The sequence below is a fragment of the Chelonoidis abingdonii genome, chromosome 11 (assembly GCF_003597395.2).
Source record: "Chelonoidis abingdonii isolate Lonesome George chromosome 11, CheloAbing_2.0, whole genome shotgun sequence".
Taxonomy (NCBI): Eukaryota; Metazoa; Chordata; order Testudines; family Testudinidae; genus Chelonoidis; species Chelonoidis abingdonii.
In genome coordinates this window covers 55706120-55771893 of record NC_133779.1, presented here as the reverse complement: position 1 = coordinate 55771893, position 65774 = coordinate 55706120, and the positions used below count along the sequence as shown (strand labels likewise).

General features: G+C 57.9%; 2 protein-coding genes across 3 annotated transcripts; both read left to right on the top strand.

Annotated features, from left to right (window-relative positions):
- Positions 1-21073: 21073 nt before the first annotated feature.
- Positions 21074-42992, top strand: GRAMD1A (GRAM domain containing 1A). Of its 2 annotated transcripts, XM_032769334.2 has the most exons (19): positions 21075-21234; positions 23399-23600; positions 24299-24319; positions 25168-25252; positions 25872-25975; positions 30507-30602; positions 31307-31387; positions 31805-31926; positions 32302-32455; positions 33826-34033; positions 34284-34424; positions 35192-35310; positions 35754-35896; positions 38482-38585; positions 39976-40149; positions 40620-40707; positions 41815-41922; positions 42188-42308; positions 42842-42992. In XM_032769334.2, exons 2-19 carry the CDS (start codon positions 23502-23504, stop codon positions 42926-42928), a joined length of 2055 nt encoding a protein of 684 aa, XP_032625225.1. In that variant the 5' UTR covers positions 21075-21234; positions 23399-23501; the 3' UTR covers positions 42929-42992. The 2 variants fall into 2 exon arrangements, with proteins under 2 accessions (XP_074927248.1, XP_032625225.1); XM_075071147.1 differs by lacking the exon at positions 42842-42992 and having other exon boundaries at positions 21074-21234; positions 42163-42235.
- Positions 42993-48658: 5666 nt separating this feature from the next.
- Positions 48659-55294, top strand: SCN1B (sodium voltage-gated channel beta subunit 1). The gene is made up of 5 exons (XM_032769353.2): positions 48659-49896; positions 51031-51197; positions 52511-52751; positions 53780-53921; positions 55165-55294. The coding sequence occupies exons 1-5, from the start codon at positions 49854-49856 to the stop codon at positions 55229-55231; spliced, it is 660 nt and encodes a 219-aa protein (XP_032625244.1). The 5' UTR covers positions 48659-49853; the 3' UTR covers positions 55232-55294.
- The last annotated feature ends 10480 nt before the right edge of the window (positions 55295-65774 follow it).

The window sequence follows — 65774 nt, the reverse complement described above, 5'->3', positions numbered from 1 at the left end:
GGGGGGGGGGGGGGGCAGGGAGGGGTTCCCCCTCCCCTTCTCCCCGGGGGCTCACTGCTGCCAGTGGGGAGAGGGCTGGGGGGGGAGTCCTCCTCTCTGGCCCCCTGTCCCAGCCCCAGGGCAGCCTGTCTGCTGCATTCCAAACTCCTCATCCCCAGCCCAGCCCCATGCCCCACACCCCCTCCCATACCCCAACCCTCTGTCGCAGCCCAGAGCCCACACCCAGCACCCAAACCCCCTCCCAGAGTCTTCATCCAGCACCCAAACCCCCTCCTGCACCCCAAACCCCTGCCCCAGGCCAGAGCCCATACCCAACACCCAAACTCCCTCCCAGAGCCTGTACCCCAAACCCCCTCCTGTACCCCAACCCCCTGCCCCAGTCTGGAGCCTGCACCCAAACTCCCTCCCAGATCCCGCACCCCTCCCACACCCAAACTTCTTCCTAGAGCCTTAGGTAGGTGTGGGGAGGGGACAGGACTTGGACCCATTCTGGGCACGACCAAAAATTATATAAACCTGCCACTTCGTTTGTGCCTTAGGGTCTGGAGTTATCGCACCACAAAGCTCACTGGGGGCGACATGGGTAGAGTTCCATGAGCAGCATCGTGGGCAGGACAGTGACAAATGGGCCCAAAGTTGGTTTTAGTGGCAGGCTTTAGATCATGATATTGCAGTGGAAAGTAGCCGGTGTGAAACAGGCCGGAATGAGCACCATGTCACCAGAGGAGGGGGCTGCAAAGCTTTGGAAACAGCAGCATGTGGGCTTGCAAAAAAAAATACGCTAGGTGCTGCACATGGCAACAACCATTGCTGGTCAAACACCACCAGTGCAGGCCCTTACGTTGTGCTGTCTGTGGCTTGCTGAGGCACTCGGTTCAGACACCTGCCCACAAAATGTGGCTGAGAATTTTCAGACATTTCTACAGCCAAACTGTGTGAAACCTGCTAGATTGGCCACCCATCACCCAATGGCCTGGCAGACAGAGCTGTCACTAGGATATGGCAAATAGCGGTGATCGCTCCAGGGCCCATGCTTTGGGCGGCCCTGTGCTTCATGAGGAGGCGGGCGGGCAGCGAGGAGGAACCACCCTACCAACCTCCCTCTCCCCGCAGCACCTCCTGCCCGGTGGCAGGCCCTGCTGATCAGCACCTCCCCATCCCTTCATAGACTCATACACTCATAGGTCAGAAGGGACCAATATGATCATCTAGTCTGACCTCCTGCACAAGGCAGGCCACAAAACCCTACCCATACACATTTATAACAACCCCGAATGAAATCGTCAAAATTATGAGATTTGAAGACCTCAAGCTGCAGGAATCCACCAGCAAGCGACCCATGCCCCACGCTGCAAGAGAAGGAGCGAAAAACCTTCCCAGGCCTTCTTGCCAATTCTCGCGCTGGAAAAGAAAATCTCCCCCGACTCACCAAATATGGCGATCAGGCTAAAACCTGAGCAATGTGGCAAGACTCACCAGCTAGCACCCAAGAAAAGGAATTCTCATGCAGTAACTCAGTTCCCCATCCCATCCAACTCCCCTCCATAGACCCATTGAAGCAGTACTTCTGCGCATAATCCAAAATCAATTGCCCATATAAACTATCCATCATAACAATCCCCTCCATGATACTTATCAAGCTAGTCTTAAAGCCAGATATGATCTTTTGCCCCCACTACTTCCCTCGGAAGGCTGTTCCAGAACTTTCACTCCCTAATGGTTAGGAAACCTTCCTCTAATTTTCAAGTCTAAACTCCTAAATCCAGTTTGTACATTCGCCTGCAGGTGCTAATTACACTAACCAAGTAATCCTCTCGCCTCCAAGCGGTAATCCACTGATGAAGTATGTATGATATGGGAGCAAGCTCTCCGAGCCTTCTTTGCAGCCTGAACAGCAACATCGTTGAGTCTCTTTCATGAAGCAGATTCATCCTCATCATCCTATAGCCTCCTGACCCTGTTCAGTTGAATTCATTCCTTCTAAACATGGGACAACCCGAACTACACACCATATTCCAGGTGGTTCACCACGCGTATAACGGCACTAACACCTCCTTATCCTTGTGCTGAATACCATCCCCCCCCTGAAAAATGGGCCCCACCCCCTAAAAAAAAAAACCGCATTTTGCTTTTTTTAACAGCCATACTCACATTGGCGCTCATAGTCACTCGCTAATCAACCAATACCCAGGTCTTCTCCTCCTCCGTCGTTTCCACTGCTGCGTCCCCAACGTATATCTAAAATTCTTATTATTAACCCTAAGTGATGACCTGCACCTTTCACTATTATATTTGCATCCTATATATTACTCCAGTGTACAAGTGTCAATCTTCCTGTAATAGTATCCCGGTCCTTCTCCGTGTTAGCAATACCTCCTACAGCTTTGTGTGTCATCTACAACTTTATATCACATTCCCGCTCTTTTGTGGCGCAAGGTCAGTAAATAAATACGGTTTAAATAAGATCGGTCCCAAACCCGAATCCCTTGAGGGACTTCCGCTAGTAACCCCTTCCCAGCCTGAACAGTTCAACTCCCTTAAAGAGTACGACCCGCTGGAGTCTCCCCTTTAAACCACATTCCTTATCCACCTTACAACTTTCACCATTCCATGCCCCATCTTTTTCCAATTTAACTAACAGTTCCCCATAGCGGAAACCCGTGTCAAACGCGCTTACTGAAATCGAGGTAAATTAGATCTGCCGCATTTCCTATGTCTAAGTAATCCGTCACCTTCTCCAAAGAAGGGATCAGGTTGGTTTGGCACGATTCTACCTTTGGGTAAATCCATGTTGCAAACTAATCCCATCCCAATTACCATTGACCTCAATGTCCTTAACTACTTTCTCCCTTAAAATTTTTTCCAAGACCTTACACACGACAGACGTCAAGCTAACAGGCCTATAATTACCCGGATCACTTTTATTCCCTTTCTTAAAAATAGGAACTACGTTAGCAATTCTCCAGTCATACGGCACAACCCCCGAGTTTACTTCCTCCCAGCGCCTACCGCCGATCAGCTGTTTGTAGGCACTGGGGAGAGAGGAGAAGCGAGGATGCAGCGTGCTTGCGGGAATGGGCAAAACTGAACAGGGAAGATGTGGGGCAGGGGTGGGGCCTTGGGGGAAGGGGTGGAGTGGGGGCAGGGCCTGGAGAGAGCTGACAGAGAGCTCCCCCTTGCAGATAGAAACTCGGTACCTATGTCCTGGCCCAGCACCCCCCTAGGGACAGCCCTGCTGGCAGAGCACTATGTGCAGACACAGAAATGAGCGTTAGACAAAACCATGGAGGCCCCAGCCACACTGCAGCATGAAGATTCTGGTCTCACAGATGTCGCCGCAGAATCTGCCAGTCTGAAACCTCCTGCAAAGCTGGGTATCCTGAAGGTGTCAATTACCAACTGGATTGGATTTACTCAGACTAGACTTGCTGGGAGCACTCAGAAAAGACAATGAACAGTGAGCGATTTCCTGCCTTGGGCAGACAGCAGGGGTAGAAAGGTACAGGGGAGGGAGACGTGGGCAAAGGGGGATGAACCCAACAGTGGTAGAGGTGGAAGGGGAGATAATGAAGAAGCACGTTGATCAGCTGTCCGAGATAAAAGCTCAGTGCAGGTGAGCGCCAAAGGCCAGGTGTCGTTCATGCATGGCAGGCACCATCAGCCCCAGCAAGAAGGGGAATGATATGGCTGTTCACTCCCCACCATGCTCAGTTCTGTGAAATGGGCCATCTCACATGTTCCAGGACAGCTGCCTGCCTGACTCCTCCCAAGCACAGGGCTGGTCCAATGGCCCCTAGCTGTAGGTGCCAAAGGCTTCATCTGGCGTGTCCTTCATGTGCTGTTGGGCACTCTGGCAGTCCAGGGCGGCGTGCCCACGTTACCACACTGCAGCTTGTTACAGACACCCTGTTCCTGCTGGTATGATGCCTTGACAAGCAGAAACACAGCTCCCTCATTTTGTCTGGGTTCCGTGAGCGGTGCTGACCTCCTTCCCAGGCTGGGTTCATGGGCCAAGCTTGTTTTCAGATTTTGGCACATTTGTCTTTGGGGGTTCTAGATAACAGAGGAAACACCACAGCTCGCTCTATGCAATGTTCAATGGGCATTCCCTTCAATCTGGGGGTTTTACTCCAGAAATAAACTGATATCTGGGAGCCTCCATCAGAAAATTACCAGAACAAGAAGTTACAGACAGGTGTTTCAGGCTTGCCAAAATTCAGAAATACTGTACGCTCTTCTTCTAGTTCCATGGCCACCAACCAGTAGATCGCGGAGCCTCTCACAGGTTGATCGTGGAGCCTCTCACAGGTGATCTCAGTCACAGTGGCTGCTAACCCTCCTGAAGTCAAACCAGGAGATTGGTTGCTAACAGTCCAGTGGTGGCCTGCCCTGGCCCCAGGCACTTCCGGAAGCAGCTGGCATGTCCGGCAGCAGCTCCTGGGGAGAGGGGCAGGAGATCTCTGCGCTCTGCCCTGGTCTGCAGGCATTGCCCAGCCCACGCAGCTCCCATCGGCCAGAAACGGGAAACCCCAGGAGCTGCTGCTGTACATGCTGGCTGCTTCCAGGAGTGGCGTGAGGCCAGGGCAGGCAGGGAGTCTGCCTTAGCCCTGCTGCATCACAATCTGGGAGCTGCCTGAGGTAAGTGTCTCCTGGCCAGAGCCAGAACCCCACACTCCATCCTGCACCCCAATGTTCTGCCTCTCACACTCTGAACCCCTCAGCCTGCACCCACTCCCTCACCCCAACCCCTATCCCAGCAGAGTGAAAATGAGTGAGTGGGGGAGAGCGAGCGATGGAGGGAGGGGGGATGGAGAGAGTAGGGCGAGGCCTTGGAAAAGGGCCAGAGCAGGGACGGGGCCTCAGGGAAGGGGCAAGGCAAGGGTGTTTGTGTGAATACTGTTGTTTGTACATTTTCTTTGAAGTAGATCCTGGGTTGCACTTAAATTCAAAAAGTGATCTCGTGCTTAAAAAGGTTGGAGACCACTGTTCTAGCTGGTTTTTTAGCTGAAACTTGTACTGTTCCGTTTTTAAAAATGGTGTTCAGAACCCAGACCCTGCTTTGTAAGGGTGTGGCTGTGCTCAACACTGCAACATCTAACAGATTTAGGAACCTAAGTCTCATTTTCAAGAGGGATTTAGGCACTTAAGAGTCTAACTCCTATTGCCTGTCAATGTCCCTTCAAAATCTATGTCTAGCTCACCAGATTCTTGTGGAGAATGTAAATTTTTAAGTGCCATAAGAGATGTTTTTCCCACCAATGTTAGGAAAATGGCCCTTTGTGTGCCAATATGTTCTATAGCAGTTGCATAAATATACTGCTCAAAACATGCCCTTCCAAAAGTGGTTCAGTTTAAATTCCTGCTCATGCCCCAGCTGGGTGTTATGCAGAGCAGTGACCTGAGGTGTGGCTGCTAGGCTGGAATGTCCTGGTCCTTTGGGAGCAGCACATTGGTGACTGCTGGGATTGTGCAGTGGACCAGGGGTGGGTGTTCCAGGGGGATGCTTGGAGGCTCGGGGACTGGGGAGCTCAATGCCCTTTACAGAGACAGCAGGGCAGGGCCTGCATAGGCTGAGAGGAGAGGGCTTGAATTGCCTGTGGCTGGTGGAGGTGGGAGCTCACGCCAGGTAGCCACAGACAAGGCTCCTCATGCTAAGAACGGTGGGGGAGGGGGATAACAGCTTGGCCCCCCATCACAGAGCAGCTCCCGGAGCAGACAGTACTAGGCCTGAGGCACTGGGCAGTCATTTGCTCCACTGCAAAGCGACTCCAAAGTGGGGTACAGGGTCCTGGCCTGCCTGGCAGCACTCATGCCCACCCTTCCTGGATGTAAATGGTGCATTGCAGTGAGGAGCCCAATGCAGACCTGGCAGCACAGCAGCAGCCAGCTGACCTTGTCCATGTGCCCAGACCTTCGGTGTCCAGCTAGACGAGGCTGTAGGCAGAGTTCTGAGCGGGACACATGCCACAGCCAAATGCCCTTGGTCTGAGCTTGTATCGTGGAGCCCAGCAAGAACTCTGGGACAGGAGAGATGTGATCCAAACACATGCACACAGCCACAGAGCACAGTGCCAGCAAGGGCGGGAGAAACCCAGAGCGCAGCCAGACAGATTGGAGCAGCAGACCAAGGGCCAGCGCCTGAGAACAGAGATCCTGAGACCCCTACCACCTGTCGCAGCACTGCCCAGGCTCCATCGCACGCACAAGCGCTGTTCCCTGGCTCTGTGTTTTCACTATAAATGTATCTCAGGGCTGGAGGCAGGGGCATGCACAAGGAGGGCAAGCAGGGGCACAGGCCCCCCAGTAGAACTCCTCTGGCCTTGGATGCTAAGGGATGTCTCACCTGGTCGGGGTCCATAGTGGGCTGGGAGGTTTCCAATGCTTTGGGCAAACCAGGGTCTGTGGTGGCTTCTGAATAGAATCTGTTCCAGCCCCTGACATGTGCTGGGAGTATTAGCAGAGATCTTGTGTTTATCAATTCTGCTGCAGCTCAATGGCTTTGGCATGGCTCTGGGCCACATCCCCAGAATGCTCTCTCCCCAGAAAATTAAAAAAAGAAATAACCTTTTGTGTGTGGATACAAGGCAGCCTTTGCCAAAAAACAAAAACAAAAAACCTTTAGATATATTGGAAAAACATTCCCGTGTAGACAAGCCCTGATATTATTTTTAATAGCACCATCTGGTAGTTCCCAGATGTCTGCTTCACCAAAAAATCCTCTTTATATAAGAAAAATAAAGTAGAGCTAAGCAGAATTCCCAGAGCAAAACATTCAGTTAGTAGCTTAGTTGCTGTCATGTCTTGATTAGCTCTGGTATATCACTAAGTGGAGAATAGGCTGTCCATCTAGGTGCCAGAGAACTAGCCATTTCTAGAAACAATCACTTAAGGTGTCAAGAAATTTTCTCTAAACTTTGCTCTGTTGGGCCGTTGGAGCAGTTTCTGTGTGGGTAGTTGAAGTCCACAGTCCAAACATTCTGCCCCAAGCAGAGGATTCTGGCTCTGCCGTGCGCCAAGTGAAGAGTCTGACACAGCTTGTCCTCTTCATCCCTCCACCACCTCGGAGGGTTCCCAGTGAGCTGAGGGGGCAGGGGAGGGACTCACATAGCCAGGCTGGAGTCAGTGAACGCTTTTGCCTTTGGGGAGTACAGTGAGTTCATATGTTTCTCTTCCTCCTTCACTGGCTCCCGGCCACCAACTTTCCTCAAGGGTGGTCTCCTCACAGCCTGGTCCCTGGAGCCCTGCCTCCCAGTGTTGTTATTTATTCACTATGTTCCATCTTCTTTTGCACTAGGAGGGTGGGTGAGAGTGGAGCAGCTGGAGTGGCAGCACCAGGTGGCAGAGGCTGGAGGCAGAGCTGCTGCAGAAGGATGAACCACGCACCTGCCAGGAGAACATTCAGCAGCTGGAGGGCAAGATGCAGGAGGAGGCCACCAGGATTGGGAGCAAGGCAGTAGGAGCCGTGGAGGGGAAGCTGAGGGAGGCAAGAGACGCTGGAGAAGAAGAGCCAGCAGGACTGCATAAGAGAGCTCCAAGCTGAGGGGGAGATAACCAGACACCCCAAGATCTGTCACACATCCTAATGGCTTTGGCATCATTAGCAAAACTCTAAGGCAGAGGTTCCCAAACTGTGGTTCATGACACATCTCTGGGGGATACACAGGAGAAATTGTGAAATGGGGGATTTTATTTATTAAGTATTTTATTTATTGCATTTTCATAACAGGCTACTCAGACAAAGCTTAAAAATGTGGGAATTTGTTATATAAAATATGGTAGTTAATTTACTTCAAGATGTACCAATGAGTACACAAAGACGCAGACATACAGAGCCCTCACCTCCAATCATGAAACAGTGTGGGCTCAGTGGCCCAGCAACTGTCCAGAATAATTGAGCCCAGAACTTAGTCAGGGTTTTTTTTTTGGTTGTATACATCACATTTTAACTAACGATATCTGTACATAACAGTTGAAATATGGACAGATGGCTTAAAATGGTTAGTGTTAAGAACGTACATATCAGTGATGAGAAGGGTGGAGTACGTGGGCAGCTGGTATCTAAAAGGGTGTCATAAGGAGGAGGCAGAAAACTTATTCACCTTAGCCTCTAAAGATAGAACAAAAAGCAATGGGCTGTCAGGGCAGTTAAACACTGGAGTAAATTACCTAGCAAAGTTATAGAATCTCATCTCTGAAGCTATTAATACATTAGATAAATGTCTATCAGAGATGGTCTACTTGCCATGAGAGCAAGGGACTGAACTCAATGATTCCTCAATATCTCTTCCAGCTCTAGAATCTATGAATTCAGAAAGAGATACATACACAGCTAGTACATCTGAATAGCAAGCAATACCCACTCACTCACAAAAACTTATGCTCACCCATTCTCAGTTCACTGAGGGCTGGAACCCATGGCCTTTGCCTAGTGAGTCTTACTAAAGTAAGGGTGAGTTCCTTCATCAGCAAATGCCAAGTACAATTCTACTGTCCTTGATTCACATAACCAGGATAACAACACTTTATTACTCCTGCCCCAATAACAAAGAGACTGAGGATCCCACAGCAGCCAAAGTGATCATTTGGGCAGGCAGTCCCATCATGCTAGGCAGGGAGGGTGTGTCCATGCAAACGAGATCAGCCCCCTGAAGTCCTTTTCCACAGTTCACCACCAGATGTCAGGGTAGAGCTCATTCTGATTCTGCTTACATAGGTGTTTGATGCTTTTAACCAGGTTTAACTCTCATGTCTTTCTTTTATCTTATAAACAGGGCCTGTGCAACTATTTAGGCAAACTAGCCGGCTGCCTGGGGTGCCTAGTGGTTGAGGGCACCTAAAAACCCACTCAGGGGAGGAGGTGGAGTGGAGGTGAGCTGGGGTGCGGGAGGGCGTGGGAAGGACCACCCGCAGTTACAAGGGAGAGGGGCGTACAGGGGAACCACTCCCCACCCCAGATTGCCTTCTCTGCTGAGCACACAGCCCCCGCTCTAAGTCTCCTCCAATGGGTCCACAAGCCTGGGAGAGGAGGAGACTTAGAGTGGCGCCAGCGTCCTCAGCGGAGGAGACAGAGCTGAGGTGAGCTGGGGCGGGCTCCCCAGGTGGGGTTAGCTGCTGCGGGGGGATGGGGGGAGTCTCCCCAGGTAGGGTTAGCTGCCGTGGGGGGGATCCCCGGGTGGGGGGCTGCATTAGCTGCCGCGGGGGGCAAGGTGGGGGGGTGGCGCAAGGTGGAAGTTTTGCCTAGGGCACGAAACTTCCTTGCACCGGCCCTGCTTATAAATAAACCTTTAGGTATTAGATACTAAAGGATTGGCAATAGCATAATTATTGGGAAGATCTACGTTTTATATTGACCTGGGTATGTGTCTGGTCCTTCGAGATCAGAAGAACCCTTCGTTTGATTAAATTGGTTTTAAGTAATCACTCATAATTATGTCTAGTGTCTGGGTGTTGAATCCAGGACTGGAATATCTAAGGAGGCTGCAGTTCTGACTTCTTGTTACCCAGTGTGGTGAGACAGAAGTTTACTTTTGTTGCTGGCTTAGTATATATTATGGAAGAATAACACTAGTTCTGGGGGTGTGTTTGCCCTATTTCTCAGTAGTTTGTCCTGAATCTGGTATTCTCTGTTGTGACCCACAGAGACACGGTGAAACTGCTGCTCTACGGTGTGGCCCAAACCTCAGACTTCTCTTCACCCAAGAGCTGGTCAAGCTGTCCATTATGGATGCGCCTCTTGGCCAGCCTGCAAACTGCTTTTGGCCCCACCCTGACATCCTCTGACTGGTTTGGTCTGGGAAACTCTTCCCTTGTAGCTGGAATAAATACATTTGCTTTGCCCAGAATGTTAGGGGCCTTTATTTGCTGATTGGGGCAGGTAATTGGCTGCCTAAGTCAGGTGGTATAATTTACTTTCACTGACTGGGGAACCAGATCTTTATAAGGCAGGTGTGTGCATTGGTTCTACCGGGGTGGGGTTGGGGGAAGACACTGGGAGCAGAGTGGCCAGAGACATGCACTCTGGTTAAATCCTTTTCCTGAAGTGTTTTGTGGAGGGCAGAGCTTTGTGTTCCTCTCTCATGCCTGCCAAGCCAACTTCAATCAGAAAAGAGCAGCTTTTATGGGGTGCATGAGATGCTGTCCTATGCCGTGACTCTCCCCCAAAGGTTGTCCCAGCATGGCTGAACTCTCCACTGGTGGCGTTGTTAGCAGGATCAGATGCTGCAGGTGGATGGGGCTTTCCCAGCGGGTCTCACTGTAGGGTGATGCGAGGGCCATAGCAGGGGCCATGAGAAATGCATGACTCCAGTTGTCTTGCAGCCTCTGAAGTCTGGGTGCTGCCTTGTTGCTCAGCACCATCTGTGAAACACACAGATTGAGTGGCCATGAGCCGGCACAGACCTGGTGGGACCAGACAAGCCACAGTAGAAGCCCTGATGACGGCAGGCCAGCACATCCCAGGCACTTTGCTATTGTACCAGCTGGATCCTGCTGCTTTGCACATCTGTGGAGGGTTGCAGATGGGGAGCAGCCCGTGTGTGTAGCTGTCTGTGACAGTCAGTAGGAATTAGACAGTCTGGGTCAGCTGAGCCCAGAGGGCTCTTGGCCCCTCAGATCCAAGGATGCCTTAAGATCATGCCTGGCACATTGCAGGATGGAATCAGGAATGAATGGAACAAAATTGATCTGCTGGAAATCAGGCCTGACTGGGGTGCTGGAACAGTTTGTATGGTGGGGAGGCAGTCACTGAACCAAACTGTAAACCCTATATATGATGGAAACCGTTTCAAGCCCAGCAGCATCCCTGGTTCCAGCTCCTCTGGGCCTGACTGATGGACAGAATAACAAGGGGGTTGAATGATCCACCCCCACTGCCTTTGGGGGCCATTTGAGAGGGATTGGAGTGGGAGGGGCAGTTCGGGGCTGTACAGAGTGTCTTGCTTCTGGAGCAGCAGTGACACCCCATGGCCACTTTGGGGTCCATTGTATTGAATGCAGTGCTCTTGTGTTGTTGTGGGTCCCCTTGCTGGGAGGGATGTGGTGTGAGGCTGCGCAGCTCACAAGACAAGCCTAGAAATGTGCCTAACAAGACTGGACTTTCGGGACAATGCAGGGGCAGGGCATGGGCAATGGGTATCACAGACCAGGGGACCCAGACTGCCAGGTGTGACCCTGCCCACACTCCACCCCAGGCCCCCTCCTGCTTCCCACTCTTTTCCTGTGGCCTGGGCTGGGGATGGGCTGCAGCTAGGGTGGGCTGGCCTGTGGCCAGGGACTTGGGGTGGCTAAGGCCAGTGCTCACACCTCACACCATCTGGGAGCACTTGGGTGGCCCAGGCCGGCATCAGGAAGCCTGGCGCCACAGTGGGAGGAGGTCTGGGCTCTAGTGGGGAAGTGGAGCAGAAGGGCTGGGAGAAAGTCAGGGCCTTGGGCAGAAGGGGCGCGGGCCAGCCTACCTGAACTGGTGGTTAACGTGCTGCCCATGGGCAGGGGATTATGGGGGATTGGAGTGGTCAATGCAAACTCCCCACCTCTGGTTATGCTAACTGCCAGGCTTTTGGCCTGCTACCCGGGGGGAGGGGTGCCTATCGGCTGGTCCTTTATTCCCGGACACTGGCTCTGCGCTGCGCTGCCCTGCCCTGCCCAGCCTGCGTCTAGGGCTGAACTGCAGACATGGTTGCAGCAACAGGGAAAGCCCAGCAGCGGCTGAAGGCCTGACCTGGCATTTCACACAGTGCAGCAGTAGAGTTACATTAAAAAAATAGAAAGGTACAAAATTAACATGAGCCTCACTGATTGAATTAAAAACTGGCTACCCACAGGATCCCCTATGCCCCCCTATATACCACCCCCATCAGCCCACCCCACAGGCTCCCCTGTGCCCTCCTGCCTGCCCCACCCAGCCCAGCAGCTCCCCTGCACTCCCTCAGCCCAGCCCACCTCCACAAGTTCCCCCCACCTGACTGGCCCCCAGCCCACCCTCACAGGCTCCCCCTTGCCTGCCCCACGCTGCCTAGTGGCTCCCCTGAATTCCCCCAGCCCAGCCCACCCCACAGGTTCCCCTGTGCCCCTCCCCATTCTGCCTCACCCTTCTGGACAAGCTCCTTGCTGTTGAAGTGGTGGGGGTAGGGTTGGCAGCTGGACAGGGGGCTGCCTGGGGAGCAGAGAGTCAGGTGCAGAGCAGCAGGTGTGGGTTGGTGCTGACATGAAGCCGGGCAGGTTGCTGTGCTTGTAGCTGAAGTGCTGGTGGGTTGCTGGTGCCCCCAGGAGGAGCCCTGAGCCACTCAGCACCTGAGCTGTGGTCACGACTTTGCCATGGTGGGTGGGTGGGGCACATGGGGCAGATGTGAGGAGCCAAGCAACCCCTGTCAGCCCAGCAGGGAGTTGATTCCTGTTCCTCAGAGCCTGGGGGTGGCAGCTGCTTGGACTGTTCATAGGACGACAGGAGTGTCACCACAATGGTGTCTATGGCAAACAGGCCTCTGCTGGTTAGGTACCCAGACCCACTCGGGCCCTGGCCTGATAGCACCTGGGCAGGGACCGTGGAGGCCAGTAATCCTGCAGCATCCCCAGCTCTTGAGGGGGCTTGGAGTCCCTAGCCCCATGCTCGCCTCCCCCACGTGTAAGAGTGTCAGGGTTCCCAGCTCAGGGCTGGACATGTGGCATCTGATGGGGGCAGCTGATGCCAGGGGACTTGAGGGGATGTTCCCTCCTCCAGAGGTGGCTGCATCTGTGAGCATGGGCCAGAGGGTGCTTTGAGGTCCGATGGGATGGAGGGCATGAGGAAAACATACAGACTCAGCTCTTGTGAGTGCCAGCTCCGATCCAACCCCATGGCAGGGGCCTGGCTGGTTTGGAGGACAGGGAAAGAGGCACGGGACCTGTCCACACCGGCTCTCATCCAGCCCCATGACAGGGGACTGGCTGGCTCAAGGGATGGGAAATGGACCACTGGGACTTTCCCCTGCATGGCCTGACTGGGTCTCTCCCTGTGGTGTCTGCAGAGAGCCGGGTGCCTTGGCACCGTGCCCTTGGAGCTGGGCGTGGCTGGGCCAGTGCCAGCGCAGTATGTGCCGCGTGCCAGGCTGATAAGGGTTGGGTAATCTCAGGAGGTGTTTGCTGATGGGTTGATTGTATTGCAGAGCAAACACAGGCTCTGCTCACTCCCTGCTGGGCAGTGAATGAGGCGCCTAGGACATGTCCAGCTACTGTTGCCCTGGGTGCCTCCTGCCGGGACCTGGGGAGGGAAAATGGATCCAGAGGACACAATTGGGTGAGGACACATTGAACCACAGTCTCTTCAGGGACTGAAAGGTGAGAGACAGTAGACTGAGACGTCCCAACAGCTCCCGACCAACCCCATTGCCTGGGCCTGGGGAAGGATCATCCCCTCCAGTCTATTCCCTGGGGTGCGGGGAGAATCATCCTCTCCAGTCTATTCCCCGAGTGGAAAGTCATCCCCTTCGGTCTATTTCCAGGGTGGGGTGGAGGTTGAAGGGAGCTCAGGGGAATTGTCCCTTCTGCTCTATTCCCGGGGGGAAGCAGATTGGGGCTCAGGAACATGCAGGGGGTGGGGCAGGGGGCTCAGTGGGGCACTGTGCTGTAGGGAATGGAGTGGGGGGTCACTGAGGGAACTGTGCTGCAGGGAACAGGGCAGGGCTCAGTAGGGGGCACTGTGCTGGAGGGAACAGGGTGGGGGGTCTCAGTAGGGGGCGCTGTGCTGCAAGGAACAGGGTGGGGGCTCTCAGTAGGAGGTGTTGTGCTGCAGGGAATAGGGCAGGTCTCTCAGTAGGGGGTGCTGTGCTGCAGGGAACAGGGTAGGGGGCTCATTGGGGGAGCTGTGCTGCAGGGAACAGGGCGGAGGCTCTCAGGGGCACTGTGCTGTAGGAAACAGGGTGGGGGGTCTCAGTAGGGGGCGCTGTGCTGCAAGGAACAGGGCGGGAGCTCTCAGTAGGGGGTGCTGTGCTGCAGGAAACAAGATGGGGGCTCTCAGTAGGGGGTGCTGTGCTGCAGGAAACAGGATGGGGGCTCTCAGTAGGGGGCGCTGTGCTGCAGGGAACAGGGCAGGGCTCTCACTAAGGGGCACTGTCCTCTGGCTCTTGGAGTTGGCCCCAGTGCTGTGCTGTCTGACCCACTTTGAGTGAGAGGCTAATTCACTCACTGGCACCCATGGGCTCTTTCCCAGGTGCAGGTGTTTCCCTGGCACCTGAGACCAGCACTCCCAGCTTGCAGCAGGGCCTGCCAGGCTGGCCAGTCCTTAGTGTTGTTTGTATTATGTATGGCATTCTTGTTCCCTCCCACCCTGAGTTAGTGTCGTGCTGCTGTTCCCCAGCTGCTCCGCCCCAGAGATGGCTGCATCCCAGTGCTGGGCAAGCTGCCCCACATGGATCAATGACACCAGCAGATCCCTTGCTGCTGTGAGATGTGTGACCCTGAGTTGGTGGTGGCCAGTGGGAGGCAGCCAGCCTGGGGGAGGGGCTTGTGCCATGGGATAGAATTGGGTCCCACAGGCAGCACAGGGGCATCGCTCACCCCCTCACATCTAGGGTGACCAGACAGCAAGTGTGAAAAATCAGGACGAGGTGGGGAGCAATAGGAATCTATATATGAAAAAGACCCAAAAATCAGACCTGTCTTTATAAAATCAGGACATCTGGTCACCCTACTCCCAGCTAAGCACTGGGGACACGCTGGCTGGACAGGCCGGGCACCCAGAGACCTGAACTGGGTTTTAGTGTGTTAATGAGAGTGTGTCAGGGTGTGTGCGGAGAGCCTCTGGACACAGTGTGCATGGCAGCATGTGTGTGTGTGCAGGGCCCCTCTGCGTGTTGGCATGGTGGTTGTTCAGCGTGTCTCTGTGTGACGAAGTGGGAATGTTGTTGATGTTTTCCCTGAATACTGAGGTGTGCCTCGGTTTTCCCTATGTATTACCCAAGCATCTAGGTGGTGGGACACGTGTGTGTGATCATTACAAGGACCCCTAGAGGGCAGGTCTGATTGCTGATGGGCTGCAGAGAACCGCCCATAGTATGGCCTGGCAACTGTTGGCTGGGCCCCCTCCTCTGCCAGAATCAGCTGGAGGTGTTGGAGAACAAGGAGACCAGGTGACCTGCTGGCCAGGGAATGAGACAAAGGAAGGAGGAGGGGTGATGGTCCTGATGGGGGCGAGGTAGCTGGAATGTCAGTTTCCTGTTCTGGGACTCAGGGGAAAGGGCACCAGGGCCCTAGATGCCCTTCCCCAAGATGGACTTTGCTGAAAGTTCCTGCTCTCTGTGCTAACAAGCTCTGTTCTATGCTGTGTTCGGTTGGCTAATAAACCTTCTGTGTCACACGCTGGCTGAGGCCCTGTGACTGTGGAGCTGGCTGCATGGTCCATTTGGGGACATGTGAGGCTCACCCAGGTGTCCTAGTGGGGAGGACTCACTGCAGAGAGCTCACAGGGTGACCAGGGGGCTGGATGCTCCAAGGTCTGACCCAGGAAGCACCGAAGCTGCAGAAGCTTCTTGCCCTGGAGTAAGAGCACCCTGACAGGGAGACGCTGCACCAGAGTCTGGTCTGGCTTCACTTAGAACAGTTCCAGAGCACCGAACCTGTGACTCCTGGATACAGTGTGAGTGTGGGCTGTGTGGCAGCATGTGAATGTGGTGAGCCTCTCTGCCCAATGGCAGGATGGCTGTTCAGCAGGTGTGTTGCCACTAGCTGAGATGGGGCCAGGGGCTGCCTCCCTGGGCGTGGGTTGTGCTGGGGGATGTTGGTTTCCCACAGTGCCATCCTGGCCAGAGCCCCACATGGCATGGCTGTGTTCTCCCTTTGAGGTGTGGGTACCAGCTTCACTGGTGGTGCATTGGCTGCTCCCAGCAGCTGTCTTACCCAGGCACCTACTCGGGCAGCAGCCACGCTGCCAGCCACTGGCCTGCACCATACTTCCTAGTCTGGAACTGATTGTTTCCACCCCTGCCTGGAACAGTGGTGCCAGCTGAAGAGCCATGTGGTGGAAGCATTGCCAGCCCTGGGGGCTTTGCTGCTAGAGGCCAGGGCCCCAGGGACATGGTTGAGCTCGGGGCACTGGCGCTGTCCTGCTGGGACACTCCAGGATGGGTCTGTGGGGGCTCCAGTCCAGGCACAACAGCAGATCCTCCCTGGGGCAGACTAGGCCCCACTGGGTTTGGGTTTGTCCTACTTCAGCTGTGGCCTCTTCCCCTGGCCAGCATCATGTGCCCCCCATGTGACACAGGGGGCAGCCGGGATGGTGACAAGGATCCCCTCTGGCCTGGGAATCGCTCCGTACTGACCTCCCTGCCCACACTGCAGCTGGGGGCAGCAGGAGCTGAGTGCAGCAGGGGACAAAGTGAACGGGGCATGATGAGAGTGAAGGCTCAGGTTGGTGGGATTGAGGGTATGGGGCTGGTGGGGAGTGACGGCACAAGGCTGGGGGAGGTGAGGATGCAGGACAGGGGGCAGTGGAGTTGAGGGCAGCAGGGCTGGCATCTGGGGATAGCAGAGGGTGAGTGTGCATGACTGGGGGCAGCAGGGGTGAGGGCATGGGGCTGAGGGGTGGCAGGAGGTGAGGGTGCAGGACTGGGGGTGGCAGGGTTGAGGGCACAGGGCTGGTGGTGCAGAGGATGAGGTTTCAGCACTGGGGGCAGAGGGGTTGGGGGCGCAGGGCTGGCGGTGTCGGGGTCAGGGGACAGGACTGGGAGTGGCAGGGTTGAGGGTGTACGGCTGAGGGGTGGCACGGGGTGAGGACACAGGGCTGGTAGTGACAGAGGGTGAGGGCACAGGACTAGGGGTAGTGGGGTTGTGGGTGCAGGGCTGGCGGTGGCAGGGGTTGAGCATGCAGAACTGGGGGCAGCGGTACCGGGGGCGCCAGGGTTGAGGGCGTGCAGCTGAGGAGTGACAAGGGGTGAGAACGCAGGACTGGGAACAGCAGGGTTGAGGGCATGGGGCTGACAGTGGCAGGGGGTGAGGGCGCAGGGCTGGCGGTGGTAGGGGATGGGGGTGTGGAGATAGACATGGTGCGTGGCAGGAGCTGGGTGCGCTTGTGCTGCTGGATCCAAGCCCTGCTCTCTGACCTCCCCGGCTCTGGGGGCATCGTTCCCGGAGCAGGGCTGTGCTGAGGCCAAGCTGGTGCCAGCAGCTGGGGGAGCCCCATGGCCAATCTGATCTGGGTTAGGTGCTTCCTTTGCCTGCCTTCCCCAGGGCTGTGCACCCTACCCCCAACCCAGCGCCTCAGGGGTGGCACGGAGCAGAGCCCCTAGAGTGTGTGCAGCACCTGGCCCAGAGGACCCCCCACTCCCTGCTGGGTGCTCTAGAGTCAGACCCCAAGAGCAGCTCCTCCCTGCGATGGGGCTCGGTGCGTGTCTGGGGGGCTCTAGGGGTGCTGCTTCTCTCCCCAGTGACACCTGTGCTTGTTGTGGGGGGTAGGGGGGCTCGATTCGTGGCCGGGGGGGTTTGGTGCGTGGCCGGAGGGCCAGTGAGGGGGGTCGGTGCGTCGCTCGGGGGGGCTGCTCTCCCCAGTGACACCTGTGCTTGTTGTGGGGCGAGGGTGCCCCCCGGGAGGCTGGAGTAGGTTTGAGGGGTTCTCCTGGAAGCCTCCCCTGCTTTCCAGGGGGACGGGGGCGCTTCCAGAGCCAGAGAGAGAACCCAGGCGTCCTGGTGCCCACCCCCACCCGCCTTCCTTCGTGCAGCGGGCGGAGCGCGCAGAGGGGGCGGGGAAGAAGCCGCAGGCCGCTGTCTCCTTCCTCTTCCTCCGCGGGGAGGCAGGGCTGCCGGCCGGCCGGGCTGGGACAAGGGCCATGTTCGAGTAAGGGGGCGCCGGGGTGGGAGATGGGGTGAGCGGGGGCTGGGAGTGTGGGGTGCGCAGGGGGATGAGGGGTGGGATAAGCGGGGTGAGTGGCTCTCATCCAGCCCCATGACGGGTCTGGGAGGAATGGGGAGGGGGTCTGGAGGAATACATGGGGCCCCCCTCACTCTGTCTTCCCCCAGCACAGGCAGCCCCTCCCCCCGGAGCAGCCCTAGCAGCTCTCCGTCCCTGCGAAAGCGTCTACTGCTGACCCCCCGGACCTTCCCTGAGCTCCCTGCAGGTGCCATGGTGGAAAAGAGCACAGAGAGTGCCCCAGATCGGGGCCCCTTGTCCGTCCCCCTCAACTACCCACTGAGCGCCAGGAGTTTCATCCGCAACAACAAGGTGAGGGGGGCTGGATCCTGGGGGGCTGTGGGTGTTGGGGGGTGCCAGGATATTGGGGACTTTCTGGGTGCCCCTGCTAGCCCAGCCCTGGGCTCCCTTCCCAGGTCTACCAGTACCCCTTAATCCCGGGGGGATGAGGGGTGGGGTGAGTGGGGAATTAGGGTGACCAGGGAGTGTGCAGTGAGGGGTGAGGTGAGCAGGGATGAAGGTTAAGAAAGTGGGCTCTGGTATTTTGGAATTGGGGGGAGGGGTGTCTGAGAGCCAGGACTCCTGGGTTCTCCCTGGCTCTGGGAGAGGAGTGGGGTCTAGTGGTTAGAGGGGGAGGGCCGGGAGCCAGGACTCCTGGGTTCTCCCCTGGGCTGTTATTGTTCTCCTCTCCCTGTTCCAAGCCCCCCAGCAGTCAGAACCCTCCTTCCCGCTCCCCGGCAGGTTCCCAGGCTCTGCCGAGTGAGTCCCCAGCCCTGAGCCCGGCGCTGCCCGGTGCCCTGCGCTGAGCTCCTGGCTGGGGATCTTGGGCTGGGCGCAGGCCTTTGGCATCTGCTCTAGCCCTGGGGGTCTGGGTAAGGCCAGAGAGCAGCACCTGTAGCACCTTCCCCTGCACTCAGCTGAGCCAGACGCCTGGGTCCCTCTCCCAGCTTGATGCCAGCTGTCTGAACTCACAGAGCTGTCCTAGGACAGGGGTTCTCCCCCTTTTTCTTTCTGAGGCCCTCCAGCTAACACCTCCCCCCATGCTATAGAATCTCCATTGTCCAGCAGTGCCATAACAATTGGTTTTCTGTATATACAAGTCACGGCCGCGTTAGGGGGTAGGAAGCAGTCTAGCGGATCCTCCTGAAACCTGTTTGTGCCCCCCCAGGGGGCCCTGGTTGAGAATCACTGTTCTAGGAATCTGTTTGTGAAGCAGTGCCCAGGGCCATGGGTGCCTGCAGCAGGCAGATCCCAGAGAGCCTGGAGCCCGCAATGGCTAGGATGCCAGAATCCCATCGGGCACTGCAGGAACAGGGCAGGCCAGGTCTCACCAACCCCCAAATCCCTCTGCAGGCACGCCAAGGGGCAGCAATCGGGGCAGGGCTGATGCCCTCCCATGGTGGGTGAGGGGCCTGGGCATCTTGAGTGTCTGTCCTGACTCCTCTGTGCTCTTGGAGATTCCTGGGAGGGCAGAGGGCCCTGCACTCAGGGGTCTCTGTCCCCAGCTGGGACACAGCCCCTTTAACAGGCTGGGTGTCTGCCTGTTAGAACCCAGGCTCGAGGGGCTCTGAGACAGGCAATGCCCATCTACCCCTTCCCTCTGTGCCCCCAAATTATCTCCTAGAGACACTCCCCAGGATGGCAGGGCTGAGTAGAGGGGCATCGGTGGAAGTAGGGGGAACCTGGGCTGGGATAGCAGGGGCTGCAGGTCAAGAGTGAGGGGCACTGGCAGAGAGGGAGTGGTGACTGTTTAATACGAGTCCATGTAACTGTCCAGCTAGGAAAAAAGAGCATCGGCCACACGCACAGGCTGCAGGACTCTGTCCTGGGGAGCAGAGACACTGAAAAGGACTTGGGGGCGGGTCATGCAGCCCTGGGTGCACAAATGGGAATTTCCAGGAGAACAGGGAGGCAGACAGGACCGGCGCTAGGGGTTTTAGCGCCCTAGGCGCACGGCAATTTTGCCGCCCCACGCCCTGGTCCCGTGGCTCCGGTGGAGCTGCCGCAGTCGTGCCTGCAGGAGGTCCACTGGAGCCGCGCGAGCAGCCGACCGTCCGCAGGCACGACTGCAGCAGCTGCAGCAGAGCCGCGGACCAGTGGACCCTCCGCAGGCACGACTGCGGTAGGTCCACCGGAGCCGCCTACTGCCCCTTCCGGCAAAACGCCGCCCACCAATAATCCTGGCGCCCTAGGCGATTGCCTAGGCCGCCTAAATGCAAGCGCCGGCCCTGGAGGCAGAACTTTCCTGCATGGTCTGACCTACCATGGTCTTGAGGTTCTAGGCTTGGGCTGAGGGATGCTCTCTGGGCTCCCCCCAACATCAGACAGGGCCGGAGGTTGCTGCTGGCAGTCACTGGCCAGGCAGGCAGCCCCTCAAGCCCAGCCAAGCTAGCAGGATCTGCCCCATATTTACCTGCCTCCAATGCCAGTTGGTGCCAGGTCTTGGCCCAGCCATGCTCCTGGAGCCAGGGGCCCCATGTCCCAGGGCTGGGACTGGCAGCATCTTGCTGCATGTGATGGGCCCCAGAACCCCTGTCACTTTGGGCCCCCAGGAGCCACCAGAGTCCTACAGCCAAAGGCTTGGCCCAGCTGACAGCGGTGGCCAAGGGAATCTCGGGTCCTTCTGGACCCTGGTAGGTGGCCAGGGAGTGGGGGCCAGGGCTCAGCAGGGGTAGGGGGCCTGAGCTGCAACAGGTGGAGAGGTCAGCAGGGGTGCTCTCCCCACAGCTCAGCGCACGCACACCCCCCCCCGGAGCCCCAGACACATATCCTGCACACAGTGCCCCATAACACTGTACGGGGGCATTGGGGCCAGTGCTGGCCATGACTCCCTTCCTGCTTGGCCTGAACCCAGCTGGGGGGAAGGCGTGGGTGGCTCATGCTGCCCCTGCCCTGGCTGTTCTGGAGGTTCTAGGCCCCCTCCCCCTCATGCACCGGCCCCCAGCAGCTGTTGCAGTGTCAGGCTGGCCCTGGCCATATGTTGCGAGGAGGGGTGGAGGTGACAGCAACCAGATCTGGAGCTGCCCAGGAAGCAGGGCCCCCCATGCTGTCCTTGGCACTAGGCTGAGTCCCAGGTGGCCAGTAAGTGTCAAGCACAAGGGGATATGGGGGGGGAGCATGTGATGGAGAGGGTGAGAGGAGTTTTAGAGGCAACAACATTGGCCAGCCTCATCCCTGTCCCCAGCTCTGCCAGTGCTCCTCACTCCCGACCTGCAGCCCCTGCCACTGCAGTTCTGGCTCTTTCCCCTGGGCTCTGCATGCTGAGGTTGGGCTAGGGGTGGACAGGGGCAATGGAGCCATTTGACTGCACTGGGGAGTGGAGTCAAGATGGAGCTGAGAACAAAGAGCCATTTGTGAGATGGGTAAGTCGGCTCCAGCTCAGTCCCACTGCACTGGGCTGGGACTACCCTTCATCAGACCCACAGCCCATCCCCCCCGGCTGGCACTACCCCCCATCAGACCCACAGGCCCCTCCCAGCTGTCACCACTCCTGTCACAGCCATGCCTCCCGGCTGGCACTATCCCCTGTCAGACCCAAGGTCCCCCCCCTCCAGCTGGCACCATCCCCCATCAGACCCACGAGCTCCCCTCACCTGTGGCTCTGCCTCCTTGGGGGTCTCTTCTCCTGCTCTGAGCTGTCCCCCCATTTTGGGCATCCCCAGGTGCCCCCTCTGGAATCAGAGTCATGTCATCCCATGGGAGAAGCATTTCCTGATTCTAGTCCCTAGCTCCAAGAACAGCCCTGTCTAGAGCTGGGGGCGGGGGGTGATGGGATCCCCAGGGTACAATCTGGAATTGGGGTATTGCTGTGCCCCCTTCACTCTCCAGCCTGGGCTGTCTCTCAGTATGCTTTGCTAGTGACAAGCAGCAACCCACCTCCCTGTCCCCCCCATCACTCAGCACAACAGCAGGTGGAGCCCCGCACCCAGCTAGGTTGCATGAAGGCCTCTGAAACTTTCATGAATCGCGCAGTGAAAGGCACCAGCCAGTTCCCTCTGGCTCCTCGAACCCCCCCGCCCCCGCGAGCTGTACCGTCCTGCCCTGGGCGGTACAGCTTATGTTTATAACCCAGTCCACCCCTCCCTCAAGATGGGGAGGACACGCAGCAACTTTTGTTTCCAAGCTGAGGTTTCCCAAGCACTTCAAGCAAAACACGTTGTTTTAGGCAGAATGTAAAACAGGATTATTAACTACAGAATGATCAGTTTTAAGTGATTATAAGTGGTAGACATAAAAGGACAGAGAAAGTTATCAAAGAAAATAAAAATAAGCACATAACCTAAATCTTAAACCTTAGCACACGTGGCAGTATTTTCAAGCAAGTTTCTCGCCCCAGTGGATGTTACGGTTCATAATTAAGGCTACAATTTAGGCAGGGGTCTTTTTAGTAAAAGTCACAGACAGGTCATGGGCAATAACCAAAAAGTCACGGCCAGTGACTTGTCGTGACTTTTACTAAAAATACCCCTAACTAAATGTTAGGTGCTGGGAGGGTGGCAGAGCGCTCCAATTGATGCTGCTGCTGGGGCGCGGGTGCTCCAGCGTCGCTGCTGCTCCTGGGGGTGGGGGGCGGTCTGAAGCCTCACCACCAGTACCTCTCCTCCTGGCAGGGGCAGCCTGGGGCACTGCCGCTGCTCCCGGACCACTGCTTGGGGCAGCGCCTGGGACCAGTTGCTTGGGGCTGCCAGAGCAGTGGCTGGTGCAGCTGGCCCCAGGGCTGCCCCAGTTGCTTGGGCCGCCCTGGCGTCAGCCTCACCAGCTGCAGCAGCTGTGGAAGTCCCAGAGGTCCCGGAAAGTCAAGGAATCTGTGATTTCTGTGACCTCCATGAAAGGCTCACTGCCTTATTCATAATACATAGGTTTCTCCCTTAAACCTGGGACCAGTCTCCTCTCCTGAAGTTCTTTGTCTTCTCAGGTCCTTGTTGCTTCCAGGGGAGGAGAAAGGCCAAAGCATGATGCCTCTGTTCCCTATTTTACATCCTCAGTCCATGTGCCTGGAAGACACTTGCCCAGATGGGTCCTGGTGCACTTTGCTGAGTCACAGGGTTGAGCGATCCCCTGGTGTGGTGCTTGCACAACTGTTGTTGAATTGTAAATCGCTTGATTACACCCCCCCCAACTGATTAATGGTTGATTAACACCCTCCTGAGCTGGGGTCACCACCATATAGTACAGACTCTCAAACTTAGAACATATTTTAATAACAACCATATAGCACAATCTCATAACTTCATACTCACTAACAATATACCTATTTGGACAGAACAAGGGGTTTTAGCAGATCATGACCTTTCATATGATATCATACATGGCATGCTTTGTATGAAATATCACAACTATATATGAATGATGACTGGGAGTTACAGGGTGCTATTTTGAGGTACAGTGTGCCACAGGTGGACATGGGGAGCAGGGAATGAAGGGAGGCACTGGAGGGCTAAGGGAAGGGAAGTGAAGGGCTCTGGGAGGAATGGGGAGGGGGTCTGGAGGAATACATGGGGCCCCCCTCACTCTGTCTTCCCCCAGCACAGGCAGCCCCTCCCCCCGGAGCAGCCCTAGCAGCTCTCCGTCCCTGCGAAAGCGTCTACTGCTGACCCCCCGGACCTTCCCTGAGCTCCCTGCAGGTGCCATGGTGGAAAAGAGCACAGAGAGTGCCCCAGATCGGGGCCCCTTGTCCGTCCCCCTCAACTACCCACTGAGCGCCAGGAGTTTCATCCGCAACAACAAGGTGAGGGGGGCTGGATCCTGGGGGGCTGTGGGTGTTGGGGGGTGCCAGGATATTGGGGACTTTCTGGGTGCCCCTGCTAGCCCAGCCCTGGGCTCCCTTCCCAGGTCTACCAGTACCCCTTAATCCCGACACTCAGCCCCTGCTAACCCAGCCCTGGGCTTCCCCCAGCTCTGCAGTGCCCCTTAATCCCAACCTGCAGCCTCTGATCGACCACCCCTGCCCCCCCAGGTCTGCAGTGTATTGAGGGTTGTTTGGGGACTCCCTGGATTCAGGGCTGTTGGGATCCCTATGGAGGAGCTCTGTATTGCAGTACTGAGGGCTCTGTGGGGGTCCTGGGTGTTCTTGGGAGGTGTTCGGGGGCCCATTCCTGGAGGCCAGCCTCTGGGAGGGTTCTGGGAGGTATCCCCTGGGGCATCATGCTCAGGGAAGGGCTCTTAGGGAGGCAAGTACTCAGGGGCTTGCGGGTTTATCCCTGGGGGAGCAGGCTTTGGGATGCGTCTGGGGGTCCTGATAGACCAGGGCTTTGGGGGTACCACAGGGGGCTGGGGGTCTTGGTGGGAGCAGGATTTGGGAGGTACCTTTTCGGGGAGCAGGATTTGAGGGTACCACAGGAGGCTGGGGATCTTGGTGGGAGCAGGATTTGGGGGTGTACCCCTGGGGGGCTCCTGTTCTAACCTGTCTCTCTCTTTCCCTTCCAGAAAGCGCAAAGCTGGTACAGCGTGAGTCCCCCCGGCTCTGCCTGCAGCCCCAGCATCTCACACATGCCCAGCTCCCAGGGTTCAGCTACACTTCGCCCCTGGGCACCCCTATCTCTGACCTTGGCAGTTGTGTGAGGGGGTGGCAGGAGGGACTCTGGAGACCTCCCTCATCTGAGCACAGCCCAGAGCTGGGTGCATCCCTGGGGTGGGACAGACCAGCCCTACAACACCCTCCAGCCACCCTCATCGCTACTCCAGCCCTGTGCTGAGCCCCTCACCCCTGCTCTGGGCTTTGTCTGTCCTGGCCCCCATTCATGGGGCTGAGCCCAGCCCCCCTGCTCCCTTCAGAGACCTTCCTTCCCCCTCACCTGCAGCCCTACTGGAGATGGGGGGCAGTGAGGGGGAGGAGTAAGAAGGGGGGTGGGGAGGGTCTTCGTTTATGCTTTCCTCTTCCCCGTGATTTCTGATGTGGAGTTGGGTGGGAAGGGGCAGGGGAGGAGCATGGCTGGAGGGGGAGGGGATTGGTTGGGGGAGGGGCAGGGGGTGCTCTGAGCTCTCTTTCCCTGCTAGCTCTGCTCTGCGTGGGAGAGCTACAGCCTGACTCCCACCCCTCTTTGTTTCCTGGAGCAGCCAGTGGCTGGGTTGGGGAGGGGAGCAACTTGGGCAGAACTTTCCTAGCCCCTTAACGCTGCCCTCCCAGGACCCCCCTCCCCTCCCAGAGTCCCCTCTGCGGCTGGCCCAGGGACCCCCTGGGACCCTCCCCGGTGCCCCTGCATGCTCCAAAAACATAGCTGAGAGTCCCCCTCACCACAGTTGCAGAGGGTAGGACATGGCTCGCTGCACCCCTGATGGGCCTGATCCCCCCACAGATGCTGAGCCCCACGTACAAACAGCGCAATGAGGATTTCCGCAGGATCTTCAAGGGGCTGCCGGAGAGCGAGCGGCTGCTTGTGGGTGAGGGGGGGCCATGGGGGAGGGGCACCAAGGTGGGATCGGCATGAGGGCAGGGCCAGTGGAGGGGTGTGGGACAGGGGAGGGGCAGCAGAGGCCAGCAGGGAGGGAATGTGAGTGCAAAGGAGCAGGCTGAGCAGGGAGTGGGGGCCGTGGAACAAGGCCCCGCTGCATCTTCTCACTCATCCCCCAGGTGTTTTCACAACTATTCCCCACCTGCCTCCAGTCCCTGCTCACTCAGGGGGCTCACCTCCTGTGTCTGGGGTTGGGGGGGCGGCAGTGCTGGCACTGAACCCTATGGCTCCTGCTGTACCCACTCCCCACGAGCTATTGCCCCCTCTTTTCCCCAGGCCCCCACACTGGCAGCTCCCTTCCCCCCACAGACCTGGCCTGCTCCCTGTGCTGTCAAATGGGAGTGTCTTTCTCTCCTGTACCCCCAGCTCTGCGGATGCCCCTCACTCTTGCCCTGCAGCCCCTACTAGCCCAGCCCTGTCCCCCGCCAGCTTTGGGAGTGCCCCTCACTCCTGACTCGCCGCCCCTACTCACCCAGCCCTGCCCCACCACTTCCAGCTCAGCCACAGCCCCTCCACTGGGCTGGCTTTGACATCTCCCCTCTCCCCAGATTACTCCTGTGCGCTGCAGCGCGACATCCTACTCCAGGGGCGGCTCTACCTGTCCGAGAACTGGCTCTGCTTCTACAGCAACATCTTCCGCTGGGAGACAGCAGTGAGTGACCCCCCTCAGGTGCCCTGCGGCCCTGCTCCCCCCAAGGCACTCCTGAATCCTGCACCTCCCCCACTGCCCTGGGCCCTGCCAGATTCCCCTGCCCCTCCCTCCCACCAGACACCCTGAGGCTCCACTCCCCAGGTGCCCCCAAATCCTGCACCTCCCCTGCTGCCCTGGGCCACTGCCCCTCTCCCCTCAGTGCCCCTGAGCTCTGCCCTGCCCCTGCTGCCCTGGGCTGCCTCCAGCTTCCCATCCCCGCAGGGATCCCCAAGCCCTGCCATGTCCCCACTGCCCTGGGCCACCTCCTCTGCCCCTCCACCCAGGGGCCCAGACCCTTCCCCTCCTTGTTACGGGTGCACAGGCTGGGTGCTTTGGACAGCTCTGAGTGAAATTCAGCCACGGCCTTCAAGTAGTGTGAGACCCCTAGACACACTGTAACCATGGCCAGTCTCCTCAGTTTCAGTGGCTGCTGGGTCTGACCTCGGGGCGTTCAGTCCCTGTTCACCCCATGAGCTCCCCACAGGGAGCCTGCCCAACTAGGGTACCTGGGGAAGCCTCACACTCTGCACTCAGCAGGGACTCAGCCAGCGTGTGACACAGAAGGTTTAGCAGCCTCCTGGAACACAGCCTGAGACAGATCTTGTTAGCACAGAGAGTAGCAGAGTCCATCTGGGGGAGACACAGATCCCTGGGCTCTCCCCCAAGTCCCCAAACCAGAAGACTCCCCAGTTTTGAGCAGCCCCATCAGTTACGCCCAGCTGCCCTCCTCCATCCTTTGTCCTTTTCCTTGGCAAATTGATCACCTGGCCTCCACCTCTTGTTTTTCTCCAACTCCTCACAGCTGGCTCTTGCAGAGGATGGGCCAGTATACAAAGTGTCAGCCATTGTCTGTGCCTACGCAGCCAGATGGTAGTCACGCCCCCCCACTAGGGGGCTCTGCAAGGATCACACACCTTTGTCCTACCACCTAGAAACTTGTGCCATACACAGGGGAAACTGATGCATGCATAGACTTCATACACAAAACATGAAGAACATTCCCACTTCATCACATCTCTCCCCACTTCGAGACCGAATGGGTGACCTGGGGAAGTTTGAACCCACAGTTCCCATAGATGCTCCAGCACCTCTCCCATTCCTTGGTGGGAGTTACACCTGTCTCTTCCAGTTCCATGCCCCCCACTGGGTCTGGTCTGCTTGATGATACTCGCAGGCCACACATGGGGAGGTTTTATGGGGCTTGTGCCCTTTTGCCACCCCAAAGCTTTTGGGGTTCAAACTGGAATCGGGATGTCTCCTAGCCCCCAATCTGGAGTGCTAGGATTTGGGTTCTCTGGGTTAATTTCTCCCATCTTTGCCTTGGCCCTACTCTGACCAGGCGTCTCTGTCAACAGCAGCACTCTTCCAGCTGCTTCCCCCTTCCTTGGGGCCTCTCACACCTCTGGACAAGGCAATCTGGGTTGGCAGCTGTCCTGCCCTGGCTGTGGTCCCCATGCTCAGCTGGGGTCTCTGATCCCCTCCATCTCAACTTTGCCCCTGCTGTCTCAGTGAGGGCAGGCAGCGAGCCTGCTGCTTTGCTCACAGCATCCGAGCCAGGGTGAGTTAACTCTCCCCTGCACCGGGCCACTGGACCAATCCTCTGTCCTATGCCACTCAGCTCCAGGGCTCTGATTACAGACAGGCAGGTATTCCAGAGCTTAGCAACTCCTCCCCCCTGCCAGCCAGGTCATCTGCATTTTCACTGACAGCTTTAGTCTCAGCCGCTTAGTTCCCTGGATTCAAATTCAGCTCTTTGGGCCTTACAGGAGCAGGGCCTGGATCCTGTCTCAGAGACACAATCATTCCCCAAGAGTATGTCACAGCTGATGTCCTGGAGAACCCTAACTACCAGCCACCCTGATCCCTCCTGTGTCTGCCCCAGGGTCTGAGCCATGGCAGGGTGAATGGCTTCATACCTGGGACCTTCACCCAGGTCACAGCCCCTCAGCATCTGGTGGGGCTGCACCACCCAGGGCCTGACAACAGTTCTCTCTGTCCCAGAGTCTCACCATCCCAGGAATGTCTCCCCATTGACCACCACCTTATGCTGCACTGGTGATTGGAGGGGCCTGAGCCCAGGAGATTCCAAGCAGACATATATGCTGGGGTCTGTCAGACTGACAGCCCGCTCTCTGAGCCTGACTTACAGGCTGTCTTCCCTTCACCAAGTTAACCCTTCCAGGGGTCTCAGTGACCCATGCTTCCTTGACCTTTGGGCACTGCGTAGCCTTATGTCTGTCCTGCCTGCAGTAATTAAATGTCAGGTCCCTGAGGCCCCCTGGAGGAGGTTCAACCCCTCAGCCTCTCCCCAACACCAGGTTCACTCTGGGGGTGCCTCTACGGGCTCCCCTTCCTCGGACTTGTCCCCGGGCCAGTCCCCTAGTGGTCACTTCCCATACCCAGACCAGCTGTCCACAAACTCATCGGCCAACCTGCCTGCCCTCCGCAGGTCTTTGGGCTTCCTGGCCACTAACCACACTGTAAGATTCAGAGAGCTGATCTCCTACAGCTGCTCCAGCCCCACCAGGTCCTACATGTTTTTGCTGACGGTGACCCTGGGACCTTCCCCCATTTGCAGAGATATTCTCCCAGCAGGGTGGTGATTTCCATGGAGGCCACATACTCCGAAACCTTTTCTGACCACTTACGGGGTCAGCCAGACTTAAGCAGTGGCACTTTCTCGACCAGTTCCTAGTCTCCTGTTTCCACCCCATCCATTTGCCTGAATGCCTCTATGGCCTGAGGGAGTTAGATACTGGAGCCTTTCTGCAGAGTCAAGCTGGTCGCTGCAAGCCTTCTCGGAGGCAGTGAGATCGGCATCCATAGCCCCCCTCCTTAAACTGGGGCAGCAAGTTAGTATCTAGGTTCCCTAAGGAATTGGCATCCCAGGGTCTATCCCCACTCACCACTGGGGGTCCCCCTGCCTCAGCTCCAATTCCCTCCATTTCATATCTACCAATGGGAGACCCGGTCGTGAAGACCCCTTGCTGGACTGGGGAAATAGGTCTTAGGACCATCCTACTGCTACTCTGGCTGCTCCCAGTCCCTCTTTTAGCCCAGTTTGGGTCAGGAACTGGCTCCTTAGATCGATCCTTCTCCAGCTGCACAATCAGTTGCACTTTGGTGAACTTTCCAATGTGTTGCGCTCTCCCTCTGTACAGCTCTACAGTGCCCATCTTACAGAGGTGGTTCTACACCATTTTCCGCTCTTCCTTCTAATTCCTCTTGTTTTACTGCGCCCAGCCACTTACTGCAGGATGCTCCCAGTGCCTTCAGCAGCCAACTGTCCATGGGTTACTGCATATCCCACCGCTACCACCAGCTGCCATGGACGAGCAGGCTCAGTGCTCTGGAACCACTCTGAGTGAAGTTCACACAGGACCCTTTTGTAGTATGACACCCGCCAGGACACACTCACCTGGGCCAGTCTCCTCGGCTTCAGTGCCTCCTGGGTCTGACCTCAGAGCGCTTAGCACCCCTGTTCCATGCCGTGAGCTCTCTGCAGGGAGTCTACCTGACTAGGACACCTAGGGAAGCCTCTCACGCCCTAAAGGGCCAACCCAGCTCCGCACTCAGCAGTGACTCTCAGCCAGAGAGCAGGAAGTTACAGCAAAGTCCATCTTGGAGGGATTTCTCCCTCAAGTCCCCAAACCAAGAGACTGACCAGCTTCCCGCAGCCTAGCCTCAGTCACACCCAGTTGCCTTCTTTTGTCTCTTTCCCTAGCAAACTGGTCACCTGGCCTCCACCTCTGTCTAACTTGCAGAGCATGGGCCCCAGCCTTAGCTGCCAGGGTATGGAATGTCTGGCTATTGTCTGGCCCAGGCAACCAGTTGGCAGTCACACCCGCCCCCTAGGGGCCTCTGCAATGATCACCACCTAGATACTTATGTGACACATAAAGGAAACTGAGGCAAACACACAGTATTCATAAAAAACATTAAGAAATTCCCACTTCATCACTTCCCTGCCACCCTGGGCCGCCTCCATCTTCCCTTTTACTCCCGCCCCCATCCCCACCCTGCCCCTCCTGCCCAGCTTCCCTTCCCCCCAGGTGCTTGTATGCCCCTCCCACTGATGCCCTGGGTTGCCTCCAGCTTCCTCTCGCCCACCAGGCACCTTCCTGCCCCTCCCACTGCTGCCCTCCAGCTTCCCTTTTACCACCCCCTCAACTCTGTTCTTCCTGTCCAGCCTCCCCTCCCCCTGAGGCACCTCCTGCCCCTCCCACTACTGCTCCAGGCCACCTCTAGCTTCCCCTCCCTTCCCAGGTACCCCCTGCCCCTCCCACTGCTCCCCTGAGCCACCTCCAGCTTCCCTTCTCCCCAGGCACCTCCTGCCCCTCCCACTGCTGCCCTGAGCCACCTCCAGCTTCCCTTCTCCCCAGGCACCTCCTGTCCCTCCCACTGCTGCCCTGGGCCGCCTCCAGCTTTCCTTTTACCTCCCTTCAACCCTGCCCCTCCTACCGCGCAGCCCCCTGACTGCTGCCCCTTGCAGATCTCTGTCCCGCTGCGGGAGGTGAAATGCCTGAAGAAGGAGAAGATGGCCAGGCTGATTCCCAATGCCATCCAGGTCTGCACTGCAGCTGACAAGGTGAGATAGGGCCCGGGCTTCCCCCACCCTAGGGCCCCTCTCCTTGGGGGGCAGCCCCATGCCCCTGTCTGGCCTCCACACAGCCTCTCCTGGGAGGACTGTGGCGTCTCAGGTGCCCCTGCCCGATGCAGGGTAGACACAGAGACAGTTGGGTGGGTCCTCTGGGGGCAGCCCCACAGGGAGAGGGGACAGGTCCTACCTGCAGCTCTGTGTGGCTGCTGGCATTCTCACCCAAGGAGGGGTCAGGTGGAGACCCCCTGATCCCCAAGAGGCAGGGCTGGGGAGCACCAAGGGGTGATGCCCATCCCTGCCCCTCACAGAAGTGCTGCCCAAGGGACACTGAGTCTGGCCTCTCCCAAATCACTCTGAGTTGGGACCTAGGGGGAGGGGGATTTCCTGGCAGCTGGAGGCCACTGTCTGAGCAGCATCAGTGCCCTGCTGGGCCTCCTTGTGGGAAGGAATGGGACAGGTGTGGGGGAGCCTGGAGCTGGGCTGGTAGGGGCTGCTGGTCAGGAGTGAGGGGCACCAGCAGAGCTGCAGAGAGGGGGAGCCCAGGGCTGGGCTAGCAGGGGCTGCGGGTCGGGAGTGAGGGGCCCTGGCAGAGCTCTGGGGGAGCCCAGGGCTGGGCTAGCAGGGGCTGCGGGTCGGGAGTGAGGGGCACCAGGAGAGCCAGGGGTGAGGTCTGACTTGCCCCCTCCCCCCAGCATTTCTTCACCTCATTTGGAGCCCGTGATCGCTGCTTCATGTTGATCTTCCGCCTATGGCAGAATGCACTACTGGAGAAGGTATGGCTGCGCCCAGGGTGGGGATAGGGGGTAATAGAGGGCAATTTGGGGTTGAGGATCGGGGGTGGGATCCTGGGGGGTGCAAACGGAGGCTTGGCAGTGGGGCCCATGGGTCACTGATCGTGTCCCCCCTGACCCCCCCTCCAGACCCTGTCTCTCCCCGATGTTGTTCCTTCCCCTCTCCCGACGCTGTCCTTCCCCCCGCGCTGTCCCCCCTGACACTGTTCCTCCCCCCCGACACTGTCTCCTGCCCCCGAACACTGTCCCCATGACGCTGTCTCTCTCCCCCCCAAACGCTATCCCCCCCACAGTTCCTCTCCCCTCCAGACGCTGTCCCCCGCATGCTGTCCCACTCCCCCAAACTCAGTCCCCCCCCCACGCTGTCTCTCCCCTCCCAACACTGTCTCTCGCCCCCAGACGCTGTCTCCCCGGGAGCTCTGGCATATCGTCCACCAGGGCTATGGCGCTGAGCTTGGCCTCACCAGCGAGGACGATGACTACGTCTGTCCTGTCCCCACTGACGAGCTCAATGGCCCGGGGTGAGCGTGAGCCCCCCTCCCCCCCTGCATGGGGCCAGCCACAGGCCTACGACCTCTTCTGCGGGGCCCTCAGATCTGGCTCCCTGCCCCCCCCTCCCCCGCACCTTCCCCCATCGCCCCATGAGAGAGTCTGGGTCCTCTTGCCCAAGGGGAAGCTGGAGTAGGTTGGCCACACCCGAGTGTTGGGAACCCTGGGACCCCTGTCAAATGGGAAGCCCCTGCCCTTTCCCCCCACCCCTGGACAAGCTGGCGCCCTCTCCCCTACCCGTGTGTCTGACCCCGCGACTTGCCCTGGTGTGATCCCTGACCCCACGGGACCCAGTGACCTCGACACTTGTGTCACCCCTGACACCCCAGTGACTTCCTCCCCTCCAGGCCAGTCAGGGAGCTCAGTGACATCATCGAGCTGAGAGACCTGGCCTTGCCCTGCGCTGCTGACCTCAAGCTGGAGCCCAGCCCCACGTTGGCCAGGACAGCCGCTAGTCAGAGCTTCCACTCACTGGCCAGCAGCAGTGATGGGGCAGCCTCAGTGAGTGGGGGGAAGGGTTGGTGGGGGCGAACTGGGGAAGGGAGGGGGCAGGGCCAGGAGAGGGATGGGAGGGGACAGGACTTGGGAGGGTCAGAGGCTGGGGTTGTGGGAGGTGTCATGGTGCCTGGAGTGACTCACAGCTGAGAAAGCCAAACTCAGGACAGCCAGCCAGAAAATAGGATGGACATCCCAGGCTGGGGGTGTATTCTGTCATTTGATTTCACCAAGCCAGCACTGAAACGTACCCCTGGATCACTCTACCCCTTTTACCACGGAGCACAGACTGTCCCTTGGCATTCCAGCCCTTCATTGCCCCCCAACCAAACTGCACTTTGCGATGAAAGGCAATTAAACCCAAATTCCCCACACATGAGGCTCTTCCAGTCCCAAAGGACTCGTCACTTACCTCAGATCAGATCTCCCCATAGACAGTACAGGTAGCCATTTTCTTTAATGTCTAAAACTAGCTAAGAAAAGAACTGAGCCTTATTCAAAGTCAAAGCAGATAAAATACATTACAGGTGAATGAGAATATATAAGTCCAGTTGTTAGCAGAGATTTAATGTTGGTGAATTCTTCATAAATCTCTAGAGTCCTTCTGCGAATCTTTCCATGTGTTCCATTCTCAGTCCAATGGCTCAGACTCCCTGGTCAGAGTTCAGCAGATCAGAGGTGCTGGCTCAGGCCCATGAATGGGGTGTTTATAGCTCTCCCGCACACAGAGCCAGCGGACAGGTGTCCACACAGAAAACCCATCACAACACGTGATGGACACTTGAGGCTGTGAAAAGTCCCAGTAACACTTGCTTTGATGATGGAATGCTTCAGTCTGAAGCTTCGGTCCTGTAAACACCGTATAGCCATGACATGCCAAACAGTTTTCCAGTCAGTGAATTCACACTCCGTGCTAGCTACAGGACTTTGCATCTACTGACAACTGAGCACAGCTGCATACAGGATGTGCAGGTAATACAGAGCGACAAGAGGTGAAAAGGATTTTCAGGTACCAGTTAATCAGTTACAGCCACCAGGATGTTGGTAAATACAGTTACCATCAGTTCTTGGTTTCTGTCAACACAAGTGCATGGGCTTGTCTTAGTTAGCCTAGTTAACAGCCCTTTGTTACCCACACACAGTAAATTAACCCCTCTTCCAGGTCCTGCCCTGAGCTGGCCAGCTGCCAGCACCATAGGAGTTTGGGGGGGAGTATTGGGGGAGAAGGGGGTGGGGATGGGGGAGCTTTGGGGAGTTGGGGAAGGGAAGGTCAGGGCCGGAGTTGGTTCTAGGGGAGGTTGGGGAAGGAAAGGAGCAAGGCTCAGGGAGGTTTTGGGCCCATGTTGGGCCCCCCTTACTTTTCCTTCCCCCCCTAGCTGGCAGAGGACCCCGAAGAGAATGTGGACAGCCAGGCGGATACTGCCTCCAACTGCACAGCGACACCGGTGCTGGAGCCCCTGAAGGCTGTGGTGCTGGGGGGGGACCCACTGCCTGCCCTGGGGGACCTGCTGCCTCATGAGGAGCTCCCCACTGACACCAGCAACTCCTCCTCCTCCTCCTCCTCCTCCTCCATCCAGGATGAAGGTGACAGCCCTGCCCGAACATACCAGCCCTCAGCTTTAATCATTAGGCCTCACCCCTCTCCCAGAGCCAAGGAGAGAACCCAGGAGTCCTGGCTCCCAGCCCCCCTGCTCTAACCACTAGGCATCACTCCCCTCCCAGAGCCAGGAATAGAACCTAGGAGTCCTTGCTCCCAGTCTGCCTGCTCTGATCCCACTGTCCTCCCAGAACTGGGTTAGGACCCAGGCAGCTCCTCACCCCTCTCTTCCGACAGTGGAGGTGGACACCTTCTCAGACCTGCCCGGGCGGGTGGTGCTGAACTGCGTCTATTGCCTGGGGGCTGAGCGGCTGCAGCAGATGCTCTTCAGCGACTCGCCGTTCATGCAGAGTTTCCTGTGCCAGCGCAAGTTCACAGGTGGGGCAGGGCAGGGGTGCAGGCTAGGGGCTGAGTCTTCCCTGGGGCCATGAACTGGCTGCTCCCTGCCACCTTCCAGATGACAGCAGGGCTGGGGCTGGCTCACTCCTCAGGACACCTATGGGGCGCTGCTGGCCCAAGTCAAGGTGTATGGGGCAGGGTACCCGGTAGCTCCGGGCCAGGTGGCCTTGTGGAGATCCCGAAGCTGAGTGGGGCAGGGCCAGGAGCAGCCAGTGCAGGGTGAGGGCACTCTCCACCCCAGGGCACACACCCCACACCACCCAAGCCGTGGGTGTTGGGCATGTGTGTGGCAGGCACAGGAGGGCAGTGCAGTGAGGTGTCGCCCAACACCTGGGACCTGCTGCCCTCATAGAGTCTGGGCTTGGTGCTCCAAGGAGCTGCCAACTGCAGTACAGGGGAGGCCTTGAACTGGGCACCAGGCCCACGCCTGGTGCTGCGCATGACCCATGTGGCCTGTGCCAGCTGGGGGACATAGGTCACCAGCTCTGGCGGCTGATGCCTGTTGTAGCACTGGCCACGCTAGCCATGCACTCGCTCTGGCTGGAGGGGAGCAAACTCACTGCAGGGCCCAGGAGGGAAGGGTGTTCATGCTGCCGGGCGCCCCACTGGGCCACGCCTGTTTAGTGCCACCAAGGGCAGGGCCCTGTATCTGGGAGTTGGGGACCAGAGGCACGTGTGGGGGGAGATGGGGGGAGGCCCCTGAGTGGAGGATCCCCCCGTCCTGACATACCCCCTGCTCTCCCCAGATGTGACACTGACCTCATGGAGTGGCAAGAGCAAGTGCCACCAGAGCCGTGTCCTCTCCTATACCATCCCCCTCAGCAACCCGCTGGGGCCTAAGGCAGCTGCTGTGGTGGAGACGCAGGTGAGGGGGCAGTGGAGCCCCAGGAGGGCGTGAAGGAGCAGAGATACAGGGTAGCGGGATGGGAGGGCTGGACGGGGTGGGCTGGACTGCGCTGTGTGGGGTGGCAGGTCGGGTGGGGCTTGACTGCATGGTGGGGGGCTGGACTGCGTGGTGCAGGGTGGCAGGTTAGGGATGGGGCTGGACTGCATGGTGAGGGGACTGGACTGTGCAGTGCAGGGCACAGGTCAGGGGTGGGGCTGGACTGCATGGTGCGGGGCTGGAGTGCGTGGTGCAGGGTGGCAGGTCAGGGGTGAGGCTGGACAGCATGATGGGGGCCTGGACTGCGCGGGGCGGGGTGGCAAGCATGTGGGAGGTAGCAAGTGCAGGATGGCGGCAGGCGTGGTGGGACAATGCGGGGCTGTTTCTGGCCTGTGATGGGATGAGCAGAGCTGGCCTCCTCCCAGACCCTGTTCCGTGCCAGCCCCGATAGCGGTGCCTGCGTGGTGGACTCGGAGGTGATCACGCAGGGCATCCCCTACCAGGACTACTTCTACACCGCCCACCGCTACTGCATCAGCACGCTGGCCACAGGCACGGCCCGTCTCAGGTACCGCCCTGCCTCAGAGCTCCTCTGCAGTGGGGGACTTGGGGGGGCACCCCCCATCCAGAGAGTGGTGCTGGGAATTCCTCTGGTGGCTGACTCTCTTTGTCTCATGGCTGCTCCACACTATGAAAGTCAGACCCTTTGAAATCAGCAGGTCCAGAGAACTTGCACCCAAGAGTTTGAAAAGAGCTGGCTGAGGAACTCACTGGCCCGTTAAGATTAATTTTCAGTAAGTCTTGGAGCACTGGGGAAGTTTCAGAGACCTGGGAGAAAACTACTGTTGTGCCACCCTTTTAAAAAGGGTAAAGGGGATGGCCTGCGTAATTATAGGCCTGACAGCCTAACAGCAATCCTGGGAGAGAGAAAGGAGCAGCTGATATGGACTCAGTTAATAACAAATTAAAGGAGGGGGATGGAATTAATGCCAATCGCCATGGGTTTATTGAGAATAGATCCTGTCGCTAACTTGGTCTCTTTGGGAGGAGATTTCAAAGCTGGTGGCAGGAGGGAACAGTGTTGATGTAACACACTTAGATCATCTGTGGCCTTTGTCTTGGGACTACATGACATTTAGAGTGACAAACCGAGACTGATGCAAAATCAGGACGGCTTGGTGAGCTGGCCATGAGCACATGGTACCTTGTAATACGGCTCCATGTAACTGTCCAGCTAGCCACAAAGAGCGTTGGCCACGCGCTTAGGCCGGGAGGACTCTGTCCCTCCTCTGTGTGAAGCAGGGATGGTGAAAAGATTTGGGGGTTGTGGAGTCCCCCATCCCAGTGGCTCTGTGCCAGTGATCCAGCCTCTGCGTTATTTCCTGCTCCCCCAGTGTGTGTCCTCTGCTAATGCGACCAGGGATGAATTGAAATTTTCTTTCAGACCATTGATAAAGCTGCAAATAGCACAGCCCAAGACCCAATCCCTACGGGACCCCTTGGAGATACCCCCCTCAAGGGCTGGTTCCTGTTTACAGGTTTGTTTCGGGCCCTCTGTTAGCTGGCCATGAATGCGTTCAGTGTGGTTCATGACGATTTCGTATCAGTCTCGGTTTGTCATTCTAAATGTTGTGTGGTCTCAAGTCAAAGGCTGTAGAAGATCTAAGTGTGTTATGTTTCGGAGTAGCAGCCATGTTAGTCTGTGTCCGCAAAAAGAACAGGAATACTTGTGGCACCTTAGAGACTAACACATTTATTTCAGCATGAGCTTTCATGAGCTACAGCTCACTTCTTCGGATGCATGGACCATTCTATGCATCCAAGGAAGTGAGCCATAGCTCACGAAAGGTCATGCTGAAATGATTTGTTAGTCTCTAAGGTGCCACAAGTATTCCTATTCTTTAAGTGTGTTATGTCAACAGTATTCTCTTCTGCTGCCAGCCGTGGCATCTCCCAAAGAGATACCAGCTGAACATGGGGTTCCCATGCAACACTGGGGCCAGAGGGACTAATGTAGCCCTGGATGCACAAATGGGAATCTCGAGGAGAAGCAGGGAGGTGATTTTCCGTATAGGTTTGGCCCTAGTGTGACACTGCTGGGCCCCTATGTCCAGTTCTGTTGCCCACAGGCCAAGGAGGATGGTGATAAATTGGGGAAGAGTCCAGGAAGAGCCCCAAGAATGAGAAAGGGTCAGGAACCCTACCTGAGAGGGAGAGGCTCCCGGAGCTCCAGCTCTTTCACTTAACCCAGAGTAGGGTCAGGGGTGAGGCTCCTGTCTGGCTTTGCTGCATGGGGTCAGACACCCAGTGCTGGGCTCGTCTCTCTAGCAGACAAAAGTCCAACACGAGCAGCCAGCAGCTGGAAGTTGAAGCTGGACTAAATCAGCCTGGAACTGAACTGTGCCCAGAACTAAGCCCTGGAACAATTTCCCAGGCTGTGCAGATTCCCATTCATTGCCCATCTGTAAAGCCCACATAGGGCTGGCAGGTCCCCGACTCGGCAGGCAGCCCCATCTGAGTACTCCCTCTAGGGACGTCCTGAGCTCCATCTGCAACAGGACTGGTTCCCCCAGCTCCTGGGGGCTGCCACAGATCCTCCCACCTCCAACCGTCAGAAACCATTTTCTCTCCATTACCACCGGCGCCTGTCCAATCCAGCCTCATTGAGCCTTGTGCCCTGTCCTGCCCCCACCCCCTGCTGGATTTATGGGGTGCACATGGAGCCTCTTAGCGTGCTCTGGGGGCTAACCAAGCTCAGCTCTTCCCGACCCTCTCAGGAGTTCAGCCTGAATGTCCTGCAGCCCCCTGCACTGGCCTGGGTGGAGCTGATCTTTCTTGGCCCTGGGGGACTAAAGCTGGAGCCAGGACCACGGTGAGGCCCTGCTGCAGCCGTGGGGTGGGGGCAGGCATTCGTTCAGGGCAGGCCCATGCTAGGGGTGGCTCAGCTCAGATGAGCACAATGATGCCTTCTGGCCTTGGGATCTGTGACAAGGGGGCCTGCTGCTGGGAATCTCTGGGCAACAGGCCCCCACTGCATCTACTCTAGGGAGCTGCTTCCCAGCATCTTGGTCTGGCAGCTCACCTCCACCCCAGTGCTCCCCAAGGAGCAGATCATTCACGCACACACACACCCCCAGGCTCTGCCTTCCCCAGAGTCTCCTCCGAGATCCGGTACCGGAAGCAGCCCTGGAACCTGGTGAGAGCCCTGATTGAGAAGAACACGTGGAGCGGTGTGGAGGAGTACTTCCAGCACCTGGGTACGGGGTTTCTGGCACCTGGGTTGGGGGGCAGGATGGACGGAGACTGCGAGGGATGGCTAGTGCCAGGGTAAGAGGGCAGATGCTGAAGAGCGTACCCAGCGCTGGAGTCTGGGAGTGCTCTGGGGACTCAGAGGTGCCTGTGGAGGGAGGGGGGCCTGGAGGGGCAGGGGGCTGTCAGAGGGTATCGGGCAGGGATGGAGATATGGGGGGTAAGAGGCTACTGGGGGCCAATGTGGATGGGGCTGCGCGGGCTGCTGAGGCGAGAGAGATGACGTGGGTGGAGGGCGGGTGAGGCGACGGGGGGCTGGGCAGATGGGGCCATGTCACAGGCTTGGTGCTTTTGAAGAGCTCTGAATCAAACCCAGGCAGGACCCTCTTCAGGATAACATCCGCAGACACTCTCACTGTGGCAAGAAGCCTCCTTGGCTTCAGCGCCTCCTAGGTCTGAGCTCAGAACGTTCAGCCCCCTGTTCCACAGTGAGCTCCCCCCAAAGAGTCCGCCTGGATGGGACACCTGGGGAAGCCTCACATGCCCCCAAAGAGCCCTGCATCCCAACTCCGCAGCATGTGACACAGAAGGTTTATCAGCTGTCTGGAGCACAATGAAGGCAAGTTATCTGTTAGCACCAAACCCAGGAAGTTCCAGCCACGTCCATCTTGGTCAGACCCAGAGCTCCAAGCCTTGATCTCCACCCGAGACCCCCAACAGGAGGCTGAGACCTGCTTCCAGCAACCCACCCTCAGTCATGCCCAGCTGTCCCTCCTCCATCCTTCATTCCCCTTCAGGGCAAAGAGGGTCACCTGGCTGCCTCTCCTCCATCCTTCATTCCCCTTCAGGGCAAAGAGGGTCACCTGGCCTCCACCTCAGCTTTGTTCTCCCTGGTTGTAGCCCCTGGGTCATCAGTTGCTGAGTTACAAAATGTCCAGCCATCATCTGGGTCTAGGTAGCCATTCAACAGTCCCACCCAGTTCCCTGGGTCTCTGCAAAATTAACCCCCCTTTCCCTCCAGCTAGGTAAACATGCAGCACACTGGGGAAATTGAGGCACATCCAGCACTCAACAAAATACTAAGAAAATTCCCACTGCGTAGTATCCCATGAGCGGTGGAAGGAGTGGGATGGGTAAAGTGAGGGGGCTGGGGAGGTGACGTGAAGGGGTCTGGGCAGGGCAGGCCGCCAGTCAGAGGGGGTTTCCCAATAAATCCATTGGTTGGGTGGGGGTGACACAGCTGGGCTGAGGGCAGCTGGAGGGACACAGTTGGGATGGGCCCTGAACTCCATGTGGCTTCCTCCCTCTGGGCTTCATGGGGTGCGTGTGCCCCCCCCCCCAGGCATCTCACCCCCTGACAGGGCTGGCACAGGTATCTCACCCCCCTTGGTGTTGCAGGGCTGGCGCTGGCACGAGCGGAGAAGACGCTGCTGGAGGAGAGTGGCAGTGGGACGGAGCCGCGGGGGCTGCGCCGCAGGAAGCACACACTGAGCTGGAGGGCCCCCCATGCTGAGCCCACCCTGGCCACGCTGCCCCCCAGCAAGACAGGGCCCTGCCCCCTGCGCCCCTCTGGTAAGGGAAAACATGACCCTGCATGTAACCCACCCCATCCCCACCCATGTTTAGAGGGGACCTGTCCCCCCGCTCGGGTAAAGGGGAACCTGCGCACAACCCTCCACCCACAACCTACCCCCCATCCAAAGGAAATGTGCCCCCTCCTGTAATCTGCCCCCAGAACCTGCCCCTAGCCCCATCCCATCCTAAAGGGAACCCACCCCCTCAAACCCATCCCCATCCCCCACACCCAGGTAATGGGGAACGCACCCCCATCACCCTGTCTGGAGCCTGCCCCCATCACCACCCCCCCCGGAAAGGGGGAACATGCCTTGTCCCCGATGGTCCCCCATCAGGGAGCCTGCAGGGGCAGCTATTCCTCCCCCCCAGAGGATGGGAGACGGGCTGTTGCAGTCCCCTATGGGGAGTGACTCCTGGGCACATGGGGCTGGCCTGGCCCCCGCCTAACCTGCCCCCTCTCCCCGCAGGCAGCCTGGCAGCCCAACTCTCCCAGCAGCTCGTGGAGCGGAGCCGGGGCCCCACTGTGTCCACCCTCATCCTCATCGTCAGCCTGGTGTAAGGGGCATGTGGGGCTGAGCTATGGGGAGGCAGGGGTGGGTGATTGAGCTATAGGGAGATGGGACTAAAGGGGTCTGGGGCTCTTTGGAGGAGTGATGTGGGGGGCCAGGCAGGGCTCTGGGGGGCATAATGTGGGGAGCTGGGGCAGGGCTCTGATGGGAGTAATGGGGAGGTGGAGCTTTGTGTGACGGGGGTCCAGGATTTGGGGCACACCCATCCAGGGGCGGGCTCAGGCTGGACTCTGGGTGATGTGAAGGGGTAGAGTCCAGGTGGTAGAGTAGGGGCACCCCCTGGGGGCACAGTCACAGCCCCTTTCCTGAATTGGGATGTAGGTGTTGGACTGGGCTAGGGGTGGGGGATGGGAGCTGCTCTGTGCATGGCCAGGCAGGGACTGTTGGTGAAGGGAGTTGTGTGAGGGGGAAGGGGTTGAGTAGGAAGAGGGGGTGTGTATGGGGAGGGGGGGGTGTGGGGAGGGAGCTATGAGATGATTTTCAGGGGTGAGGACTCATGTGTCTCTTTTCTTCCCTCTGTCTCTGCTGCCTCACAGGATCTGTGTGAGGTACAGTGTGACCTCCCCTGCCCCCCACCCCCATGTCCCGCTGGCTGCCATGGACCCCCTGACCCTCCCCCTTGTGCTCCAAGACACCCCCTCAGCACCACCCCTGCCCTGCCGAGCCCCCTCCCTAGTGTTCTGAGCTCCCAGTACTCTGGAGCACTGACTGAGGTGGCATGATTTGCATACTGCGCTCTGATTAGCCAGCATACCACTGACATGCTGGATGGTGGCAGGCCTCAGCTCCGGACCCTACCAATCAGAGCGCAGTATGCAAATCTGACAGCCTGTCTTGAGCATGTTCTGGGCAGGGAGATGGGGCCTGAGACAGTCATGCATGTAACTGGGGGGCAGGGCCAGAACTCCTGGTTTCTCTCCCTGGCTCTGGGAGGGAGTGGGGTGTAGCGGTTAGAGCAGGGGGCTGGGAACCAGGATGGCTGGGTTCTGCCCCATGTACTCAGGGCTGTGTTCTAGGGACACTGGGTGACCCTTAACCAGGATCAGGCCTGTGGCGATGCTCTGCCAGCCCCTCATCCTTCCTTTCCCCCCAGCCTGCTGGTCCTAGTGGTTCTCAACGTGATGCTGTTATACCGGCTGTGGGCGCTGGAGCATACGGCCCGCGCTTTCCAGGCCTGGCAGGCTTCCGCACTGGCCCGAGGGTGAGTGATCCCAGCAGGGGGCTGCCTGGGAGGGGAATGGGGAGATTTCTGGCAGTGGGGAAGGGGGGTAGTGTGGGGAACACAGGCCAGAGTGATGGGGGCAATCCCAGTGGCGAGGGAGGGGGCCGCAGGAGGAGCGCAAGAGGCGAGGGGTTGGGTATTGTTGAGGTGGGGTCAAGGTGCCAGGGGAGGGGTCCCAGCAGCTGGCATTTGGGGCAGATGGGGTGACCCCCATTTCAGCAGGCAGTGACCTCCTGCCCCCCAGGAAGCTGCCCCGGTCAGCAGGCGAGTGGGCCGAGGTCCTGGAGCTGCAGCGGCGTTTCCATGGTGCCGAAGTGCAGAAGTGGAGGCAGATCCTGGAGGCCTCTGTGGAGCTGCTGGATGAGGTGATGCTGCGAGGCCGGGCCAGGCTTGCTCGGCTCTTTGGGTCTCTGCCCATGGGGGGCTGCAGCTCTGCTCGTGCAGCCCCCCTGGGCCTGACTCCCCGTGCCTGCTCTTCAGCTTTGGGGACAGCAGGACCAATGCGCAGTCACCCAGCCTGAGTCCTGCACCCAAAGCTGCTTGGAGTGCCCCCTGTCTGACAGCAGGACCCTAGTGGAAGCCCAGCCCATCTGGTGATCCAGGAGCCCGAGGAAAGAGGAGTCACTGGGGAAAGTGTCATCTGCTGGTTAGAGTAGAGGGGCTGGGCACCAGGACTCCTGGTTTCTCTCCTCAGCTCTGGAAGGGGAGTGGGGTTAGTGTGTTGGGTGTCTGGGCACCAGGACTCCTGGGTTCTCTCCCTGCTTTGAGGGGAGTGTAGTCTAGATGGGGGGAGGGGTGGGCTGGGAGCCAGGACTAGAAGGCTGAAGCCCTCTTCATGAGCTGTCAGCCATTCAGGAATAACTGGTACCTCTCCTGCCCCCCACCCTCACCCCCCCAGATGAAGGTCTCCCTGGAGAAGCTGCACCAGGGCATCATGATGGCAGAACCACCCCCGGAGCCAGGCCAGGCTGATGCTATTTCCTGAAGCTGCACTGGCCTCCGGGAGCCATGGGGGACTGAGCTGGATCTGAGACTGCAGCTAGGTCAGCGCCGCCCAGACACGCCTGTGGGCCGGCTCCTTCAGCCGAGTCAGCGCCGTTCAGCCAGCTCCCTCGACTGGCTCAGCGCTGCCTGGGCGCCCCTTGTCGGCCAGGTCAGTACTGCTTGACGCCCTCATTCAGCTGGCTCCCTCAGCCAGGTCAGCACCGCCCGGACACTCCTCATCGGCTGGCTCCCTCGTTCGGGTCAGCGCCATCCAGACGCCTCCTGCAGGCCAGTTCCCTCCACCAGGTCAGTGCCGCCTGGATGTCCCCGTTCAGCTGGTGCCCTTGGCCGGGTCAGCGCTGCCTGGACATCCCCCTTCGGCTGGCTCCCTCAGCCAGGTCAGGACCGCCTGGACACCCCCCTTCAGCAGGCTCCGTCGGCCAGGTCAGCGCTGCCTGGACACCCCCCTTCGGCTGGCTCCCTCGGCCGGGTCAGGACCGCCTGGACACCCCCTTTCGGCTGGCTCCCTCGGCCGGGTCAGGACCGCCTGGACACCCCCTTTCGGCTGGCTCCCTCGGCCGGGTCAGAACTACCTGGACACCCCCCTTCGGCTGGCTCCCTCGGCCGGGTCAGCGCCGCCTGTACGCTTCCCAGGGTCTGCTTCTCCTGCTGGGTCAGCAGCACCTGGCCATTGGCTGGTGTCAGCACTGGCTTGGGCTGCCCTGCTCTTCTGCCACCCCCCAGCGGAGCAGGTCTCTGTGGTGACAGCTAGGTGGAGGCCGCACCGGGGGACACATGGAAGATCCCCTGGGATTAGCTCTGCCCCCCGCGATCTGCCCACTGCCTGCAACCCAGGACAACGGTGGCTGGACTGCAGCTGCCAGCTGGGTACGGCCCACCATGTCTGCTGCCTGGTGGCCTGTCGTGGGCTGGGGGAACCCATCCAGTCTGGGCTAGGAATTGACTTTCTAAGTGGTCTAGCTGCATGGTGTTACTGTGGGGTGTGGCCAGGGCAGTTCCCCTGCCCCCTTACCTTGGAGCCAGGACTCCTGGGTCCTCTGCACTGGAGCAGGGGAACCCTTGGGGCAAACTCCGTGCAGTGCAGGGGGCACTGCCCATGGCTCTGCCTCCTTCCCCAAACACTCAATTCCTAGTGGGCCCGGTGCTTACCAGGCACTGGGTCGTTGTCTCCTGGCCTGGGCCTCTTGTCCTTCGCCGCTGCTGGAAGGGGCTGGGCTGCGTGTGAGCCTCCCAGCCAGCCTGCACACCGTCTTCTCCCTCATCCTCAGTGTTATGGGGCTCGTCCCCCCGCCCCCCCCGTCACTATTTATTAGCTGATTAAAGTGTGGCTGGTATAGCGCCGCCCAGGGTGAGTCTGTGTGTGTCTGTCCGGGGGTGAGGGAACCACAAGGGAGAGGACCCCCCCAATGTCCCTGTTCAACTCTTCCAGCGCCTCCCCCCACAGCCCCCCGCAGAGAGAATAAATCTTTTTAAGAGACAATCACAAATATATGAGGGTTGTTTTTTCTTCCTGCCCCTCCCCCTGTTACCCCCAGTCAGCACCCCTGCCCCCATCAACCCCCTGCCTCACTCCGCCTGGTCCTCCCCCACAGCCAGAGCCTGCCAAGGCTCCAATCCCTCCCCCCACTGCCCCCCAGCCAGTGCTCCCCCCGACCCCAGCCAGCACTCCTGCCTCTCCCCATCAACCCCCTGCTACTCTGCCCCCTGCCAATGCTCTTGCTCCTCCCGCCTGCTCCCCAACTACTACTGCTGCCCTTATCAACCCCCCGCATACCTGTTCTGAGCAGGGCCCCCCCAGCCAGCACTCCCCCCTGCTCCCCAGCCACTGCTCCTGCCCTTATCAGCCCCCTGAATCCCAGCTCTGTCCAGGGCCCCCACCTCAGACAGCACTCCCCATACTGCCCCCATCAGCGCACCCCTCCATTCCCCCCGGCCAGTGTGTCCACACCCTGCTCTGCCCAGCGCACCCCCTCTGCCCCACAGCTACTGCGCCTGCCCCCATCAACCCCCTGCATCCCTGCTCTGCCCAGGGCCGCCCCAGCCAGCGCTCCCCTCCGTCCCCCCAGGCAGTGCTTCTGACCCTGTGTCCATGCCCTGCTCTGCCCAGCACCCCCCGCCAGTGCTTCCACCCCAACTGCCAGGGGACAGAGATGGGCCCAGCAGCTTCCTGCAGCCCACCCGAGGACACAGCACCTGGCCTAACCTAGCAGCAAGCAGAGACCCCTCTTGTGGTCCTTAGACATTGGTCATGAGCCCAATCCTCACCCACAGCCCTGCTAGTGTCCCTCACTCCTGACTCACATCCCCTGCCAGCCCAGCCCTGCAATGCCCTTCACTCCTGACCTGCAGCCCCCTGCCAACCCACCCTTGGGCTCTCCACCCAGCCACACTGGTGTTGCACACTACTGACCCACAGCCCCCTGCTATCCCAGACCTGGGCTCCCCACCCAGCCCTGCAATGCCCCTCACTCCTGACCCACAGCCCCCTGCCAATCCAGCCCTGGACTCCCCCCAAGATCTCCTGGGGCTCCTCACTTCTGCCCTACAGCTCCCTACTATCCCAGCACTTGGCTCCCAACCCTCCCTTGTGGTGCCCCTCACTCCTGACCCATAGCCCTTGCTAGCCTAGTCCTCAGCTCATGACACACAGTCCCTGTTCTCCCAGCTCTGGGCCAATCCCATAAAATCTGCCAGGGCCTCTCAGTCCTGACCCACAGCCCCCTGCAAACCCAACACTGTGCGCCCCCGTACCACCTGCTGGTGCCCCTTACTCCCAGCATGCACACACTGAGGATGCCTGAGCTCTGGTTGGGCTCTGGGGTGACTCAAGGTTAAGGAAGAAGAGTCCTGTGGCACCTTATAGACTAACAGAAGTATTGGAGCAAAAGCTTTCATGGGTGAATACCCACTTCATCAGACACATGTTGCTTTTTTACAGATCCAGACTAACCTGGCTACCCCTCTGATACTTGAAGGTTAAGGATGACACTAATCCATGTGTGTCAAGGTGGCGGGTGCCTCCAGCTGGAATCGCACCCATCCGCTTCTGTAACCTGCACTTCCTGGGCCAAGGCTGCCTTCAGCTGTGAGAGAGTGAGCGGCTTTGGCCAGGCAGCACCTGCAGGGGGCAGCACAGCATGATCCTCAGGGTGCTGGGGAAATACTGTACAGGGCTGGGGGTGGCATGGGAGGGGGCAGTGCAGGGCTGGGGGCGGCATGGAACAGAGCAGTGCATTGATGGGGCCAACATGGCATGGGGCAGTGCAGGGGCTGTGCTTAGAGGCAGTGTGGTGCAGTGTTGGGCTGTGAAGTACTGGGGGACAGTGGTGACAGTGACCCAGACTCTCTCTGTGGCAGGGCCCCTGCCCCATACCCCAGACTTGTCTCCCAGCCTCATCAGTGGGTTGAAGCCCCACTGAGCCCCTGTGATGGGCTGAGTGAGGTGTGGTGAGCCTACCTCACACACCCAGCCTCAGGCTCAGCCCGCAGCTGGGGCCGTCGCTTCCCGAGCCCAGAGGGAGCTGGGCAGGGCCGGCGCTTCCATTTAGGCGGCCTAGGCAATCGCCTAGGGCGCCAGGATTATCGGTGGGCGGCGTGTTGCCAGAGGGGGCAGCAGGTCGCTCTGGTGGAGCTGCCGCAGTCGTGGCTGCGGATGGTCGGCTGCTCCGCGGCTCTGGTGGAGCTGCCACAGTCGTGCCTGCAGGAGGTCCACCAGAGCCGCGCGAGCAGCCGACTGTCCGCAGCCACGACTGTGGCAGCTCTACTGGAGCCGCGGGACCAGCGTGCAGGGCGGTGAAATTGCTGTGCGCCTAGGGCGCTAAAACCCCTAGCGCCGGTCCTGCAGCTGGGCAGAGACAAGTGGTGCCCTTAGAATCCCAGACCCATCAGGTTAGAAGGGACTGCAGGGGTCTGGTCCAATCCCAGCCAAAGTGCAGGATTTGATGTGGCTAAACCATCTCAGACAAATGGCTCCAGCCTCCTTTCGAAAACCTTCAGTGAAGGAAATTCCACAACCTCCCTAGGTGTCTGGTCCATTGTCCTACTGTTCTTACCATTAGGAAGTTTCTCCTGAGATTTAATCGAAATCTGCTCTGCTGTAGTTTGAACCTGTTGCCTCTTATCCTGCCCTCCATGGCAAGAGAGAGCAACTTTTCTTCATCATTTTTATGGCAGCCTTTCAAATATCTGAAGACTATCATGTCCCCCTTAATCTCCTCTTTTCCAAACAACCTACCCAATTCCTTTGCTCAGATGGTTTTCATTCCATCCCTTTGATCATCTTTGTCACTCACCTCCAGATCATTTCTAGTTTCTCTACGTCCTTTCTAGACATTGGTGACCAAAACTAGACCCGCTACTCCAGCTGAGGCCTCACCCCACTTGAGATGTTGCTTTTAGCGACCTGGCTGTGCCCCTACGGCTGTGCTGCTAAAAGTCGTGCAGTGTCGCTGCTGTTTGTCAGCTCTCCTGCCAGCATCAACCTTTGTGGCAAAACTTTTGTCTTTTTTTGGGGGGGAGGGTGTTAACACCTCAATGACAAAAGTTTTGTTTTTCACTTGCCAGTGTAGACAGCCCTCCTTCCATCCCTTATGGGATGTTCCCTCCAACCTCTGCTCTGCCAGTCCCACTCTCGAGTCAGTCAACCCCTTGCCCTGAGGCTGGATCGGGGACAGCACCACCTAGAGGGGAAAGGCCCCATCCCCTTGAGGTTCTCCTACCTTTGGAGGGTGGGAGGGAGGGAGCTGAGTGCATAGGGAGCCGGCCCCACTAGGCAGGGGGCCTGGGAGGTAGGGTGACCAGATAGCAAGTGTGAAAAATCAGGACGGGGGTCCTATATAGTAATAAGTGCCTATATAGGAAAAAAAGTCCAAAATATCGGGACTGTCTCTATAAAATCAGGACAGCTGGTCACCCTACTGGGAGGGGAGGGAGAAATGGGAGCAGTTGGATTCCTGCACATCTGACATTAGCTCTACAAATGGAGGCAGGTGCACTGGTGGGGGGAGGGGGGCAGACAGTGCCAGCACCACAGCAGCTTCCTCCTGCTCTGGCTCACCCACTGCAAAGAGCAGAGTGGCCACCCGCAGCAGAGCCCAGGGCTTGGCTAGCAGGGGCTCCAGACCAGCAGTGAGGGACACTGGCAAAGCTGGAGGGTGGGAAACCTGGGGCTGGGCTAGCAGTGGGCTGCGGGTCAGGAAGGAGGGGCACAGGGAGAGTTGGGGGGGAACCCTGGGGCTGGGCTAACGGGGCTATGGGTTGGGAGTGACAGACACCAGCAGAACTGGGAGGTCTGGGAATCCAGGGCTGGATGGGGGGCGGGGGGGTTTGCACGTGGAGAGTGAGGGGCACCGGCAGAGCTGTGGCAGAGCAGGGCTGGGCTAGCTGGGGGCTGCAGATGGGGAGTGACGGGCATAAGCACAGCTGGGATCTCAGGATCCGTCCCCCGACTCTCTCTCTGTCCGCGGCTCTGGCCCCTGCTCCCAGTGCCGCCACTGGCTCGCCCAGTCCCTGTGTGTGTCCCGGGTGGGCGGGGATCGGCCGCTGCGCCCCGCCCCGCCCCCAGCCCCATGCTCCGCGGCCTGCTGCCAGCGCGTGCTGCAATGCATCAAGTCCCCGCCCGCCCTCTGCGCCTGGCGCTTTGATTCTTTCGCAGCTGCTCGCCGCAGCCAGCCGGCTTCTCTGCAGTGCGCCGGACAGGGGCGAGCACCTGGCGCCGGCTGCATCTCCCCCTCCCCACCGGGCACAGGCTCCATTGCTCCCTCCCGACCCGACCGGGCACAGGCTCCATCGCCCTCTCCCGACTGGACACCAGCTGCATCCCCCGACCCGACCGGGCACTGGCTCCATTGCCCCCTCCCGACCAGACTGGGCACCGTCTGCATCGCCCCCTCCCGACTGGGCACTGGCTGTATCGCCCCCTCCCGACCCAACCAGGCACTGGCTCCATTGCCCCCTCCCGACCGGACCAGGCACCAGCTGCATCACCTCCTCCTTACCGGACCAGGCACCAGCTCCATCGCCCCCTCCAAACTGGGCACCAGCTCCATTACATCTTCCCTACTGGACATAGGCTCCAGCACTACCTCCAAGTCTAGTGGCGAGTGTCAAGGTCATCCCTGGGGCATCCCCAAAGTGGGTGCGATTCTTCCCCCCAAGGGAGGCGCTGGCAGGGCACCATGCCTTGATCACTATTGGGCAGCTGGCTGGGTGTGGGCAGCAAATGAGGATCTGTTGAGTGGCCAGTTTGCAGCTCTGCAGTGACACTGAGACAGCAGCTGGACCGGAACAAGCTGGGACTGTGGTGACCCCCCCACCCTGCAGGGCTCCAGGCATCCAGTCCTGACAGCACCAGTCCCACACAGAGCAAGCATGTCCCTCGTCAGCCTGACTCATTTCATGGGCTGCCAGGATCAAGGTGGCAGCAGCTGAGCTGTGGACTCTGCTCTGTGGGCCAGGAGAGCTGCATCCGGACGGGGTTGCTGTGGAGGACAAGGGACCTAGGTCTGCTGACAGCACCCCCTGCTCCCCTGTTTATGGCTCCTCCGGCCATCCCTATTGTCTGCCCTGGACTGTGGGGGTGCCCCTATCCTAGCAGTGCTGGGTCCTGGACCCACCTGGGGCATCGCGTGGCAGCAGGGGCAGCCAGGTTGTGCTAGCCTCTGCCTGGGGGAACGGGCCAGCCAGAACCAGCTGGGAGCATCCGGCCAGGACATTCCAAGACACAGGCCAGGCAGTGCAGGGCACCAAGCCCTTGGCTATAAATACCCTTTTGGAAGATTCCTGTCAGGGATCGTCTGTCCGCTGAGCACGGAGCCAGCAGGCAGGGGCAGAGGGGGACCCGCAGCACCAGCCCCACTGAGGAGCTGTCCCAGCTGGCCTGGGGCCCTGATCCCAGGGACCCCACCATGGCTCTGCTGGGCCCATCACTCCTGTTCTGTCTCATCCTTGGTGAGTGTACACTTGGGGCAGAAGATGGGGGTCTGAGGGCTGCCCAGAGAGGGGGCTCCTGGGCCCTGGGGGAAGGGGGCGCAGGGCCTGTCCCAGTGAGGATTCCCTGAGCCCTCTCCACACTGCCCCCTCAACCCCAGGACAGATTCCCTCCCCTCAGGGACAGCCTGGAGCAGGACACAGCCACTGAACTAGCCCTGAAGCATGGAGAGACATGGCCAGTTTCTGACTCCCGGTGGTGAGGAGACGGAGTAGGCAGACAGATAGACAGAGACAGATGGGGGGAAATAGAGTGCCCAGAACCATGATTCAGAGAGACAGGGCAACCTGCCTTCGCAGGGGATGATCCCTGACAGGCCCTGGGGTGACACCCAGTGACCAGGGCAGGAACCACCCTGGAAAGTTTAGATATCAGAATCCAACTGCAGTAACAGAACAAATAGCTCAGTCCTGGACCCCCTAGCTCTTCTGATGTTGCTCACTCCCAACTCACAGCCCCCTGCTAGCCCAGCCGTGGGCTCCACTCCCACCCAGTTCTGCTGGTGCCCCTCACTCCCACCCCACAGCCCCCTGCTAGCCCAGTCCTGGGTTTCCCTGCATCTCTGCCAGTGCCTCTCACTCCTGACCTGCAGTCCCCTGCTAGCCCAGCCCTGAGTGCCACCCTCACCTCTGCTGCTGCTGGTGCTCCTCACTCCCAACCCACAGCTCTGCTGGTGCACTGCCCCAAGGTAATCTGGTGCATGCTGGGGGCTGCACAGACACAGACAGACAGACACCCACAGAGCAGGTGTGATTCTGTCCAGCCAACAGTGGCTTTCCCAGGCCCTTGCCTTGATCCCCACCTCTCAGGCTGGGAGAGTGACCTGCAGCTCCCCAAGCGAGCAGGACCAGTGCAGCCCCTCAAGAACTGATTGGAGGGGAAGGGGGAGCATATGGGGGAGCCAGGGGGGTTCTGGGGTACTGAATGCCCAGATCTGGGGGTGCTGGTGGAAGGAGTGTAGATCAGGTGATGAGGGGGTGCAGATGTGGAGTGCTGGGGTGGTTCTGGGGGTGCAGATCAGTTCTGGGGATGCAGATTGGGGGACTGGGGCTGAATGGGGCTGTGTGTGACCCTTTAACACCCTCCCCACTCAGTGTCATCGTGCTGGGCAGGCTGCGTGGAGGTGGACTCCCACACCGAGGCCGTTTTTGGGATGACATTCAAGATCCTCTGCATTTCCTGCAAGAAGCGGAGCGAGACCTCGGCCGAGGCCTACACGGAGTGGTACTTCAGGGAGAAGGGCACTGACACCTTCACCAGGGTGTGTGAGGGCTGGCTGCGGGGGCTGGACTGCACTGGGGGAAGCACGGGGTACAGGAGGGGGAATCAGGTCCCTGTCCAGGGCTTTCCCTTCTCCTCCCTGTGGCTTCCCCTGCACGCAGCCTCCTCCTTCACTGCCCAGCCCAACCCCATGTGTTGTTAGACAGCGGCTGGGCCCCAGCCCAGAAGTGGCTGCATCTCAGCGTTGGTCTGTTCCAGACAGGCCCAGGTCACTAACCAGCTGCCCTGAGCTGGGTGAAGCCAGACAAGGCTAGTTGTCTGCTGGGTGCTCACTACGCTTCGCCTCCCCACCCCCAAACCCCTAGACTTCACTCCCTGCTCAGCGCTGAGGCTAGAACCCAGGAGACCTGGTTCCCAGCCCCCTGGCTCTAACCAGTAGACCCCATCCTCTTCCCAGGACGTTAGAATCTCCTATGAAAGACAGATACCACATCCATCCTTCCTCATGTCTCCCTTCACTGAATATGGAGGGGGAGGTGTCACTCCCTGCGATGCTGTGGGGCCGGGTGGGTTCGCTCTCCATGGGGCCGTGAGGGATCACTCTCCATGGGGATGGCCCCACTAGCTGCTCATGGACACGAGGGTCTCAGCCTGGCTTCCACTGTCCTAGCTCCCTCAGCAGGGTAACCTCAGAGAGCTCCCCACAGTCCTGCTCCCTGAGATGTTCCCCGCCAGGTGCTCAGCTGACCTCAGCATGGGGAGCCCCAAATGGTGATGACCTGTGAAATGCCAGAGTCCTAGCAGCCCTGCAAGGCTGGGAAGACGAGTTACATGGAGACTCACCAGAGACCTGCAGCCCCTGGCCTGCCCTGTCCACGCCAGCTCCTCACCTCACCCACAGTGCTGAGGCTGCTGTCCTGTCCCCAGCACACCACCACTACCCTCCATGGGGTTCTGGTCTGTGGCAGGCATCCCCAGTGGGTCTATGGTCTGGGACAGCCGTCCCCCGCGGGGCTGTGGTCTGTGGCAGATGACCCCTTGGGGATCTGGTCTATGACAGGCTTTGCCCATGGGGGTCTGGTCCGGGACAGATGTCCCACATGGGATTCTGGTCCAGGACAGATGTCTTCCATGGAGGTCTGGTCTGGGACAGGCTTCCCCCGTTGGCTGTGATCTGTGGCAGGCTTCTCCCATGGGGCTATGGTCTCTGGCAGGCGACCCCATGAGGGTCTGGTCTGGGACAGGTAATCCCCATGGGGCTGTGATCTGTGGCAGGTGAGCCCCATGGGGCTGTGGTCTGGGACAGGAGTCCCCTGCAGTGCATGGCCGTCCGTCTGACTTCCTTCCCCCCAGATCCTGCGTTACGACCCTGACGCGCTGCTGGAGGTGGTGGACGAGCGGTTCCAGGATCTCGTGGTGTGGAACGGCAGCAAGAACACGCGGGACCTGCAGGATCTGTCCATCTTCCTGACCAACGTGACCTACGAGCAGGCAGGCGAGTACCTGTGCCGTGTTGACCGCAACCTCACCTTCGATGGCTACGTCTACAACATCGTCATCAACAAGACCATCCACGTTGAGGTGGTGGACAAGGGTGAGTGGGTTGGGCTGCAGGCAGGGGTGGGGCCATGGGCAGGGGTGGAGTTATGTACAGAGGGTGGTGCTGCTAGGGTGACCAGAGGGTGGTGGGAAAGAGGTTCCTATATAAGACAAAGCCCTAGATATCGGGACTATCCCAATAAAATCAGGACCTCTGGTCGCCCTAGTGCCACGTACATGGGGCAGAGCCACAGGTACAGGGACATCACAGTAATGGGGGCAGGTCAACACATAGGGGTGGGGCTACCTACAGATGGTGAGGCCAGAGACATCAGGGCAAGGCCACACACAAGGCTGGGGCCATACACATTTGGTCTGCAGCCACATGGAGGGAGGGGTCTCACTCCCTGGAGTGGGCTACACACGTGGGGCATGGTCCCACGCCCTGAAAGTGGGACAGACCAGGTATGGGGGTGGCACCATGTACACAGAAGTGGAGGCATGTATATGGGGCGTTGAATCACATGGGGAGAGGGCTACATCCACGGGGAGTGAGGGCACAAGGGGGTGGAGGTACACACCAGGGGTAGAGCCACACAGAGTGGGGCTGTACACCCATCCTCACTTCAGTCCAACCTGGGCTGGTGCAGGGTGCTGCGGGACACTCAGGCCAAGCTCCCACGATGGCAGGAAGAGCTGGGCTTGGTTACTTCCCAGTGCATGCTGGGAGGCTCCATGTGCACCCCATAAATTCAGCGGGGGTGGGGCGAGCAGGGAAGAGCTAAGGGGCTAAAGGACATTGAGGCTGGACTGGGCAGGTGGCCATGGTGGTGTTGGGAGAAGTCAATTTCTGACAGCCAGAGGTGGGAGGGTTTGGGGCAACCCCCAGGAGCCAGGGGAACCTGTCCCATTGCAGACAGAGCTTGAGTTCCTGGACGGGGTGCTGAGATGGGGCTGCCTACCAGGCCAGGGCCCTGCCAGGCCTGCGAGGTGCTGGGTGCTGAGCTGGCTTCTCCAGCAAGGAGCGATGCTGGGGCAGAGGAGGGGGCTGTGGGGGAGGTCTCACCCTCTCCCCTCCCACAGCGAACCGGGACATGGCGTCCATCGTGTCAGAGATCATGATGTATGTGCTCATCGTGGTGCTCACCATCTGGCTGGTGGCTGAGATGATTTATTGCTACAAGAAGATTGCGGCAGCCACGGAGGCAGCTGCACAGGAGAATGCGTGAGTTCAGGGAGCTGGAGGGGCTCAGAGAAGCAGGTGGGGGCTGGGGTAGGCAGGACCCAGGTGGGGACTGCCTGGGAACAGGCTGGCTGTGCTAAGGTGAACAGGTGTCCAGTTTTCGACCAGAACACCTGGTTGAAAAGGGACTTTGGCGCCAGGGCCAGATTCAGGGTTATTGCCGCCCCAAGAAGCGAAAAGAAAAACCCGATCACAATCTGCAGCTCTACGCCACCACTTCCGTCTTCGGCGGCAATTCAGTGGCTGGTCCTTCACCCCTCACTGTTGGCCTCCCCAAGCAGCTGCTTGCTGGGCTGGTGCCTGGAGCCGGACTTGCCTGGCGCTGTGGTCAGCACCGCCAACTGGGCTGTTAAAAGTCCAATGCTGCAGGGCTAAGGCAGGCTAGTCCCTACCTGTCCTGGCTCCACGCTGCACCCCGGAAGCAGCTAGCAGGTCCAGCTCTTAGACGGGGAGGCCACGGGGCTCCGTGCGCTGCCCCCACCCCCAGATTGTTTCTGCACTCCCATTGGCCATGGTCAATGGGAGCTGTGGGGTGGTGCCTGCAGGCGAGAGCAGCACGCAGAGCCTCGTGGCCGCCCCCCGCGTAGAAACTGGACCTGCTGGTTGCTTCTGGGGTAAGTGCGAAGCCGGGACAAGCAGGAAGCCTGCCTTGCCTGCCTGCTGCACTGCTTACTGAGAGCCACAGGAGGTAAGCCCACACCCCAACCCTCAGCCCTGAGCCCCCCCAACCTGGAGCCTCCTCCTGCACCCCAAGCCCCTCATCCCCAGCTCCACCACAGAGCCCCGTGCCCTCAGATGGAGCCTTTACCCCCCTGTACCCCAACCCCCTGCCCCAACTCAGAACTCCCTCCAATACCCTGAAGACCACCCCCCACACACACACACTCCAAACATCCCTGGCCCAACCCCAGAGCCTGCACCCCCAGATGGAGTCCTCTTCCTCCTTGCACCCCAACCCCCTGCTGCAACCCGCAGCCCCCTCCTGCACCCTGAAGCCCTCATCCCCAGCCCAGAGCCCTCACCCCCTCCTGCACCCCAACCTCCTGCCCCAACCCAATGAAAGTGAGTGAGGGTAGGGGAGAGTGAGCCATGGAGGGAGGGGGAATGTAGTGAGTGGGGGACAGGGCTTCAGGAAGGGGCGGGTCTAGGGTATTCAGCTTTGTGCGTTGGCGACCCTAGAGTAGGCAGTGAGTGGCAGGCTGTCCTCACCCCCATCTCTCCACAGCTCCGAGTACCTGGCCATCACGTCAGAGAGCAAGGAGAACTGTGCCGGGGTGCAGGTGGCGGAATAGTCCTTGGGGGCCATCCGCAAGCCTGGGGGACCTCGTGTGGCCGGGTAAGTCCAGATGGGCGGGAGCCCTGGGGGGTCGCCCTGGCCCACAGGATTTGGTGCTACCCTGCATCCTTCCATCAGATTCTGCCTTGCTGCCACCCCAGCACCAACTGCCTCTGCCAGCCCCATGGCCCCTCCCTTTCTTGGTAGGGACACAAGCACTCCCTGCATGCACCATACCGCTGTGCTTTGTGTCCCTGTCCTGCGGGCCAGAGCCAGGAAAGAACCCAGCCCCCATGCTCCAACCATTAGACCTCACTTCTCTCCCAGAGCCAGGAAAGCACCCAGGAGTCCTGGCTCCCAGCCTCCCCTGCTCCAACTACTAGATCCCCACTCCTCTCCCAGAGCCAGGAGAGCACTCAGGAGTCCTGGCTCCTGGTCTAACCACTAGACCCCACTCCTTTCTCTATCTCAACTACAATTTGTTGTAACACAGCATCACATCCTGCTCCCATGGTGGACCCCAGAGAGGATAACAGCCCGCTACTGCTAGCAGCAGTGAGGTTCTCCTTTGGTTGCAGGGGCTGTGGTCAGGGTGGCCTGGTTTTGAGTGACATTGTTTGTTGCAGGCCTGAGGTAACAGCAAGGAACGAATGAAGCACGAGGGGAGTGATTCAAGATGGGGCACACCCCAGAGAGTGCCCCCCAGCTGGCTCCCCCACACACCCTGCACACCTGGGATTGCCCCAAACAAAGCATGTTGTTCTAAATCCTAGCACTTGCTCTTCCAGCCCACAGGGGATGGGCAGTGGGCACCTTACTCTTTTTGACACATCCCTTCTCATGATGAGCGAGGCTGCCCCTGCCACAATGCATGATGGGGGAAGCAACATGGCCACTGCTCATGCAATGCAAAGCTTGGCCTTGGCCTGCTCGAACCCCCCCCCCCCCCCCAACACACACACCCCATGAGATTCCGGAGACTACCCCCCCCCCCCCGACCCCCCCCGCCTCTGGGCACTGCACTCGCGCTTTCTGGTTTGCACATTTCGCGCTTCAGGTTGTTTTGGTTACTTCATTGCCAGCATGTTCTGATTCTGAGGAGCGGGGGCTTGACGTGGGACACAGGGAGGAAAGGGCATCAGAGCCCCAAACAGCTGCCAGCCTGGTCCCAAGTTACCAGCGCAAAGCATCAGCCTCTCAGGGACTTGGGTGAGGCCTCCAGGCTGGCTGCCCAGTGGGTTCCTAGGCCTGAGACAGACTCGAAGTGGTGTCCAGGACGCTTGCATACTGGGATCCCATGGTCCCAGCCACATGAGAGGATGGGGGATGCCTCCAAGATGGCTGCCCAATGGGTCCAAACTTGGCCACACCCAAGGCACCATGGAAATGGGGGAAATGTCCAAGATGGCTGCCAATGAGTCCTGAGGCCCCACCCCAAGGCTGAGCCAGGCATACACGATGGCTGCCTTCAGGACCCCAGGCACGTTCACTGAAGGAGCTCGTGTTTCCATTCACCCCATTGCCCCAGGGGGCTGCTTCACAGACTCCCAGAGCAGACTCCCCTGGGTCCCCCACCCTTCATCCCCTCCCAACAGCCAAGGCATGGCAGGCAGGGATGGGCTAGAGTTCCTGGCACTCAGACAGCTCCTCCCATAGTGGGGGGGTGGGGAGGCTGAACTCTGAGGGATCTGCTAGACCTCAGCCTTCCAAGGGGCGCAGCAGACTCTACCCCCTCCCCTCATGCACTGACACCAGCGATACCAGCTACCCCCATGCCATCCAGCCCCCCCATACAATATCCCCCAGTGCCATATCCTCCCATGCCAGCCACTCTTCCATGCCATCCAGCACCCCCCAGTGCCATAACCCCCAATGCCATCCAGCCATATTTCCTGTGCCTGCTAGCCATACCCCCCCATCCTCCCCATGCCACCCCACTCCCCAATGTCATGTCTGCCTCAGTCCCCCAGGCCCAGGGGACCCATCGCCCCAACACAGCCACTCTGGGCTCTTCAGGGAATACAGCTGAGTGGCTCCTGGACCCTCCTCCTCCGAACCTTGGACAAGTCCTGAGGACCCACCTGTCACTGTGCCATAGGGGCTGTTCATGGAATAAAAAGACTGGATTTCATCCTGCACTCACAGTGTGATTCCTGGGGTGGGGTGGTGGGGCTTGGAGAGGAATAGAGGTGGGGGTGCGGTATGGGTGTGATGGGTTGTCAACCCCCTCCCCAGAGTGCAGTCTGGGTGCTGTGGGAATCGCTGTGCCCCCCAACCCACCAGCTGGGCAGGCCTCTCACACTGCTTTGTAGAGAGTCAGCCAGCCTCTCCAGGCCTTGTTATCACCCAACTTGACAGCAGGTTGTGCCGCACACCCAACTGAAAAAGCAGCAGAGAATCCTGTGGCACCTTATAGACTAACAGACGTTTTGGAGCGTGAGCTTTCGTGGGTGAATACCCACTTTCTCAGACGCAGGTAGTGGAGATTTCCAGGGGTAGGTATATATATGCTAGCAAGCGTTAGGACTACTCGAAGTTAGTTTCAAGTCATGGAAGGCATGGGGCTTCTGTTACTAGCGTGAGGTGGTGAAAACCAAGGGAGGACGAAAACTGAGTTCTGGTTATGATCTCCGTTTCACGAGTCTTTGGTTTAGCTCCTGCTGATGGTTGTCATATGCCACTAGAGCTGAGGCTCAAGCAGTTCTCTCTTTGAAGCTCGGGTCCTGAAGTTTTTGGCTGCGGATTGGTCAGTGTAAGGTCTGTTTGATAGTGTAGGCAGGGAGGTTTCAAGTGCTTCTCCTTACAGGTTTTTGTATATTGCAATTCACTGATCATTCGTGATTTTGTTGTCATTTTATCCTTTTCTGTAGTGGACTGGTCCATTTTGGCCGATGTACATAGCCAGCAGGGGCAGTTGCTGGCGTATGATAGGCGTTATATATTACATTGGGTGGACGTGCAGGTGATGATGAACCAGTGATGGTGTGGCTGATCTGGTTAGGTCCTGTGATGGTGTCGCTGGTGTAGATATGTGGGCAGAGTTGGCATCGAGGTTGGTTGCATGGATTGGTTCCTGAGGTAGAGTTACTATGGTGCGGAGTGGAGTTGCTGGTGAGAATACGTTTCAGGTTGGCGGGTTGTCTGTGGGCAAGGATTGGCCTGCCACCCAAGGCCTGTGAAAGTTTGGGATCATTGTCCACCCAACTGAGCTACCTGAGTGTTTTACCTAAACCAGTCAAGGACAGGCGGACGACAACAGACAATTTCCCAGCTTCCCAGCCTTTCATCCTCACTGGAATATAAACCCAGTTGTCACGGACTCACAGATCATGCCCATGCATGGCCCTGTGCGGTCCGTGGGGGAGGGGTGCCCCTTTCAGTGAGACAGCCCTTCTCGGGGGTCCACTTTCTCTTGTGGTTAGGCCCCTCCACCTCCTGGAGCAGCACCTCCCTGAGCCTTAGCACATCTGTTTCTCACCATGGGCCCCCTCAGGGAGTCCATGCGCTCTGGACACCCCGCACCTCTGGGCCTCCTCACTCCCGAAGGGGTTGATGCAGCCCTGGTCTCTAGACCAGAGTGACTCTCAGCCAGCATAAAAGAGGAGGTTTTATTGAAAGTTGAACACAGTACAGGAAACTCTCAGGGCCTCAAGCCTGGCCTCCCTCAATAGAGCATAGCCCAGTCCCCCTGCATCCAGGTCAGCTCTGCTTACTCCCCATCTCCAGCCCCGAGCCCCGCTGTTTCTCAGATGGGCCTCTGATATCCCCGCCCCCAAGCCCCACTTCTGTCCATTGTCTTCTCTCCAGGTAAATAGGGTCATAAACCAGGCAGGCCTGGGTCTCCTCTCCTCTCAGCCCTCCTCTGGCCCCCTCTGGCTGGAACTGGCTGGTCAGGTCACCGGGGTCCTCTCTTTGCAGCCCATTGTCCTCCCACTGGCCAGAACCAGCTGTGACTCATGAGCTGCATCTCTAGGTCACCACGTCACCAGTTGCTGGGGTCTCCATCCTCCAGGCCATCGGCCAGGGTCCCAAGTTTCCTCTCTGGTCCTCTGTAACAAACTCCCTCTCCCCTCACCTCATTAAACCAGTAACACCTGGGGACACTGAGTCCCCATCCCTCTGCATGCAACCCACTGGAAAACATAAGAAAACCCCCCATTTCGTCAAATTTCTCCCCGCTTCGTGGCTGAACGGAGCAGGGTCACTTAGCCAGTGACCTGGGGAAGTTCAGGGCCCTCGTCCCATGATAAAGCATCAGCTATAACATTGGCACTTCCCTCACATGAACCACCTCCATGTCATACCCCTAGAGGAGCAGGCTCCATCTCAGCAACTTGGCATTAGCACCTTTCATTTCATGTAGCCACGTCAGGGGTGAATGGTGAAGTGCTGCCCAAATAGATATGGCTGCAGTTTTTTGAGGGCCCACACCATGGCCAGACATGCCTTCTCTATGGCCACATAGTGCTGCTCCCAAGGTAGCAGCTTCTTGCTCAGGTACACAATGGGGTGTCTTCCCCCCCCTTAGTGTCAGTTTGCATCAGCACCGCCCCCAACCCTGTGTCTGAGGTGTCAGTGAACACCAGGAAGGTTTGTTAAAATCCAAGTTTACCAGCACCCGGCCCTGGATAAGTGCCCCCCTCAGTGCACAGTGAGTCGTCTGGCACTGCTAGGTCCAGACCACCTTCTCTGGCCTTCCCCTCCTGCACAGCTCCATAAGGAGAGCTGCCAGGGAGCTGAAGTGGGACACAAATCTCTGGTAGTAGCCTGCCATCCCAATGAAAGCCTGGACTTGCTTCTTAGTCTGGGGAGCTGGCCAATCCTGGATTGCCTCCATCTTGGCTGGCTCCAGCTTCAGTTGGTGGCCCCCCCCGCTCACCTTGTGGCCCAGGAGGTATGACACCTCCGACACACCCCCCCCCTTCCACTTTTCAGCTTTTATGGTCAGTCCTGCATCCTGGAAGCGGCCCAGCACCCTCTTCATCTGGGACACATGTTCTTCCCAGGTCTGGCTAAAGACACAGATATCGTCAATATACGCCAGAGCAAAGTCCTCCATCCCCCTTAACAGCTGATTCACCAGGCACTGGAAGGTGGTAGGTGCCCCCTTGAAATTGAAAGGCAGGACCAGGAACTCGAAGAGCCCTATTGGAGTGATGAAGGCAGACTTCATCCTGGCCTCCAGGTCCAAAGGCAGCTGCCCTTAGCCTTTGGTAAGATCCATGGTAGTGAGGTACCAGGCGCCCCTCAACTTGTCTAGGATCTCATCGATTCTAGGCATGGGGTGGGCACTGGACACAGTGATGGCATTGAGCTTCCAATAATCCACACAGAACTGAATTGACCTGTCCTTCCTGGGAACCAGCACCACCAGCGTGGCCTAGGGGCTGGCGGATGGCTGGATCACCCCTAAAGTCAGCATATCCCCAACCTCTCTCTACAGGACCTGGGATGTTTTCCCAATGACCCTGAATGGAGAACACCTGATGGGGGAATTGGTTCCCATCTCCACCCGGTGGACAGCCAGGTTAGTGAGCCCAGGCAGCTTGGAGAACAACTGCCGGTATGAATGCAGCACCTCTCTGATCTCTGCCTGCTGGGCAGGGGTTAGCTGGTCTGAATGGGGAATTGATTCTAGCGAGGGTTTAGCCCCAGCCTAAGGGAGGCATCCTACCTCTCCCTTCTCCTCCCACTGCCCACACACAGCCAGCACCAACTTCTCCCTGTCCCAGTACGGTTTCATCATGTTGACATGATACACCCGGTGGCTGTGTGCCCGGCTGGACAGTTCCACTACATAGTTCACCTTGTTTAGCTGTCTGATGACCTTGAAGAGGCCGTCCCAGGCAGCTTGCAGCTTATTCCTCCTCACGGGGATGAGGAGCATGACCTGGTCCCCGATAGCATAGGCGTGGGCACATGCTGAGCGGTCGTACAAGACCTTCTGCTTCCTTTGGGCCCTTGCTACGTTTTCCCTAGCTAAGCCCATGAGCTCCACGAGCTTTTCCTAGAAAGCCAGTACCACTAATTCCCTGTTGGGATGAGGGCAAGTGTTCCCTCCCACTTGCCCTCATCAAGTCCAGGGGTTCCCTCACCTTCCTACTGTACAGCAACTCGAAAAGGGAGAACTTTGTGGATTCCTGGGGGACTTCCCTATATGCGAACAGCAGGTAGGGTAAATACTTGTCCCAGTCCTGTGGATGCTGGTCCATAAAGGTTTTCAGCATCCTCTTTAGGGTCCCATTGAATCTCTCCACCAACCCGTTGAACTGAGAGTAGTAGGCTGAGCCCCAGGTCTGTCGGAAACCCACACTTCTCCTACAAGCACTGGAGCAAGGTTGACATGAAGTTCGACCTCTGGTCTGTAAGAACCTCCTTGGGAACCCCACTCTGCTGAAGATGGTCACGGTGTCTGCCTTGATAGAGGACAAGGCCACTGCGTCGAGGTAACGCATAGTGAAATCCACTACCACCAGGATGTAGATCTTCCCTGCCCGGGTCACTCTGCTGAAGGGCCCAACTATGTCCACAGCCACCTTCTGAAAAGGCTCCTTTACGATGGGCAAGGTCTCAGTGGTGCTTTACCTCTGTCCTGGGCCTTCCCCACAGTCTGACAGCGGTCACATGACCTGCAATACTGTCATACAGCATCAAAGACCCCAGGCCAGTAAAAGTGCTGCTGAAGCAGCCTTTGCCTGGTGTGTCAGATGCCCTGACAGGGGGATATTATGGGCCAAGTACAACAGTTTGCAGCAGTACTTCTGGGGAACCACCAACTGCCTCCTGCCTTTCCAAAGTTCATTTTGCCCTGAACCAGCCCATTCCAGGTACAGGAATCCGTTTTCCCACAAGAACTGCTCCCTGCGGTCCTCCCCCTGGGATCCTGCACCGCTGTGGCCTGCCAGGGCCCTCATTTTCTCCAAGGACGGAGCCACCTGCAGCTCCATTTGGAATTCAGTTGCTAGGTCTGAGGATACAGCCCTGTCTGGTGATGCCTCAGTTTCCCCAACTTAGGACAGAGGCTCCAGCCCAGCCCTGTCGAGCCCTACCCTAGGTGCTTCGCCCCCTCCCCCCGGGAGGTCCCACGACCCTCACTGGCTCTGGCTCTGAGTAACGACGAGGGCACTCCAAGTGCCATCCGGCCAGTTCTCCAAGTCATTACCCATTAGCACCTCGGTAGGCAGGTGACTTGTGCACCCCTCGCCTCCAGTTTTATGCCCCACTCTATAACAAGGATGTGGAAAAATTGGAAACAGTCCAACAAAAATGATTGAGGAGAGGCTGAGGGAACTGGGATTGTTTAGTCTGCAAAAGAGACGAATGAGGTGGGATTTGATAGCTGCTTTCAACTACCTGAAAGGGGGCTCCAAAGCGGACAGATCTAGACTGTTCTCAGTGGTAGCAGATGACAGATCATCTGGTTGATCTCAAGTTGCAATGGGGAGGTTTAGCTTGGATATTAGGAAAACTTTTTCACTAGGGGGGTGGTGAAGCACTGGAATGGGTTAGCTAGGGAGGTGGCGGAATCACCTCCCTTAGAGGTTTTTGACACCAGGCTGGACAAAGCCCTGGCTGGAATGATTTAGTTGGGAATTAGTCCTGTTATGAGCAGGGGATTGGACTAGGTGACTTCCTGAGTTCCCTTCCAATTTTGATGGTCTATGATCCTAGGAGTCTATAACATGCCCAGCTGGCTACACACTCTTGTTCCTGTCGCTTTCCACGGATGAACAAAGGGGTTTCTGCCTCTCCAATTTGTCTTCAGCTAGTTTAAGAGGAGGTGTTTACACCACCAAGAGGTGCCTGAAAGAAACTGGAACAAAGGACAGTAATTACAGGGGTGTGTGCATTTTTGCTGAACCCAGACTAGGAAGGAAGGAGTCCAGTCTGTGAAAGAAGCTTATTGGAATATATCAGCTATTTCATCTTTAATGAGTTTCTTAGTGTATTAGGGTTAGACTTTTGTGTTTTGTTTCATTTTGCTTGGTGATGTACTTTGTTCTGTCTGTTATTATTATTAAATCCCTCCTTTTATATTAAAGAACATCACTTTTGCTTATTATTTAACCCAGAGTAAATAATTAATACCTGGGGAGCAAACAGCTGTGCATACCTTTCTATCGGTGTTAAAAGGGTGGACAATTTATGTGTAGCTGTATAAACATTATACAGAATAAAACGGATTTGTCTGGATACCATTGAGAGCTGGGCATCTAGCTTGCTAAGACGTTTTCAGTTAAGTCTGCTTCTTTGGGGCACGTGGCTCAGATCTAGGTCCATGTTGGAGCAGACGGGCATGTCCGGCTTGACAAAGTAGGGTTCTAGAGGCCCAAAATGGCAGAGAAAATGAGCTCAGGGGTAGTCTCAGCCCATCATGTGACAGTCCCAAGGCAGTTTCTGTGATCGAGCTTGTTATACCTGGTAGCAAGCACATTTCAACCCTTGGGATCAGCACCAGCTCTGGAGTTTTCACCTCCTTTTTTATTTGCTGCACTGCTATCCAGTCAGGCATCAGTGTTCAGGATAAGCCCTCTTTTTATGACCAGCTATGGGCACTACCAACCATGCGCTTTCCCCAGCCCCAGTGGCCACAGTGGGACTCCTTGGAGAGTCTATAGGGACCATGCTTCTCGGGCATCTAGCGTCTCCGACCGAGAATCAATAAGATAGTTTCATTCAGCCTCTGTGTTCAGTGCCCCAGAACCTCGAGCGGATATTTTTGAGGAGCAGGTGGCCAGACTAGAAGGGGAGGCGCTGATCCATGGCCCACTGGTAGTGGGTAGACATTGCTGCGGAGGATGGCGAGGTGATGACTGGCAGCAGGGCCGGCGCTACCCTTTAGGGAGCCTAGGCAATCCACTAGGGCGCCAGGATTATTCGGGGGCGGCATTTTGCCGGGGGGAGGGGGGGGCAGGCGGCTCCGGTTGACCTGCCGCAGTCATGCCTGCAGAAGGTCAGCTGCTTGGGCAGCTCAGGTGGACCCCACCCGCAGGCACGACTGTGGCAGCTCCACTGAAGCCACGGACCCACGGACCCTCCGCAGGAATGATTGCAGCAACTCCACCGGAGCCGCTGGATCAGCGCGGGGGGCGGCGAAATGGTCGTGCGCCTAGGGCTCGAGAAACCCTAGCACCGGTCCTGGCTGGCAGGGTTGTCACTGGGTGCAAAACACCACCCTTTTTTTCCCGTTACTTGTTGAGCCGCGGCTACCCCAGTCATCTCTTCAAGCCTGCATCTCTAACTCACTGTATTCATCTGAAGAAGAAATTTTTTTTAACCCACGAAAGGCTGTGCCCAAATAAATCTGTTAGTCTTTAAGGTGCCAACGGACTATGTGTTGTTTTTGTGGCTACAGACTAACACGGCTACTCCCTGATCCTTGACAGGATGCAAGGCACTAAATTTAGAGGTATAGAGTGGAACTTCATCAACCGCAAAGAAAAATGCTCACATATACAGGCAGACATAATCTTCCAGTCCAAGTGCAAACAGATGGACAGCATATCAACTGGAGTGAGGGTAAAAAAATCTATTGCAATCGACATTTTATAGTGACTATTGTGAAAGACTGTGCCACACACACTCGCAAAGAAACAGAGGAACCACCTGATCAGCATCCTGTAAAGCAGACGGGAGAAGCTCAAGAATGAGCTTTCAAAACTGAAGACTCTCATACAAAATCAACTTTCCTCACAAATGTCCACAGGGCTTGACTTTACAGAAATTTACCCTGCACACTTCTACAAATTTGTAAACAACCTAATACAGGGGTTACAATAGTGGTACAGTCAACTCACAACAATCTTGTTACTCTCCCACCACACACTTAGCCCGGCGGAAGAGTATGTGCTATCTCGGGGACTCGCTTTCTACGCCACAATCCCCGCCAACATGGTACAGTTTTGTGGTGGTCTGGAAGCTTACTTCCTTCGCCCCTGACTCAAGAAATATTTTTCACACACCACTGACCAGTGTGCTGACTCATAGGAACACTCCGAGAAAAACTCTGCGTGGACTCCTCCTGACTGTCAAAATGACAGACTGGACAGTACATAGAGTGCTTCTGCAGACATGCGCAGGCTGAAATTGTAAACAAACATCATCACCTCATAACCTCAGCCATACAGAACACAATGCCATCCACAGCCTCAGAAATTACTCTAACATTCTAATCAAAGGCGGTTCTGTAGTCATAATGAACAAGTAGGATTATGAACAGAAGGCTGCCAGGCACCTTTCTAGCACTTCTTTAGGCCACTATCCTCTGATCCCATTGAAGTGTACTAAAGAATACAGCATCTGCTCAGCAGAGGAACAAATTTATACGGACACACCCTAGAGCCCCGACCACAGACACTCTATCTTCTACCCAAACTCCATATATCTGGAGACCCTGGATGCCCCACCAGCTCAGGCATTAGCACTCTTGCAAGAGGATTGTCTGGCTATTTGGACGCTCTCCTCAGAACCTACTCTATGGCTACGTCTAGACTACCCGCAGTATCGGCGGGTTAAAATCGATTGCTCGGGGATCGTTATATCGCGTCTCATCTAGACGC

Excerpts from the sequence above, each read along its gene's own strand:
- GRAMD1A (XM_032769334.2), top strand. The coding sequence starts at position 23,502 with ATGGTGGAAAAGAGCACAGAGAGTGCCCCAGATCGGGGCCCCTTGTCC. Across the intron at positions 31,927-32,301 it reads GACGAGCTCAATGGCCCGGG|GCCAGTCAGGGAGCTCAGTG; the intron begins GTGAGCGTGAGC and ends CCTCCCCTCCAG. Across the intron at positions 40,708-41,814 it reads ATCCTCATCGTCAGCCTGGT|CCTGCTGGTCCTAGTGGTTC; the intron begins GTAAGGGGCATG and ends CTTTCCCCCCAG.
- SCN1B (XM_032769353.2), top strand. The coding sequence starts at position 49,854 with ATGGCTCTGCTGGGCCCATCACTCCTGTTCTGTCTCATCCTTG. Across the intron at positions 49,897-51,030 it reads CCTGTTCTGTCTCATCCTTG|TGTCATCGTGCTGGGCAGGC; the intron begins GTGAGTGTACAC and ends CTCCCCACTCAG. Across the intron at positions 51,198-52,510 it reads GCACTGACACCTTCACCAGG|ATCCTGCGTTACGACCCTGA; the intron begins GTGTGTGAGGGC and ends CCTTCCCCCCAG.